Genomic DNA, 71,849 nt, shown 5'->3' with positions numbered 1-71,849 from the left:
TGGGTTTGGGTCTGCCTCCTAGTTTATAGGAAATACAGCAATACAGTGGGACAGAGAAACATGTTATATGGGATCATGAAGAAGAAATCAGCAAAATACAGAAGAAACTGGATGATATCCTGGATTTCTCAACATATAAATCACAAAGAAAAAAAGACATAAGGAAACTGTGATGGGTTGAATTGTGCCCCAACCTCCCAACCCGTATTTTGAAATCCTAACTCCCTTTATTTCAGAATGTGACCTGATTGGCAGATAGGGTCTTTATAGAGACAATCAAGTTAAGTCATTAGGATAGGGTCCTATTACAATATGACTAGTGTCCTTATAAAAGAGGGACATTTGGAGCCAGACATGTACAAAAGAGAATGCAATGGGAAGTTGAAGGTAGAGGTCAGAGAATAGGGGCAGGGATGCTTCTACAAGCCAAGGAATGGCAAAGATTGCCACAAATCACCAAAAGCTAGGAGAGAGGCATGGGATAGATACTCTCTTACAGTCCTCCCAAGCAGCCAGCTCCACCAGCAGACAGACACCTTTGTCTCAGACTTCCAGCCTCCAGGACTGTGAGACAATAAATTTCTGTCATTGAAGCCACTTACATCGTGGTGCCTTGTTATAGGACTAAAATAGAGACCTATTGGTTCAAAGAGATTCAAGACACATGTTAACAACAAGCACTGTGTGACTCTTGCTTGGATCCTGCTTCAAGCAAACCAACTGTGTAAAAGTATTCAGTTGGATATTTGATGGTGTTGAGATATTACAGGGTCTTTGGGGGTGTGGTAATGTTATTTTGGATGTGTTTTAAAAGAGTCCTCACGATTTAGAAATATCTATTGAGGGGCATCTGGGTGGCTTAATCGGTTGGGTGTCTGACTCTCGATTTCGGCTCAGGTCTTGATTTCGGGGTCATGGGTTCAGGCCCTGGTCTGGGCTTCAGCTGGGCATGGAGCCTACTTAAAAAAAAAAAAAGAAATATATATTGAAATACCTATAGATAAAATGGTAAGATGTCTGGGATTTGCATAAAAACAAGCCAGAATAGCCAGCTGATGATCAGTCTCAAAGTTGAGAGGAGGAGAGTGGGAGGGACAGACAGTGGTGTGTTATCAAACTGGCTGGGGAAGCAGGAAACCCTAATTCAAAGCATTTGCCAATGTCTGTGCTATTCCCACCATGACTGATTCCAAGCTATCAATGCTTTAATCGACAACTTGCAAAACTTCTGAATACTACTCAGGTCTTATGAGGTGGTCATAGGAACTGGCTCCAGCACACCACTGTATCACTGTATCACTGTTGTATTCTCTCTGGTTTGTGTGTGTGTGTGTGTGCGAAATTTTCCATAATTTTTTTTAAAGGACCACAACCTAACATTTCTACTCTCCATTTTATCCTGGAGTTTGGTGTTGGAAAAGAGGATCTGGCCTTGGAAGTCCCAACTGAGTCTCAGTTCTACAATTTACTAGCTATGTGACTTCACTTCTCTGGGACTGGCTCCTCAGGGAAAAAAATATTATAAGGACTACTTGAAGTAACAGAAATGGCTTTTAAAAATGTCCAGTATTGTTATCATGGCAATTCTTATTATTGTTTACCAGACCAAGACTAAACGAAAGAAAATGAGATGAAGACTTGACAGTAGATAGCTATCTTAGAACTTTCAGCAATCCATTGAAAATCATAAAAATATTACTGAGTCATTAGCAAGAACTTTCTAGAGGGATCTTCCAATCCTCTTCCTAAATCACTAATAAAGGCTTTGGCAGCATGGCAAGGACATTCAAGAGGCTGTGGGGGCATGTGACAGTGGCAACTGGGAGCTTTGAATAGGTGGAGTGTGAGAAACTAAAAGATGGATGGAAAACACTTGGATGGAAAAATACCATCCAGGACCCCAGAGTGGGGCAGGTGAAGAGGGCACTGTGGATGACTCCTTCCTATAACGCAACTGATCACACACATGCTCCAGGGCTCTTGGGTGAAATCAGGTTAGAATAAGTACCATGAGGAGTCACATCTTTGTGGAGGTCAAGTGGAAGGTAGAGGAGGGACAGGGAGTGGAAGGACATGTTGCATAGGTGCTGGTTGTTGGCATAAGAGAGTCCCTTATCCCTTCCCTCAGCTTGGAATCCTGTCTCCTTTCCTAGAGCACACCCATTCCCTGGCCCTTGAGATGGTTCTAACTAGTTCTCTCCACCAGCATGGGTCTGCAGAGGGGTAACTCAAAGTGAGGACAGTGGGTTGATACCCCTGGGAACAGTCTGGAATTGGCATTCCTCCTATCAGGTGCCCCAACCCTAAGAAATGATACCATAAGTAAAAAGATGGCTTCCAGACTCCCAAGCTGGAGTTGGATGGAGAACTTTCTAGGGTGAGAAATGACAAACCCCTGAAGGCTGGCTTCTCCCCTGACATCTGCCTTTGTTGCCCAGAGCAGGGCTGGACAGCAGAGCTGGAAGCTCTGTGTGGGGACCCATCGGCCACCACGATGCCAGCCACAGGGGGCACTGTTTGCTCTGTAACTCAAGCCCAAGGCGGGTGGATGGGAGTGAATTCATCAATCCTCAACTTTGGGTGGCACTGTAAACCCTCTCTTCACTTTAATAAGTGGCTCCTAAAGAAGGAAAAGCCTTCAGGACAAACAAAAACAAAACACTCACATTATAAAGGCACAGTGACAGGAGAGGGGAATGATGTTCTGGGGCCCAGACCCTGTTGCTATCCCTTCAGATCACGACTTTGTGTAAGGCTTTGTGTAGGACTTTGGAAGGATTTTGTATAAGGCTAGTTAAGGGCCACCCAGAGGTCGTGGATGCCTTAGCTGAGGTGCCGTTCATTCATTTGTTCGTTCATTCATTCAATAAAATGAAAACTTCATACACGCATCAGCTCGTATATACTGACAGGCACCGGGGATTTGGAGATGCAAAGAATATGACTCTAAGCTGAGAGGCAGCATAGCAAAGTGTCTAGACGCAGGCTACTGTGTGGCCTTGGACATGTCACTTGATGCCTTGGTGCATTGTTTTTTTTGTTCATGGATGAAATGAATAGTTTAATAAACTCTCTTCCTGGAGATGGGAGGAACACATGAATAAATACATGAAAAAATACTTAGTATCAGGCAACATCACTCAGTAAATGCTTATGCTATTATTATTATTATTATTATTATTATCACCTTAACAGCAATTCTTTCAGATTCCTGGGTATCAGGGTAAATTGAAAAAATGCTCCATCTATATAAGTGTGTTTTTTTTTTTTTCGAAAACCCATATATTGCTCATTGCAGAGCCTGGCATGTGGCCCCAGAGGTGACATCGGGACAGCCTCTGTTGTGCTAGGAGAGAACGAGGTTTCAACAGAAGGTTTTTTTTTTTTTAAGACTTTTGATTTATTTATTCATGAGAGACACACAGAAAGAGAGAGAGAGGAAGAGACAGAGGCAGAGGGAGAAGCAAGGCTCCTAGCGGGGAGGCCAATGCAGGACTTGATCCCAGGACCCCGGGATCAGGACCTGAGCCAAAGGCAGACCCTCAACTGCTGACCCACCCAGGTACCCTGAGAACCAGGTTTCAGATTGGGTATTTTCCATTCAAATGGCTCACTTTTCCAGCTAACGCCCAGAGCCAACACTCCTGCACATTACACTTGCAGGGACAAACAGAATGGCCATGGTGGGACAGTTGCTAGCCATGATGCTCAATCAATTTCGCAGACTCCGCATGTCCAGCACACCCCACCTTATCTCTGGCTCAGCCCAGAACACCTGTGTGTCCTCACTCGTCCAGCACCCATGCCCTTGTCCTAGTTTCCCGACAATGAGATGGAGAGACCCAGCCTGTCTTAACCTTCTGCTCAGGATACCCCTAATTTTCCGCACATCTGTGTCCCTAAAATCCCTAAAGCTCCTTCCTGTGAGGATTTCAGCTGAGAAGGGGAGCGATTGCACTCTGTAATTGTGCATCAGTCCAAGCTGTGTAACAGAGGTGTGTGCAGAGTTTGAACAAAGAGAATCTTGTGGACTGGGGGAGCAGAGGAAGGGTCTTTAAGCTAGGGGTCTTTGGATTTCACCAGATGCATGGGACAGGGGAAGTGTGAAGGGCTGGATCAGTCCAGAATTTTCCCAGAAGGGAAATTATAAATATTTCCCCTTTATCATATGTTCCCCTCTTTGTATTCCCCGATTTAATAGATTTTTATCTCTTTTAATCACCTCCTCTTCACTCCACTGGTGAGAGAGGGATTCCTATCCTAGGGTTACAGGGATGGAAGGATGTACAACCCCAGATAGTGGGTGGATGAGACCGATGGCAGTTTATTAATTACATACACTCACTGCTGGGGCGAGGACAGTGTACACCAGGCAGGGCTACATGGTGGTGGTTGCCTTGGGGGAAAGAATGAATAGCTAGGGGCTCTGGGGACAGGCTTTTTAGTAGCAAGAGGACAGAGTGCCGCCTGGTTGCCATGGGGGGATGTGACAGGCTTGTTGGAATAATTCTGCAAGCTGGCAGGGGACTGAGGACCACTGTTCAAAGAAATGCATTGTTTCCCTTGAAAAAGAGGGTTGTTGAGCTCAGAGAACTTATCCCCAGGAGCAGAGTGGGGAGGCAAGCTTACACTCCGAGCATTCAAGGTCCTCCCGGTTTTACCAGATGTCAAGGCAGCTCATAATTATCTTAGGCCTTACAGCTGTTAAAAGCAAGACAATAGACTCCAAATGGAATCACTTATGCTAAGCCCTCCATCATCAAACTGAGAGTTATAATTTTGGCTTTTCCAGAAATAGAATCTTAAACCAATCAATCAGGAATCACCTGATCAGCACAACTTAGGTCATCTGCCTGGTACACCCCTGACCTTAAAGGAAGGTAACCAACCCATTTTTTTTTTTTTTTGCCTTGTATAACTTCCTTCTACCTATGAATGTCTTTCATTTGTACAACTTATTGGAATTCCTTTCTTTTTTTTTTTAAAGATTTTATTTATTTATTCACGAGAGACACACACACACACAGAGGCAGAGACAGGCAGAGGCAGGCTCCATGCAAGGAGCCCAACATGGGACTCGATCCGGGTCTCCAGGATCACATCCTGGGTTGAAGGTGGCGCTAAACCGCTGAGCCACCCAGGCTGCCCTTGGAATTCCTTTCTATTTGCTAGATGGGGTGCTGCTCCTTTCGCAAATCGTTAAATAAAATCAATAAGATCTTTATGACTCACTCAGTTGAATTTTGTTTTTTAATGCAGCACATCACCAACCACACAGTTGCACAAACCAGATAGTGGGTCTCATACTTGACAACTTCTCTTTCTCCCATGTGGGATCAACCATTAAATCCTGTTATTTCTATCCTCCCATATGGAAGCCCCCTCTTCTCACTGTACCCATAGCCACGACAAGGGCTTTCAGGCACTTCATCTCTCACATGTCTTTCTTTCTTTCTTCTTTCTTTCTTCTTCTTTCTTTCTTTCTTTCTTTCTTTCTTTCTTCTTCTTTCTTTCTTTCTTCTTTCTTTCTTTCTTTCTTTCTTTCTTTCTTTCTTTCTTCTTTTCTTTCTTCTTTCACAGTAATCCATTACATTTCTCACATGCCTTTCTTTAGTCAATTTCATTTTGCATCTAGATCTCACATTCACTTGACAACTTCTCTTGTGTGTAGTGTAAGAAAGAAATCTAAGTTTGCTTTGGGTCTTCTGGCTCTAGCTGCTGGTCTCTATGAACTTCTTTCTTGTGGGGGCACCCAACCTGATGAGCACAGCTGTCCTGGCTTCCACTCCACTCACCATCTCACTGTGGCACCATCATGGAGGGCATACCTTGTGCAACCTGGCAGGCCCTGGTCTTATTTTTAATTCATCTCCCCTCTATAGCTTATTGAGAGCTTTGGAAGAAGGAAACATGATGAAATCATTGTCTAATTGCTTCAGGAAAATCCAAATCCCTTGTCTTTGGTTTGAAGCTCTTCATAAACTGGCCCCTTTCTTCCTGCCTTGGCTCCCATTCTTTTTCATCTTATGCATTTTACCTAAGTCAGCCACCATAAGCTACTTCCGGTTCCTAGATATGCACTTCCCACCTCTGGGTCTTTGCATGTACTGGCCCTTTTGCTGGGCTACTGTTGTTCTCTTAACACAAACTCATCTTTAGGTCTCCAGGGAGACCTCACTTCTTCCACCAGTGCTCTTGGCCCTGGCCAAGCTGGGTTTGGACATGTCCTATGTGCCCTTGGGTTAATCCAGCGGTAGCACTTCCCATGCCTTAGTATTTGCAGCTCTCTCCATTAGCCAGTCAGATCTTTGAGGACAGGGATTGCATCTTATCCCCAGCTTGGTCCCATCATCCAACACAATGCATGGTACCTGGGCAGCACTCAGTAAATCTCTCTGTTGACCAAATAAGGGGCATCAAATGTAGGAATAGCATTAGCCTCTCTCAGCAATTGCGGGTTTATCATGGACTTGATTTTGTGTTTCCTTAAAAAAAACTCTGTGAGGTGAAAACTATTTTCATCCTCATTTTATAGATGATGGTAAAACCGTAGGCCCAAGGTCTTTATTGACCACCAATAAAGAGGAGAGCCAGTTTTTAAATCCAGGACATCCTGATTTTGGACACTTGCACTTAACCACTATTCAATGTTGCCTCTATGCAAATGCACAGCTGAATTTAGAAAGGATGGGGAAATAGAGAGTGACGTGCCATTCAGTGTATTTCCTGCACAGTGTGTGCAGGAAGGGAGGGGGCTGGGCTGTGGAAAAGGCAACCAGAAGGGTGATTGGGCTGGCTGGAAATCAGAGATGTAAATGGGGAAACCAACAGGCTCTCACCTGTGTCCTTAGAAAGATGGGTGCAGAGAAGGGGGCACTTCAGAGCTACCTCTGGAGGAAGGGTAAGATGAAGCAATTACGGAGAGTCCCTCTTGAGGGGACCTGGTGTCAGAGGAGTCTGGAGCACAGATTCTGGAAGTTTCTAGAGGAGGCTTTGGGATTTATACCTTATTGAGCTTCAGGCTTTAATTGTGGAGTTTTGAAGCGCAGCCTGAGAAAAAAAGCTATTACTTGAAGCCCATGTTTTATGAAACACAGATGTAATATTGATGCTCAGAGCCACTTAAGGAGTAATTTTGTGCAGGTTTCCCAAGCGATTTATTGGACAGGTCTGGAGATTTGCAAAATGGATTTTATTCTATTCATATTTTGGTTCTTAATCCCCTTTTATGCCAAATACTTCACATTTCAATTTGGAATTTCAGAACCTATTTAAATAAATCACGAGAGCTTAATGGAAAATCAAAATCAAATTAGATAAATGGGTTAGCTGTTCAGCTGCTAGGTTTTACTTCAGCCATTACAGGGTTAGGAAAAACCACAGAGCAATTTATAACCAACCCGTCTGCTCAGGGAGAGACCTCTATATCACCATACCCTCCTGGGCATACTTAACCCATCTCAAATGACACATGGAGAAAACATCTGTTCTTTGACAAATACCTACACAAGAACAATTCAAATCACAAGCCCAAATCAATACCAAACGTACATCCTGCTGCATTTTAAATAGAAATAGGAGGTCTAGCAATGTAGAATTCATTGCAAGTCATTAAAGTTTATTTACCAAGCGTAAAGCTCGGAAGGGAGTTAAATTCCTTGAAATGGAGAGAATGGTCTATAATGCTGAGCAGTGAAGGAGGAGAGAGCCTGACAGGGGAGAAATGTGTTTTCCAGAACTTACCCTTCTCTTGGGGGTCCCTGAGGCTCTCACACATCTTCAGGACTCTTTATTTCCTCTCTCTCCCTGTACCCCCGCTTTACCAGTTACACTGTCATTCCACCCCACACTAGCACTGCTGGACAAAGTTCCTGAAAAGACAAGCTGCTCCCATTTTCTAAAGTTGTTTCCTCGCCTTTGTCTCTTCCTAACCATCCTTCTTGTCTTTGCTTCCATATGCTAAAGAGTGGTCTTAGTTGGTAGTTTTCTACAGTAACAAACGACTCCAGGTTCTCATGGCTTATGAAAATAAACATTAATTTCTCATCATGGGACTGTAGTTCAACAACTGAGGCTCAGTGTGTCTCACTTGCATTTGGCCAGACTCCACTGGACTGGACTAGGTTTGGTTCCAAGCCTCAGGTTTGGTTCCAAGCCTCAGGTCAGATTCAAGCCTGCTTTGTGTGTCATTCATTTGGAGCCCCAGGCTGGAGAAGTAATGGCTCCCTGGGGCATTCTTTTCTCAAGGAGGGTGGTAGGAATGCAAGAGAGGAAGGGCAAAGCCACAATGCCTGCTCAAGTCTCTTCTTTGTACTGGCCTGCTACCATGCGTATCAGATTCCGATGGTCAAAAAAAGTCATGTGGCCAAGCCCAAAGTCAAGAGAATGAGGATCTATATGTCATCCTGGGGTGTGGACAAGGAATATGAACTTTTCCTGAATTATGGGGAGCTTGGGAGGGTGTGGAGTGCAGGGATCTCTCCATCATGTTTTATAAAGAAAAACCAATATTTCTCCAGCTTTTATTATGCAGTGGAGGCTCTGCCTTCATTTTCAGTGCTCCTGGTTAGTGCCTTAACTTCTCTGGAGAAAGAAGGCAACCTAAAAATATAGCCAGTCAATAGCAATCATAGTAATACTTAGAATTTATCTCACAACCACCATGTGCGTGGGTACTTGATGCATATTCATACAGCAAACTTTGCAAACAAAGCAACTGTTTATGTCTGTACCTATTTTCTGTTTCAGCATTCAGTTTATTGTTCCCATTCCCAAGGATTGCAGAAACCCAATCTCAGTCACTTTGGGGGTGAAGCAGGTGGTGTGGGCATGGTGGGTTATCACCTACCAGAACAGGCACGTTCCTGAGCATCCTTATTCCCACCTGGCCTCCAGTGATGTGAGTGGCACTGCCACTTCACCAGTGTATTGAATGAGAACTTTTAGGTGTGGCTCCCCCTCAGCCCCACTCCTCTGCCTTTTTTGGGAACATGGAAAATCTCCCCTTTGTTCATTGAAATGCCACCTGCCAATTTCTGCTTTACTGCCTCTCCTCATGCTTGGGCTCAATGGACTTTGAGGTCTCATGGACCTTGAACATTTTACACATGTTCTTGGGTCTTTAAAACTAGTTGGGGTTTCCCTCAGTTATCTTCCCTCCCTGAGCTTGGCCTGAGATGGAGCAGGAGGTAGGGCTCTTTCTGGAAGATGGGGCAGGAGGTAGGGCTCTTTCTGGAAGATGGGGCAGGAGGTAGGGCTCTTTCTGGAAGCACACTCCAGCAACCAACTGTCTGGACTTCTATAAATTTTTCTCTTTTCCCAACTTACAGGCTTTTGTCTAGGTTTAGTTGGGCTGACTCAGCTTTAGGGAATCTTGCCAAATGTGTTGTTTAGGGCTTAATTTTATGCTGTGATTCCTTCACTTTTGTCACAGGTAGAAAATTGACTTTGGGGCAGATGATGTCAATTTCCAAAGTTGATTAAGTTGGGATCCAAAGGCTGCCATCCCTCCCCCAGTATAACCTGGTCCTACAGACAAGGACATTTTTTAAGTAAAAATAGGCAAAATGGGGATCTTTTGACATCTCAGCTCCAGTATGAAGATTGTAGTGACATGCATAGGACCCAATCAAACAGCATTTCTAACTCAGTATCATCTGTTGGGTGGTGTGAGTTGCCTCTGTTGTTGAGGCAAAGTTTCAAAGTTTCAAAATGGTACATTTTCTGCTCTTGTTTCTAAGTCTACAGAACCCAGTCCAGATAGAGAGAGTAAGAGACAAAGTTTCCCTCGCTCCTAGAACTCAAGCTGCAAGGGTCCAGGACAGTGGTTGGCCACACTACTCAATAACTGCTCAGGCATGAGGTTTGGAAAACAGGCTTTTGCCTGTGTGCTGAGAGAGCATTTGCTTACACATGGCATGATTCCTACCACTTTTGGAAAGGTCGTGGTGAATGTAAACAGTCATTTCATCTTCTCTGATCTCTGCTACAGGTGGTATTTTCTCCATCAGGAAAGATTTTATTCCATTGCTGAACACTAGAAAATACAGTTTTGTGACTTGTAATGAAAACTGTGTATACACACACACATAGATTATCTATCTACACAAATGATTGACTTGGCGAGACACCCCGTTCTCTTTATTCTCTGTTAAAACCACATAATATCCGTCTCTCTCATTCTTGCTTTCTCTTGGCTGTCATGCATGTGGTGATATACCCAAATATTATTCTTGCAAGATAATAACACCAAGGAAAGAGAGAAATTAGATGATCATTCTTGTAGTATAACTGTTCATCTTTTCTAGTCTCTGCCCATTTTGAGAGACGTTAGAAGTTAGGACACTTCTTGAAATATGACTGTCTGCCTGTTACTTAGTTTCTTTGAACCTCATAAAAGGGGAATAACAGGAACACTGACTGGAGATCAAAGAGGGGGGATCCAAGCTGCCTATATGGCGTATCCCATTTGTGTTAAAATCTATACATAAGCAACTTGCTGGAAGAAAATACGCAAATGTGTTGATGGTACTTATCTCTGGGTTGGGAGATTATGGGCACATTTGAATTTCTCATTTATATCACTCAGCTTAACCTCATCTCTTGTTCACTATACTTGCTTTGAAATGGCCTTTCCTGTCTCCAAAATCACATGCATTCTCAAAGGATGGAGATTGCTGCCTTTAACAATATATTTTGTAATTGAATTACAGTTGATATACATATTTTTTAAGTGTATAGTTAGCTCTGATGGAAATTACAAAAAAGATTTTCAGCACACATTTGAGCACTGGAAGTTCTTTGCAATAAGGTGACTGATTTGAAGGAACAGAGTTCATTTTGGTGTTTAATTTCTGGCATATCGTAAAATCAGTCATGGTGCTTTGCTAGTTACTCACAGATGGGAGGAAAAGCTAGCTTACCACCATTGTTCAATTTTTTTTGAAAACTCCAGATCAACATACTACCTGAATATAATAATTTGACCAGTCATCTGGAAAGTTCCCGTATATGAAAAGTAAATGTGTTTTAAAAAAAAAAAACCCAGTTCATTGAATGCTTTCATATAAAACAACTCTTTCAGCTTACATTAATAAAAAGAGGAACTAGATTGTATTTGAAACTAAATTGTTAAAAAAATACAATTCTGAAGAATTTTCTCTGCTCTCAAATATAGAATACGAAAATCAAGGATTATTGGCCTTCATACACAGAAGGTCATTTTTGTTAATAAAAGTTAAACATGCAGAGCTGTCTAATTGGGAGTGAATATTTGCTTTTCAGAAGGTTTTACTTCATAGGTATTTTAAGTAGGTGGATTCTGTAGCTCAAAGTCACAGGGCAAGGTCATGTGTATTGAATTCTGTAACAGAATGGAAAATGGTAATTCAGTCTGGCAAAGTCACATATTCGAAAAACAGTGACAAAATTGCAGACAGTACAGATCAGAACCCCTCACAGTCTAGGACCCAAGTGAAGAACACAGATATAGATCATCGTGTTTCTAGGCCCAGAACGGAAAGACTAACCGTCATACTGTAAGGTTTTGGAAATTTGTGATAGCACTGAGGCTGACTTGTTCATCATCTTGGATGAAAAAAAATATTAGTAGACCAAAGTTAAATAAGAACTTGTTAGAAAATCTTCTCTCCTTGGGAACTAAAAAACTGGTTGAAAGTGCTAGACAAGGCGGAGCATCTATTTCTGGCTCTTCAGGGAGAGGGGGCTGTGTCTCATCTCATAGAGGTGCATGGACACGATGATCCCTTCAAGTCTTTTTTCCAGTTCTGGGTTTCTGTGTTGTCATGCTGCTTCCTCTCCCAAAACCCCCCAGCAGGGGCCAAGTGTCAGAAGCCACAACTGACAAAACCCGTGACGGTCTTTGTTGAATTCTTCTTTTGGTTTCTCTGGCAGGAGTCCGAAGGAGGAGGAGTAAAAGGCTAGAGTTCTGCTTTGGGGCTGTGGTCTCAGGATGGTTGGTTCACTGATATCAAGATGCCACCCCTAGAAGCCTGGCCACCAACCCCTTGATGGCATCCTTGTGCTTAAGAATTTTATGTTGTGGGATCCCTGGGTGGTGCAGCGGTTTGGCGCCTGCCTTTGGCCCAGGGCGCGATCCTGGAGACCCGGGATCGAATCCCACGTTGGGCTCCTGGAGCATGGAGCCTGCTTCTCCCTCTGCCTGTGTCTCTGCCTCTCTCTGTCTCTCTCTCTCTGTGTGTGACTATCATAAATAAATAAATAATAAATAAAAAAAATAAAAAAATGAAAAAAGAATGTTATGTTGTGGGAAACCTGCCTGATTTGTGTGGACTGGACTTTATCAAAGGCCAGATTCCATTTCCAGAGTTTTCATACAGATAATAGGGCCCTCGAAAGTCATCCAGGTGGAACAAAAGTGTTATTGAACCTGACTTTGGAGGCACCTGGGTGGCTCGGTGGTTGAGCTCGGTGGTTGAGCATCCTTTGGCTTGGATTGTGATCCCGGGGTCCTGGGATCAAGTCCCGCATCTGGCTTCCCACGGGGAGGCTGCTTCTCCCTCTGTCTATGTCTCTGCCCCTCTTTCTGTGTCTCTCATAAATAAATAAATAAAATCTTAAAAAAAAAAGAACCTGACTTTGCCTCAGTATCCTCAAGGTGCAGTGGGGGTGATACCAGCTACCTCACAGGGCTATTGAGTTTGAACATGAAAACATATGTCCAGCATAGTGTCCAGCACCTAATAAGTATCTGTCACTGGTACCTTTTCTCCTTTTCTCTTCTTTCTTTTTTTTTAAAGACAACACCAAGAGAATCCCATGATTTGGAAACAATCAGGTAATTTTGTTTTTTAGAATTTTCATTTTTTTTTTTTTTTTTAGATTTTATTTATTTATTCATGATAGTCACAAAGAGAGAGAGAGGCAGAGACACAGGCAGAGGGAGAAGCAGGCTCCATGCAGGAAGCCCGACGTGGGATTCGATCCTGGGTCTCCAGGATCGTGCCCCGGGCCAAAGGCAGGCACCAAACCGCTGCGCCACCCAGGGATCCCTAGAATTTTCATTTTTAAAAAAAGATTTTATTTATTTATTCATGAGAGACAAAGAGAGAGAGAGAGAGAGAGAGAGGCAGAGACACAGGCAGAGAGAGAAGCAGGCTCCATGCAGAGAGCCTGATGTGGGACTCGATCTCGGGTCCCCAGGATCACGCCTTGGGCTGAAGGCGGCGCTAAACCGCTGAGCCACCGGGGCTGCCCTTTTTTTTTTTCTTTTTAAAATTCAGTTTGGCAGTATACAGACACTGCTAGACTTAGGCAACACTGCTAGCTGCAGGTTGAGGTCCTAGTAAAAAAAAATCCCTCGGATGTTCCCACGTAGGGAAGTCTGGTCAAAACAAAAAAATCCCTTATCAAGAACTGTTGTTAATCAATAGGCAACATGATCTGGCCTTGGACTCCACTGCAGAAGCATGGTGGGCAACTTGGGCAAGCCTCCCCTACCCTCATTGGTTTTCTGACCCCAGATATACACTTGACCTGATTGGCTTGTAACTTGTTCCAAAGTGAAGGTGACATCTTATTCATTGTTGTAGGCTCCATGGTGTTAAGTCTAATGGATTGTAAACTCCATGTACACGAAGTAAATGATTATACCTATGGTACAGGAGATATTCTATCTCATGAGACCATCCCGTTGGCTGTGTTTGAGAACCAGGACGTAGTGCTGAATGAGCTGTGTAATGAACCCTGGCTGCCTCACCAGCTAGGGGCCTCTGGCTGAAATTTCATCAAGCTTTGATAGACCTCTCATCAAATTTACTGAGAATTTTATTTCCTCTGTCAAAGCATAAAACTACATGTAGGGGAACTTCCTCATTAGTGTGTTGAGACTAAACACAGTCTCTTGTGGGTTCCACATGGGAACCCATCAGAATGTCACCCAGCCTTTGTAAGTTTCTGCCTGGTTTCCTGTCCCCCCCGCCAGCTGTGCTTGTTCTCACCACCAGGACACCAGGCCTGACGTGGACAGCCAGCAGCGTCACTAGTTCCCCTCCCAGGTACCTAGAGGCTGGATTTTTTTTCTTGCCTCTGAATTTGCTCTTCTCTGTCCTTGACCCTGTTCCTGCACAGACATACCAAGTTCACCTGTCCACCTGCTAATCACTTACTTTCCTTCTCTCAAAATCTCTAGATTTTGTATCTCAACCCACAGAACATGAACTTGAGTCCTAATTCTTCTTTCCTTTCTTTAACCCGTGAACTTTATGTACCAATTTTTATTTGTGGTGGTGGCTGGGAACTCAGACGCATCCCAGAAGGTCATGTCATGAGTGATGCTGGTGGGCAGTGTGGAAGTGGGAGTGGGAACGATGAAATCCTTTGATGGCTAATATTTTGCTTTCTCACTTTGGAGGACATACAGGTACAGAGCACTAGTTCTCTGCCATGAGACAAATAGTGGTGTGAGATTCTACGTGGCCACTGGAACCCACCCTCAGTTCAGATGCAGGTGGGTGATGGGGAACCGGCGGGCATAGGAGCCTCTCATGCTGGATGAAGTGTTCTTTACACACAGATCTGGCCGGTGTTCCCAGTCTTGATTGTTTGTATTCAAAAGGAGGCAAAAAATCTGGATTTGTATATGAAATCCCAGAATTTTTTCAACATTGGCTGGCTTATTAAAAACAAAGCAAAGCACAGCAAAACAAAACACCTGTATGTTGGCCAATTAAAACAACCAGTAAGCTGTGTTCTGGCCTGCTGGCTACTGGTCGAAGGACTCTAGCTTACAGACACCTTTTGTAAGCAGCAATTCTCTACTTGGGGCATTATTGTTATTGTCCATTTGTATTGCACGAGTGAATGGAAGAGCCAGGATATGAACCTACATCTTCCGGCCCCACATCCCTGGGTCTTGTTGCCATAGTAACTTACTGTCTTCTGAGTTGCAGAGGTTCACAACACACACCTGCTGTGCTTAAGTTGGGATAACAGAACCTTCATTTGATCCTTGCAGACACTGGGTCTCCTAGACCCTTGGGCTGGCCTGGGAAGTCCATGTTCTCCAGGGAAGCTCCTCCCAGCACAGCTGGAGCTGTGGTGGCCACGCACGATGGCCTCAGAGCATCTCCTGTCTCCACCCGAAGGAGATCTATGGTTTCTGATCAAACCCACTGCCTGTGAGCAGATGGGGGCAGGCTGACTGCATACTGAAGGTGGTCTGGGGCACATTCTTCCGGTGTGACTTTGGACCTCTCTCTTCGCCCTCTCGGGCCTCAGATTCCACATCCATAAAAGGAGAGGCTGGACTTAGAATATCAGTTGAGACAGAATGCGTGTGACAGAAAACCCGACTCCAGCAGGCAAAGGCAAACACTTGAAATGGTTGGTTCACAGAATCAAATAAAAATAGCAGGTGTTTGAACGATATTTCCAGAAATTGGGCTCTTATATCTCTTAGCTCTGCTCTCCTCCATTTGGCTTCATTTCAGGGTGGCAAGAGGGCTGCCAGTTGTGTCAGGTCTACAACCTCCTGGATTCAAATCCAGGGAACAAGAGGAAGGTGGCCTTTCTCTGAACAGCAGTAGTCGGAGGTTGGTGGCACATTGATGACTCCATCTGTGTCTGGTGCCCAATGTTGAGCCAGTCCCTGCAGTCAGAGAGGTGCAACATACAGAATTGTGTCATTGGCCACCCGACCTGAAACACCTGTGGGCCAAGCATGTGGGAGGAATGCTTCCCTAAGGAAAATCAGAGCATGGCCACCCAAAGAAGGGCAAAGGGGTACTGGGTGTGAAACTCCATCCATGACTTAACACAATTTTTAAATAACAGAACATTGAAATTCTACCCAAAGTCAGAACTATACAGAAAGGTACACTCAAGTAGCATCCCCCTGTGCCATAATGCTTTTACCCCTTTCTCCCACACTCCTTACAGGAAACCAACAACATTATTTTTTTATTTGTTCATCTTGTGCTTCTTTAGAGAAATATGTATGCAAATCTTATTTTCCTTTTTTTAAAATATTTTTTTATGTACTCATGACAGACATGGAGAGAGAGGCAGAGACATAGGCAGAGGGAGAAGCAGGGCTCCCCACAGGGAGCCTGATGTGGGACTCGATCCTGGAACTCCAGGATCACGCCCTGAGCATGGAGGTGGACGCCCAACCGCTGAGCCACCCGGGCATTCCTTGTATTTTCCTTCTTTCCTACACAGAAGATAGCAGACCACATACGCTCTTTTGCACTTGGCTCTTTGCTCAACAGTGTCTCCTGGAAATCACTGTATCAAATCATTTCAAAAAAGAGCCTTAGAACTCCTCCTTGTACTTTATTCATATCTCAACACCTCATTATGTATACATAACATATTTTTTTGCAACCAATCTCCTGTGCTTGGGCGTTTAGGTAGTTTCCAATATTTTGCAATTTTAAATAATGCTACAATGATTACCATCCAGATACCTAGAGTCCATTAACCTTGGGTATTTGTACTTTTTTATTTGGAGCAAATTCTTAGAAGTGGAATTTCTGGTTGGAAGGATAAATGCATCTTTTCCTTGGCTGAGCTCACCTCCACGGGGATGGCACCATATCCCAATCCCACCAGCAATGGTGGTTCTTTAGTCTCATCAGTAACAAAATAACAATTATTAACAATAACAGAGGGTACTGTTAAATTCTTGAAATTTTTTTGGTAATCTGATGGTAAAAAATGGTTTTTAACATAAACTTAATTTTCATTTTTTATTTGGAATAAAATTGATGCTATTTTTACATGTTTAGGGAGTAATTTTACACCTAATTGTTCATGTCTTTTGTCCCTTTTTCTACTGGATTTTGGATCTTTTGCCTCAATTTTTAGAAGTTTTTGAAATATTAGATATTGGTTCTTTGTGATCAATGTTGCAAATATTTTTCTGCCAGTTTTCATTTGCGTTTTGATTATTTTAAAACTTAAAAAAATTTCTTTTAACATTTTCTGTAGTCAAATTTACCAGTTTCTCATCTAGACTTTTAGTCATATTAAAAAACATTTGCCTGCTCAGATTACATAAAAGCTCATTCTTGTCCTCATGTGGTACCTGAACAATTTCATTTTTGCATCTAGATTTCCAATTCCTTTGGCAATTATCCTTGCAGATAGTACAAGAAAAGATCTAATTTTATTTATTTATTTATTTATTCATTTATTTATTTATTTATTTATTTATTTATTTAAATATTTTATATATTATTTATTTGAAGAGACAGAGAAGCACAAGAGGGAGAAGGAGAAGCAGACTTCCCATGGAGCACAGAGCTTGACATGGGGCTTGATCCCAAGACCCAGAGATCTTTACCTGATCCGAAATCAGATACTTAACCAACTAAGCCACCCAGGAACTCCTATATAGTTTTATTCTTTAATAAATAAAAAATGACTATCCTGTCAGCCTAATACCAGTTAGCCCCAGTGATTTTTGGAGTATTACTTTTATCGTAACTCAGATTTCTACAAGTATTTGAGCTGATTTCTTGACTTCCTATTTCATTCCACTCATTTGTCTTTTTTTTTTTTTTAAAGAATTATTTATTTATCTGAGAAAGAGAAAGAGAGAGTGCACTTGTGTGTGTGTGGTGGGGTGGGGCAGAGGGAGACAAGCACACTCCCTGCTGAGTGGGGAGCCAGATGCGGAGGCTCCATCTCAAGACCCAAGATCCTGACCTGAGCTGAAATCAAGAGTCGGATGCTTAACCAACTGAGCCACTCAGGTGCCCCTCATCTGTCTCTCTTTAGGTGTTGGTATTAGGCTATTGTGATGATAAAGGTTCCATGGTATGTACTAATATCTTATGACCACTCCTCTTTCATAGAAGATTTTTTTAAAGTGAAGAGTTCACAGAATATTTGCAGGCAGATGGCAATGACCATGTAGACAGATGAGTCAGGAGAAAGGGGGACAAATTCCAATGTCCTTGAATACGCACAAGTGAAGTCTGAAGGGAACCAGAGAATACTGATTCGGGAAGTTGGTAGCTTTGTTGGGAAGAAGAATTCTCTTTTGGTTTGGTTTGGTTTTCCAGTGAAATAAGGACCAAGGTCAACAGGCCAGGTGGGGAAAGGGATGAAGAAGAGAAGGAGTTATCTTGCAGAAGGAGGTTGCAGAGTGACCAGGGAATTACCCAGATGACACAGAGGACCCACCTTCATTGTGGTCATGAATACCAGCAGAGTTCATTAGCATGATTGTGTGTTTTTCTCTATCCTCATATAAATGGCTTGAGTTTGGGAGCTGAGTGGGTGAGGAGTTGAATTTAAACAAGGTTGGGATTTAGTCAAACACACATGACAAATGGAGAGATGGGTTAAGTAGTAGTGGGACCTGGATGCAAGTGAGCAAAATGATGGGCCAGGGATCCAAGCCCGGTAAGATGGAGATGAGGACAGTGGTGGGTAGTGGGTGGAATGGATGCAAGAAGATGGAAGTGGTTTAAGAAATGTTAAGGTCTTTGGAAGGGCAGGTAATGATCCTGGGTAATGGCCTACAGTATGGTCTTAGGAATGGGTAAGACATCACCAGAACATTAAAAGACCAGAAGGTCAGAACACAGGGTAGGTGGTCTTTGCTGTTGTGATAGTGACAGAGAGACAGTGAGTCAGATCCTGAAATCTTTGTAAGAGACATGGCTGGGACGCTGGAGATGACAGCAGCAAGAGGCGTGGCAGCTGGTGCTCCGTATATCATTCCTCATGGACTTGCAGGATTGCAGCAGAGGGAAGCTCTAGTCCCCATCTCCTCTAGAAAATCTCCTCATGATCCTCTTTAGTCTGCTCCCCTGGCAACATTCCAGGGTTGGATTTAGCTGTGAAGTCTGAGTCTAAGAGACTTGCCTGAGGGATTTGTCTTTAAGTTTGTAGAGGCTGCTGCTTCTTAAAACTCAGAGGCAACGAGGGAGTCTTGAGGGAGATGATGGAGAGCCATGTGGGACATTTTCTGAAGGCCTGGCATGTTTCTTCATAGGTCCTGGGGCTCCTCTGCAGTGTAGGCCAGGTGAACGGAGATGCTATCTGTTGTCATATAGGAACTCACTCTTAAACGCTCAGAGTCAAATGGGCAAAACCCTGTGGAAGCCAGGGGGAGTCCTGCCTACATGAGGAGGTACTGTACACCCTCAGGTCAGCCTACCCAAGCTCCAAAGCCAAAACCTTGGCTCTTTCTTCAAGAGTTCCTAAGTGCCCAAACTACCCTCTTGCTTCAAGCTTCCTTTCCCATTCAGACCTCCTGAGAATCCCCAAGTATCTGAAGTCCCAGCCCAACGAATGGACCTCGGACACCTTCAGAAAGACCATAGCTGTAATGAGCCCTGGCCGAAGCAGTGACCGCAGTATGGCTTCAGAGATGGAGCTGAGGCTCACTCTACTGAAGGCCTGTTAACAAGAAGGGCCCAGGTCTCCATGAGGAAAAAATAGATAATGTCCAAACAATGAACCTTTGAGAGAACTAGTATATCAATGGACTTATGATGGGGTCCCTGGGTGACAAATGGAACAAGTGAAATGTAAGGTCTGGGTCTGTGTTAGAAATTAAAGATTACGGTCTGTGACCAGTTATGATGTTAGAAATAAAACTCAAATCAATATTATTTCTAGTTATGTACAGTGGTTTGGCAGTTGGTGTGGAGGTAGGAGGAAAGTGCCCGCTAGACTTGGGGTCCCCTGACTCACGCTCACATGACCAGAGAGATAAGAATTCTGTCATGCTATGTCCCAGGAGATCCATGTGTGGAGGGGGAGGTCTTATCAGCTCTTACTCTCAGGCTGTGCTTTGTCAATGACATTAGATTCCAAGGTTGATGGATGGAGTCTGGATTGAGGTAGAGGAGTGGGAGGGGTGAGGGTGGTTCCTTTGCTCAGAGAAAAATGGTGCCTCAGGATTCCTAGCCCTGAATCCTCATATGAAAAAGATACCTCAGATCTTGTAGGAACACACACATACCCACTCCTACACAGATATATCCTCAAATCCACAAACTCAGAGCTGTGATTTTTTTCTCACTCAGACACAAGTAGCAGCTGCATACCTTCTATTTTCTCAGTATTCAGAGGTCCTGGGTAAGAGAGAAAAGCCTCATTATATAGAAAATGTGTTTTGAACGTTAAACACCAGTTTGTTAAAATATACAGATCAGCAGAGATGCCCTTTGAGGAATAAAGACTCCCCAAATCCTCCACCTTTTGTGGCTCTTTGAGGGTTAATTGCTTATATACAAAACCCAGCTCTGGGCTTGGGAACAGGCCTGGGGACCCTGGGGTAGGGAGCTCTTCTCAGCTGGGGCATTCTGGGTCCTGCCTGACTCTTGCCTCAGGGCTCAGAGTCCTCAGGATCAAAGGTCTAACCCTGTTCCCAGCCTGACTTTTCTGTCCCAAACCCTGGTCTTGGCTCCTGCCACACACTGTCTGTCACATACCCTGATGCCAGTCATCTACTTTCCTGACCTCTCTACCTATCACACACACACACACACACACACACACACACACACACACACACACACACTGTCTACATGTTTCAGAGCCCACTGAAATCTTGGCTTTTGCCCTCAAACATCTCACCACTCTTTTTCCTAATTGGCAGACCTCCTTTTACAGATATACTTTCTGGACTCACGACCCCACACAATCCTGTCTTTGGGATAGCGGCCAGTTGAGTGTCCTCTCATATTTTGATCTTTAGATAAAAATCTATTCAATTTGCTATGAGACATGAGAAAGCCTGTAACTTAGTGACCTCATAGTACTTTGCGCGCATGTTGGGCAACTATGTATGTGTTCTGGAGGAGCCCTCTTAACTTGTCTGCATTTTTATTATGTAAGTGACCACAGACAAATTCAAATTATGTCTTTGCTTTTGGCTTGATGCTCACTTGAGTTTCCTAGGGGGCAGTTATGAGTTAGTTCTGTGGGGCACTAAAGAAGCATGGCCATGGGGCTCCTTGCTGGCCAAGCAAAAGAGTGAGTGCAGATTCTGAAGTCCCAACAGGTTTAACCATGGAAGAGAGTATTTAAAATTTGCAAAGCTCAAGACATATGCTCACCCTATCTGACAGTGGTCTTTTGGGTCAGACCTAGCTGGGCATCAATCCCTCAGGCACAGAAGCAGACATTTTAATATCATCGTAAGGATTAAACATTGTAAGGATCAATGGGAATCATTGTAAGGATTGGTGTGTGTGTGTGTGTGTGTGTGTGTGTGTGTGTGTGTGTGGTGAGTACCACTCTGTAGAGGTCACTTCTTTTCTCTTCCTAGTCCTAGTGGAATGTGCTTTCTAGGGCACATTTGATATACATTTTTTTTAAATACATATTCTTGAAAGTAAAACCCTTGGGGCACCTCGGTGGCTCACCTGGTTAAGTGTCAGACTCTTGATTTCGGCTCAGGTCGTGATCTCAGGGTCCTGGGATTGAACCCCGAGTTGGGCTCCATGCTCAGGAGAAGTCTGCTTGGAATTCTCTTCCTCTGCCCCAACTTCCTCTCTCTCTTTTAGAATAAATAAACCTTTAAAAGGCAGTAAAGCCCTTAAGAAACCTTGGATGTCTTTGTGTGTGAACACCTTTGCCGCCCTTACAATCGGAGACTGACATATCAGCTCTTCCTCTGGCAGCTGCTCCCAGGTCTGTTCGGGTGGAGGAGACTTTTCCTGGCCTTCCACAGAACCATCATTTGTGCAGCATCCCCACGGCTACAAACAGCAAGGAAATGAGGAAAAGCAAGCAACATCTGGTGCTAAACAAATACCATCATCTTACAAATGAGTTGTCTGTGGGATAATGATTCTTGCATATGTAGAGCAGAGGGAAGTCAACACCAGGATCCGATACTAGAGAATAAACACCTGAAAGGCAGTCATAGGACCTGGCGATAGCTCTCCTGTGTCTACAGCTAAATTCCAGGAGAAAGCTAAATTTAGACAAAAGAACAGGTGCTAATGTTCATAGATTTCAGTCACACCACACAGAAAGCCCACCTCTTGCTCTGTTTTGAAGAGCAGAATTCTGCGGGCACAGAAGCATGAGACTGGGTCAGGTCAGTGTTGGCAGTGGTGCCTAGTGGAGGATGAGCTTGTGTGGGCCCCAGAAGCGTCTCCTCTCTTGCTCCCTTGTCCTGGCCGAGACCATTCCTGCTGTGCTGCTGCCACGGTAGTTGGGAACTACTGAGATGTTCTCCAGCATCATACAGAGTTATGTACGTAAATGACTAAGACAGATGCTTTATGCCTTGTCTGGATGGTTCTTCTGGATGCTGTACCCCCAAAGAAGAAAAATATTAATGAATCATTCAGTAACACTTAAAACTCCAATCAGGCTGTGATGGGAATGGCCCTGGGCCAGATGGTGATGGAGAACTTTGTCTTTGGCATCCACTTATTACGTCGTCCTCTCTCCTCTTAGTGTGATTTTTCCTCTCACCTGAAATTCCAAGCCATCAAGGATCCTCTCTGTAAGGTCCTGGACAAACCTGCTGCCACCAGGTGTTGCACGCCATGACTTAAAGGAGAGGTCGCATGGTGACAGCCATAGTGGGGTTAGGTTCATCTTGCATGGTGTTTGCACAAAAATCTATAGTTTGCAGCATTTAAGAGATTTCTTTTTTTTTAGAAAAAGAGATTTCATAAGTATCTAGATTCTCAACTTCTCTCTCTTTCTCTTTCATATATGCAAAAACACAAAAGAAAGATTTGGCAAGCCTGAGTGAATTTCACATTAGCAGCCATTGCTGGAGCCAAGTAGCGGCTGCTCCTTTTCCATGGGTTCCTGCTGTTCAGTCTACAATAGTCTCCACTATTCCCTATTGCCTCATTCTCACTTAGCTAAAATTTATAGTCAGGCAACTGGCTCTTTTTATTCACTCACGCTTTCCTTCCTGGTCCTGTAGGTGTTTGAAGTCTCTGCTTTGGATCTTCTGACCATTCCACCTCCTCACCTGTTTCCATACAAACCTCATCTACTTGTGCCTATTTCCACAAGCTACCCTATTTCAGTGACAACTGAAGAAGCTCTAATTGGATCAGCAAACTCATAGAACAATATTCATGGTCCTTAATGGTTTGATAACTTTATCAGTTAATGATGGCCACGATAATCTTGCTTAAAGACTAATCACAGAATCTTTGCAGGGATACAGCAGAAGGCATCAGTTTGTTCGAGTCTGCTCGGTGGATGACGGTCAGCTGTTCCAGGTTGGGTTTGGCTTGTTGGAGAAGGGAGAATGGCTCTGATCCACGTTTCTTACCTTCTTCCTGGGACTTGTGGGCTAGCCACGTTCTTTGTACAGTGATTGCAGAGGTACGAGAGAGAGTGAAATTGGCACACCTTGATTACTACCTCATTCTACCAGTCAGCAAGTCATAAGATGGAACCCAAGGTCAAGAGGTGGAGGAGCATTCCCACCCACAGTTCAAGGGTATGACAAAGTTACAAGGCATATGTACAGTGACAAGTTAACCTTACCCCAAAAGAAATCTGGCCTTTGCCGGCTATTGGGAGGTGATCTCTAGGCCCCTGGAATGCCCTGCTTGATGGGATTGTCTCTGTCAGCCTGGAGGCTTTGGCCACTGGACAGTTTAACAATGTGATCTATGGTGGAGGCTTGTGGTGGGGGTAGTATATCGATGCCAGCTCTGGAGGGACTGGGGACTAAAGGTGAGCCATACAGGTAGTATATGATAGAACCCAGTGAACCCTCTGGACCCTGAGGCTTGGGTGAGCTTCCCTGGACAGTAACATTTCCTGCATACTGTGGCACATCATGGCTGGGAGGGCTTGATGCTATCCATGGCTACGTAGGGAGAGGACACCTGGAAGCTCCATGTTGATGCCTCCCAGACTTTGCCCAGAACTTCTTCCTGAATTTAACCTGTGTCTTTTCCCTGGAATAAACCATAGTTGTGAGTGTAAAGGTTACCAGTGAGTTCCAAGAATTCTTCTAGTGAATTTTCAGAACTGAGGGTGGTTTGGGGAACTCCCCAGAAGTGGAGTCGGTGTCAGAGGTGAAGGCAGTCATCTTGCGTGAGCTGTTGCCTAACTTTGCAGTTGGCCTAAACTCACAGCACAGAAACAAAAAGGGATGAAAATCAAAGCAAATAATGCAAATTGCCACAATATCCCTCTCAAGTACATCTTTATCCATTTACTCATCCATTCAGCAAACATTTGTTGAGCACCTACTATATATGTCTAAAGCTATTCCAGGATCTGAGACTGAAAGAAATTAATAACACACACCCTTAAGTTCTAGTGGAGGAGACAAAATATAAAAGCTAACACGTCATCACATCAGATTGTCAGACATACTATGGAGAAAAATAAAGCAGGGTGGCAGAGGTCAGTTCTATTTATATAGGGTAGTTAAGACGGACTTTTAAAGGGGTGCCTGGGTGGCTCATTCATTTGAGTGTCTGACTCTTTGTTTTAGCTCAAGTCATGATCTCAGGGTCCTGAGATCGAGCCCCATATCAGGGTCTGTGCTCAGCAGGGAGTCTGCTTGTTCCTCTCCATCTGCTTCTCCCCTCATTCTCTATCGCTTACTCTATCTCTCTCTCTCTCTCATGAAAAAAATGAAATCTTAAAAAAAAAAAAAGGATTCTTAAAGTCATGGAAGGCATAGGACCTAGGAGCATGTGAACAGGACACTCCAGCAAAGATGTTCCTGTAACACAAGGAATTCATCTTGTGATGAGGAAGCTTTTCCTCATGTGTCCTTGGAGGATTGTGTTGTGCCTAAAGGCTTTCCTCCCAAGGGTCTCAAGTCAAGCCTGAGGCCAATTTCTCTGTGTTTTGTTTTTGTGCAACTTGCTAATAGTGGTGTGATTTCTTCTGTATGGTCAACATGGGGATCATTTCACCTGCCTCTTTTCTCCCTTACAGTGGATGAGCAATTGTCTCTAGATGCTTTGAGTTTCCCAGAGGGCGAGAAAAAAGAAGAAAGTAAGAAAAGCACAAGGATACAAGTTATTTCTGTTTATTTTGTTCATTAAGTGAACAAATGAGCACATAGCTGGAAAGTACAGGGTGACTAAGAAGTAGCCCAAAGGGAAAAACCTAATGGGGGAATTTTATTAAAAGACGTAATTTACATATCCACACTTTGGGCTTCCCTCTCAGCCTCTCTGTGGTTCTCAAAATCCCGGGGAGGGGGTGGTGCAGGTGCCATGCTAGAAGAAACACGAGCTGTGAAGGGTGTGCACCAAAGGTCTTCTCGGCTGGAGGGAAGAACCCTGGGAGTGAGAACCAGGACCTTGTGGCCAGCTTATAAGAGCCCTCCACATAGGACTATTTTGGGGGCTGTGATTCGAAAGGTGCTTCCCACAAACTTTGACTCTTGACAAGGCTCAACAGTTGTTAGCTGCTGTGGTAAAACTGTTGCTGTGATAGAATTGTTGGTAGTTCGAGTGTATGCTTTTCTCTCAAAAACCCTTTTCTGGAGAGGAGGTTCAGAAGGTACCCTTGGGGCAAAGGGGAACCCTGTCTTCCCCTTTTGTGGGACTTCCTCATCTACTCTGTCTGTCAACCCAAGGGGGAAAGACTGGAGACAGTTGGGTGCACAGGGTATTAACCCTGCATTTTGCCCCCCATCAACCCACAGCAGTCACTAGACAAGCTATTCCCAGTTGACCTCAAGCATTTTTTGCAAATTTGTGATGGGCTCAGCATGTGAGAGGTGCCTGAAGGGTAGACCACAAATGGGCTCACAGGCCCCTCCTGTAGGACTTTTCCTTAAAGGGCATGCTTGCCTCTCAGTTCCTTTTTCTCCTCATCCAAACTGTGCCTTCCCTGAATGTTCTCCTCACTGGTTCCTTGCCTCCTTGTAGAGCTGCCCTCCCACCCTGTATGCCACCCCCCTCGCTCCCAGCCTCAGCCTTTCAGAGACAAGTGGTGTAGAATGGAGAGACAAAGCAAGGTCCACTTGAAGAAGTTGTGTCCTCCTTTGCAAACCTCTTGAGAACACTCTTTCATATGCACAACATCCATGCTGCCTGGTAAATGCTTAACAGTGAGCTACGATTTCCTCCTGTCTGTGCCCAAACACCGCCTCCTCCCCCTCCACTCCGGCTGTCCCAAACCTGGAAGGGGTAGATGAGAAGAACGCATGGAACTTTCTAGAACTTTCTCCTCCCAGTCTCCATTCTCTGACCAGGTTCTCAAATGTCTGGGTTCCAAATGTTATGACATACTTTTATACTGGCATGCTCTCTGAGAGAAATAAAACAGAGCCGCAGTCCTGACCTAAGTAGTAAGGAGAAAGGAGGCTTTGCGGGTTAGCAGAAAGGGCAAAGAACATCAGTTGTCTTCTATCTTGCCCACAGTTAATGAATGCCTGCCCAAGGCAGTGAGGATGTGTAACCACGATGTTTTCTAATGATTTAGGGTTTTTCTCTTTTTAAAGTAACAGAACAGAAAGATGTGAGGGTGACAGCTAGTGGTTTCAGGAAGACAATAAGCACTTTGTATTCACTTTCTTTTCTCTCTCCAGTCAAAGTGGAGATCAACCCGTTTGTAAACTTCTCTCACTTGTTCAAAGAAGACCCCGAGCTGGTGCTTGGACCTGTGGCTTTCCCACATCCACTACCACTTCAGACACACGCTGTGGGGCACTCTAGTTTTTCAGTGAAATGTGGCCTGTAGTTAACCTGAGAATGTTTCATAGGGAATGGCCTTGTCAGAAATTCGTTCATGCCTCAGTATGAGGGACTATTTAGAAGATGAGGAAGAGTAAGTGTTTTCACACTTATATACTTGGGTACTCCAGGGGGTTAGGAGGGCGTTGCTGTGAAGTCACATTTTTAGGCTATTAAATAATAGATTGGGTACTTCTATTTTCAGCAATATGGTTCTTGGTGTAATTAAAAAAAAAAACTCTTTTGCAAATTTCTAGAACTAAGGGATAAAGTCTCACTGCTGTCTAGATTACCTGTGACAGGGTAAAGGCAATCTGGAGGGCAGAATGACAAAAGCTTATGAATCTGCATGAGCTGCCCTGGGGGCAGAGCTGGGGGGTGGTGAGAGGTAGGGAGGTGCAGGTGAACAAGAGCAGTAGTCCAAGTTTGGGATCTGGCTGTCGAATCAAGGAGCTTAGGTTTTAACGACCAGCAGACACACAAGAAGCACTTGGACCCCAGGGGAGTAGAAAGGTAAAACCGAGACCCCTCAATCTCCCCCAGGGAGAAGAATGAATTGAAAGCAGCTGCCCATTCCTACCCAAAATGAAAAGGAAGCTTGTAGTTTTTTAAAACCAAAGCCTCCCCTTAAAATAAATAATCATAGAGATGCCCTCACATGAATGTGATATGTACATTTATATTACTAGAGTGGTCTAGCACACAGCCCACCAAGAAATTAATATAAAATGCTGTCACAGGCTGGTAACGTCCTTAGGGCATCTGGTTAAGACAAACATAATAGCTCCCTGGGAGTCTACACCCTCCACTCAGACCATTCAGGATTCTTCTATGTGAAGTCCCAGCTAGAGATTAATTTACAACTAAAAATTGGGGCTCCTGGGTGGCTCAGTCGGTTAGGGTCTGCCTTCCGCTCAGATCATGATCTCAGGGTCTTCGGATGGAGCCCCACATCGCACTCCCTGCTCATTGGGGAGTCTGCTCCTCCGTCTCCCTGTCCCCCTTGTCATGCTCTCTCTCTCTCAAATAAATAAAATCTTAAAAAAAATTTACGACTAAAAAATGCAAAACATATGAAAAAAACAATCCATAAAAAAAGTTAGCAACCTCAAACAAAAATCAATATTAAAGAATTTCAGATAATACAATTGTCCAGCTAGATTATAAAATACACATGTCTAAAATTTTGAAAGTCATGAAAAAAGTAGCAAAGAACACCATAAAAGAGTAAGACACCATCAAAGAATATCAGACCTTGAGTTAATTAAGAAATCAACTCTAACTTCAGAAATTAAAAAAAATTTAGAATTTAATATGTTAAACTGAAGATTACATATCACTGAATAAATAACTAGTGTATGGGAAGATGGATTGGAGGAATGTTCAGAGGTCTACATAGAGGGGTGACAGGTGGAGGAGGGGCTCAGTGACATGGGATGTGTAGTGGGAGAGTTCAACACACATCTATCAGGCGTTCCAGAAGGGAACAGCAGAGCAAAAGGAGATCAGGCAATATTCCAAGAGAAAAAATGAGATTTTTCTCGAACTAATGAAAGCTGCATACCTTAACAGGTTAAATAATACCACATTCTCTACCAGATACAACAATGCCAAATAGAAAGGGAAGATTTTGGAAGCGTTTTTATAGAGAAAAGACCCATTGCCTACAAAGGAATGACTGTCGGATTGTCTAGAACTTTGCAACACCAACAACAGAAGCCAGAGGACGATGGGATAACATATTCAAAGCCCTAAGAGAAAATAACAACCTACTTACATTCCAACTAAATCATTGTTTAAGAATGTGGACAAAAGAAATATTTTCAGACAAATGAAAATGAAGAGTGTTTGCCACTAACAGGTTTTTGCTATAAGAATTACTCAAGAATATATTTCAGAAGAAAACGACCGTAAAAAGCAGCAGTGAGACTGATGATATTAGATAGATTTGAACAGATATTTAATATATAAAAAAGACTAATGGGACTAGAGAAACAGGTTGGAAAGAAGGTAGTGGTCATACCAGTATGATGTAAAATGGGCAGGGAATGGGTAGAGGTCAGGCATTTAGACATTTTGGGGAGATGTGTGGCAATATTGGTTAACTTTAGACTTCATTAAATCAACTATACTTATTAAAATTAGATAAAGATAATCATGTCAGATGAGAAATTGTATGAATAACATTTTTGTTTTTATTTTTATTTTTTATTTTTAAAGATTTTATCTATTTATTTATGAAAGACACAGAGAGAGGCAGACACATAGGCAGAGGGAGAAGCAGGTTCCCCATGGGGCGCCCAATGTGGGACTCGATCCCAGGACCCGGGATCACGACCTGAGCCGAAAGCAGACACTCAAACACTGAGCCACCCAGGTGCCCCTTGTTTTGTTTTTTTAAAGATTTCATTTATTTATTTGAGAGAAACCAAGAGTGAGAGAGATCACAGAGGGAGAGGGAAAAGGAAAAGCCCACTCACTGCTGAGCAGAGAGCTCATTGCAGGGCTTGATCTCAGGACCCTGACATTATAACCTGAGCTGAAGGCAGATGCTTAACCGACTGAGCCACCCAGGCACCCCAAGAACTTTCAAACCAGTAGAGAGAACATCACTGAATACAAAAAATTTGGTCAATGTTTAATAGATGCAAGAAAGAAAAAAAAAGAATCAGATGGAAAGCAGGTTAAGTATAAAACATGAAATAAGATGACTGAACTAAATTCAATATAGCAGAATTCAGATAAAAGTAAAATTAAACTCTGAATTAGAAAGACAGATTGTTAGCTGTATTGGATTAGAAAAATCTAACTATATGCTTTAAAAAAGATATTAGGGGCACCTGGGTGGCTCAGTTGGCTCAAGTCGTGATCTCAGGGTCCTGGGAGACCCAACCCATGTTGGATTCTCTGCTCTGCGGGGAGTCTGCTTCTTTCTGCCTCTGTCTTTCTCTCTCGTTCTCTCATGCATAAATAAATAAAATCTTTTAAGAAATAAAAAAGACATTTAGAATTTAAAGGCAAAGAAATAGTGAATTTGAAAGTAAAAAAAAATAAAAGTATAAAAAAATTACTGGCAAGGTATTAGCCCAAAGAAAGTGGTGTGGTTGTAATGAGTGGACAAAATTCTTTGAAGCAAAAAAGGAATATTAAGGAGACAAAGGTCACAAAATAAAGATAAAAAGGAACAATTCACTGGGAAGAAATAATTATAACTTGCTATCACCTAAAACATAGCATCAAGTTATATGAAGCAAAAAAAAATTGATAAGAATTAAAAAATAAATGACTTGATAGTCACAAGGAGGACTTCAACTCATCTCTTTCAGTGACTGATAGTTTAAGATGATGAAAAGTTAGGATGAATGTAGACTCGTCACACAGGAACAAGCTTGATTGGAGAGACCCATGTGGGGGCATCTGGGGGGCTCAGTTGGTTAAGCATGGGATTCTCGATCTCAGCTCAGGTTTCAGTCTCAGGGTGGTGAGTTCAAGCCCTGCACTGGGCTTCACTAGCATGGAGTCTACTAGAGAGAGAGAGAGAGAGAGAGAGAGAGAGACCCATTTAGAGAATGCACATTCTTTCCAAGAACAAATGACACATTTACCAAAAATCCACATAATAGGCCAAAATAATTTCTTGAGAACCTGCAAAAAATCATACAGACCACATTCTTGGATATTTGCAACTGCTAAACATCAGTAGCAACAATTAAAACAAACCTACATATTTGAGATTTTTCGAGAAAAAATCCTCCAAATAATTCATGACTATAAAAGTGTCTTAATGGAGAGTCTGAGAACAGATTGCTAACATTAATCAGAAAGTTCAACAAGATTGTTGACTATATAAAATTGAGTTTTTATTCACTTGTATTGAGCAACTAGAAAAATTTAGTTTAGTTTAGAAATTTTTATGTCCAAATAGCCACCAAAAATATAAAGCTACTGTGGCTGGGAGCCTGGGTGGCTCAGTTGGTTAAGTATCTGCCTTTGGCTCAGGTCTTGATCCCAGGATCCTGCGATGGAGCCCCATGTAGGGTTCTCTGCTCAGTGGGGACCCTGCTTCTTCCTCTCCCTCTGCCACTCTCCCTGATTGTGCTCTTTTTATCTCTGTCAAATAATTAAAAAAAAAATCTTAAAAGAAAGGTACCTAGGAATAAATCTACCAAAAATGCAGATGTTAATGTATGAAATTGTAAAAATTCTTGAAGACCTAAACAAATGGAATAAGCAATATTGATAGACTTATAGAATCACTTTTTAAAGATGTTAATTTTCAGGGCCCCTGGGTGGCCTAGAGGTTGAGTGGTTGCCTTTGGCTCAGGTCATGATCTGTGGTCCTGGGATCGAGTCCCACATCAGGCTCCCCACAGGGAGCCTGCTTCTCCCTCTCCCTATGTCTCTGCCTTTCTCTGTGTCTCTCTTGAATAAATAAATAAAATCTTTAAGAAACAAATAAAGATTTTCTGCAATATATAATTTGAATGTGTTCCTTTTAAAATTCAAAAGAGATTTTTTTGAGATTCAGAAGTTTATTTTAATACGTATAAGGTAAAGCAAGAAGAATTCCAGGACAATTACTGAGGAGAAGATCACACATGAGGGCTCCCTCATCTCCCTCATAGCAAGACTTAACTATGGTTTAACTAAATAATAAGAAAGTGATAGTTCAGGGAGAGATGGACTATAAACACAAATAAGGAAATTTGTATATAACAGAGATGGTATTTCAAATCAATGGTGGAAAATAAAGATTTTTCATAAGCAGCACTGAAACAACTGGTTATCCATATGGGAAAAATAAGTTAAATCTCTACATCAAATCATAGTTAAGTGGATTAAAGACCTGCTCACAAAAAACCATGACTTAAAAAGTTTTGAAAGAAAATGAAGGAGGACGTTTTTATGTTCCCAGGGTAGGAAAAGATTTCTTAAACACAGCACCAGAAGCATAAAGCATAAATGAAAAAACCGAGACATTTGACTACATTAAATTATTTTTAAAAAACCCTTTTGTACATGAAGGCATCATAAAGTAAAAAACACAAACTTTTGACTTGGAAAAGTTCTTTGGAATGCACATAACCAAGAAAGGATTTGGCCCAGAATTTACAAACAGCTCCAATGGAAAAGGCCAAAGGATACGACTGGCAATCCTCAAAAGAGGACACCCAAAAGTTTCAAACTGTAAGAAGAGATGTTCCTCCCTCCTGTAATCAATGTCATGCAGATTAAACAAAAAAGATCTGATATTTCAGACTCATTAGATTGGTGAAAATGGAAAAAAAAAAAATCTGATGATGCCAAGTCGCTCTGAAGAGAGACTCTGAAGAGAGTGTATTTTGGAGGAAAAGATGTCAACGTCTGATAACGTGGTGGGATTGCTGGGCCAGGGGATTTGACTTTCTCCAGCTTCAGGCAACATTGTCTATCACAGTGAAAAATTGGAAAAAAAGCTTAAATGCTCGGGTATGGGGTCTAGCAAGGGACAGATGTTTTACTATGAATATATTGCATAGAGATGTGTTTGATTCCTTTATTTTCTGTACTTGCAGGCCTAAAAGTTTCCTAATTAAAGAATTAGCTTGACGAAGGTTATGGGGAAAGCATTGACACAGTCAGTTGCTATAACCACTTCCAAGGGCAAAGGTGAAGGTTTGATGACAATTTATGCCAGAAAGAATGTGGGGAAAAAGGCACTCTCATACACTGCAGGTTGAGAATGCAGATTGAGAATACCTCAGTAGAGGTAATTTTGGCAATATTTAACAAAATTGTAAATTCCTTTTGGCTTAGCACAATTTCCTCCAGGCATTTATTCAAAGAAAATAATACTAGAGCAAAGGTTTATCTCCATGGAAGTTCATCACAGCAATCACAGCATCTTTTGTAGTGTTACTAACAAAGAAGCAACCTACCACCACCAAGGAGAGCCCACTAACTATAACCTTAGACTAATCGTGTCTGGCACGATCTAATTGGTTCTAATCTACACAGAACTGTATGATGGAATATTCTTGAGCCCCCAACATGACACTGTTGCAACTTTTTAATGATATGGAAACTCTTGCAAAATATTCAGCTAAAAGAGAGTAGGTTACAAAATCGTATGCAGAATGTCCCATTAAAAATACCTATGAAAAATTAGGAGGATCCCTGGGTGACTCAGAGGTTTAGCGCCTGCTTGGGCCCAGGGTGTGATACTGGAGTCCTGGGATCGAGTCCCACATTGGGCTCCCTGCACGGAGCCTGCTTCTCCCTCTGCCTGTGTCTCTGCCCCTCTCTCTCTCTCTCTAGCCCTATGTCTCTCATGAATAAATAAAATCTTAAAAGAAAAAGAAAAATTAGAGAGGATGACCAACCAGGAGAGACTGACTCTGGGAAACAGCCAAAAGGTTGCAGAAGGGGAGGTGGGTGGGGGGATAGGGTAACTGGGTGATGGGCCTAAAATAAAGGAAGGCACATGATGAGATGAGCCCTGGGTGCTACACTCTATGTTTGGCCAATTGAGGTCAAATAACATAAAAAAAAAAAAAAAAGAAATAAAAATAGCTATGTGTGCACCGAAGCTAAGACACCGAAGTGCTAACAGAATTTACTTCTGGATGAATAGAAGGTGATTTCTATTTTCTTCTGTTGTTTTATTTTGGTCTTTCCCCCCAAACTGTGTGTGTGTGTGTGTGTGTGTGTGTGTGTGTGTGTGTGTGTTTTAACAGGAGAGGTTCTCCTTTGGCTGAAACCGTTTGGACGGGCGGACCTGATGACCCAGGCCAGGAGGCAGGGGGCCAGGGGCTCGACCTCCGCGGGGAGCCTAAGGAGTCTCGGGTTACAGCAGCATCTGGGGAAGAGCGGCCCCGGGTTCACCTCGGCGTCACCACCCTCGCCTTCTGCGGGGGGCGACCCGGGCAGCAGCGCCACCTCTCCGGGTCTCGCCGGGCCTGCGTGGGGAGACGGGACCGCCCCGGGCCGGCCCCGCCCGCGCTCGCCCGGAGCCTCGGCCGGAGCCGTCACGCGCGCCCCCGCCGCGGTCAGAGCCCTGGCGGCCCGCGTTACGCGCGGGTGGCGATCCCCGCAGCCACGCGGACTCCGGGCCGCGGGGGCGTGGCCGGGGCGTGGCGGGGGCGTGGCCTGAGGCGTCCCGCGGGGCGGGAGCGGGGGCCGGGGGCGTGGCCGGGGCGTGGCCGGGGGCGCCCGGCGGGGGCGGGCGCGGGGGAGGGCGCCGGGGGGAGGGCGCCGGGGGGAGGGCGCCGGGGGGAGGGCGGGCCGCCCGGAGCGGGGGATTCCCCGGGGCTGGCGCCGGGGGAAGTCCCTGCGCGCGGGTACAAGAGAGCGGCGCGGCGGAGCGCTCCCCAGGCCGGCAGTCCCCAGCCATGTCGCGCGGCCTCCGGCTCCTGCTCCTGAGCTGCGGTAGGACCCCAGACGCCTGTGGGCCCCCCCACCCCGGGAACCCCGGGCCCCCCCGTCCCCTCTCGCTGGCTCACGCCGCTCTCTCTGTCCCCCGTGCAGCCTGCAGCCTGGCGCCCGCGGCGCGGGAGGTGAAGGTGGCTTGTTCCGAGGCGGTGGACTTGCCGTGCGCCGTCCGCAGGGAGCCCCGGGGCCCCTACAACGTGTCCTGGGCCAAGGTAAGCGCGGCGCTGCCCCGAGCCCACCCCCGTGGGCTGCGACCCTGTGAACCCCGCCGGCCTCCGAGCCCCGGGTCTTCCCGCACCGCCCCCCCTCCCCAAACCTCCTGCATCTGCTCAGAGGTTGCTCCCCGGGGACCTAATCCTCGTCCTGCCCCCGGAGGTGGCGGGGGAGGAACGGTCCCGAAGCCGATGGGAAGGCGGAGACTCTCTTATTTGGATGAATCCCGGAGGCCACCTGTGGTTGTGGCCCGCGGGCGGCCAGGAGGCGGCCAGGAGGCGGCCCGGGCGGACCAGGGCCGACCAGGGTATCGGGCAGGAGGCGTGTCCCCAGATTTCTGATTTCTGGTGTTTGGGGACTGTGATGCCCGGAGTTCGGGGGCAGGGAGGCAAGGGCGAGGCGCTTGGAGAGGGAGGCCTGAGACGCAGGCTGCCGTGGTCGAGGCTTGCTGCCCGGGGAGTAGTTGTGTGTCGGCCACCCCCACCCCCTTGTGGGCTACCCTGGCCCCTCGCTGGTCGCTGCCGCTGGGCGCTCCCGCAGCCGCCCCCCCCCCCCCCCGAGGCCCCGCCAGGGGGGCGCCTGGGACCGCGCGCGAGCAGAGCAGCGCTCACTGCAGCAGCAGCCAGCGTCGCTGTAAAGAGAAGGGAGTTGCTCTGGGGCGTTTTTTTTAAGGATTCTGCTCAACTGGAACATTTTCAGATGCTGAGACTGCGGTTCTGGCGCCTTTGCAAAGCCAAGCAGCCCCTGCTCTGTCGCTCACCTCCATGCTTGAGGTTAGGGCCCCCAGGGCACCTCTAGCTTCAGCCAAGTGCATGTGACAGCCTAGCCTTCCTCCACAGCTCTGATCGAAACTCCTGGCCTTAGAGGACATCTCTGCGTTTGCTGCTTTCCACAGAGTGCAGGGCTCTTCCTCTACCCTCCAAAAAAAAAAAAGGTGCTATCAAAACCTGCATCTGGCCAGTTAGCCAGGCAGCATAGGACAGTTATCACTTGGGTATGTGTGTGCATGCATGCGCGTGCAGGCATGTGTGTGACTCCTCTCCTGGCCAGATTTCAGTTTCCCGGATGGTGCTGCACACTGCTTTTGTGTATTCTGCACAACACCAGCCTTTGCCCTGCTAATCGGGAAGGTGCTCAGTGAATTCAGGCTGGCACTCGGTGGGTTACGTACACTGGCCATGTTGCTGCTGCCTTGGAGCTCGGTACTGTGTATGAAAGTAGGTTTGTGATCATTTCCACTTTATTTAGTATGGGATCAGAGAAGGGAACAATTCAGAAATCGTTCGTGTAGTAAAAACAACGGCGCGTAAAAAAAAAGTATTATAAAAATATGATTTGAAAAAAAAAACATGATTTGAGTGCTCTCTCTGTGCCGACCTCTGAGATGAATATTTTTTCTAATTAATTTTTTTATAAATTTTTATTTATTTATGATAGTCACAGGGAGAGAGAGAGAGAGAGAGAGAGAGGCAGAGACACAGGCAGAGGGAGAAGCAGGCTCCATGCACCGGGAGCCCGATGTGGGATTCGATCCCGGGTCTCCAGGATCGCGCCCTGGGCCAAAGGCAGGCGCCAAACCGCTGCGCCACCCAGGGATCCCTCTAATTAATTTTTTTTTAAAGATTTTATTTGTTTGAGAGACAGAGATAACGACCCAGGTAGCACAAATGGGGAGAAGAGGGAGAAGCAGGCTCCTGGCTGAGCAGCGAGCCTGATGTGGGGCTAGATCCCAGGACTCTTGGATCATGACCCAAGCTGAAGGCAGACGCTTAGCCGACTGAGCCACCTAGGCACCCCCGAGGTAAGTATTTACTGTACTATTCCAATGGACTTAAGAAAGAAGTCCTGCTACTACTGTTCCCATTTTACACATGAGGACACTGAACCTCAGGGAATGAAACAATCCCACTCACTGTTCCGTAGCTGGCTCAATGATGGAGATGGGATTTGAATCAAGTAGCCTGAGTTTTTAGAGGCCTGTCTTGATGTCTCTGTTTTCTACCTCAGTTACTTAAAGAAAACAAAAGTGTCCTTGATCTAGCCGGGCAGGGACTTAGTTATCTTAAAGAAGAGGGGGTGGGGAAACATGAAACCACAATCTCTTCCTGAGAGGAATTTAAAAAAGAAAAATAATATTAATATCCCCAGGGGAGTAATTAAAAAGTACTCATGAAACAAGTAGATGGAATTTCAGACTGTAAAGTTCAGACAGTTGTCAAGGTAAATCTTCTTGCACAAGGTCATTTGGAATGATGCAGTAAACCATAGCAATTAACCTTTGGCTTCTCCTTGGATGTCAGCTGATGATGTAACTCTATAACGTATGGGCTTGGTTATTGAACACAGTTCTTCCATGATTTACCCTGAAGGTCTCTCAAAACTCTGTTTAAAAAAAAAAAAAAAGATTAGCAGTCTCTTGGCATTTTCTTTTTTTCTGTTGGATCATGGAATAGGATCATTGCAAAATCATACCATAGTCATTTTTTTTAAAAAGAGGTAAACAGTGATCGAGTCGTGGTGGACAGGGAAGCTGTGCTATGCCAATAAACTATTCAGATACCTTGAAAGCAAAATGCATTGCCTTCAAGTACTTTTTAACAGGTCTCAGCATGTTCTGTAGATGTGGTTCTTTTCCAGCCCAGTAATTATACCTTTGTGTTGATTTTGTTTGTACAACAAAAGTGGACAGAGTATTCTGGGAATAAGGTCAGTGGTGAAATACTGAAATACTGAAATACTTTGTTTTACAGAAGATTAAGCATCTTGTCTTTTTTCCCCATATACCTTTCTTGTAAAATGTTTTAGTGAACTGGAGAGGTGGCTCTAAAAGGAGGACTTTAAGCCTGATGAGCACAGCTAGCCTCGCTCATGTCACCTCCCTTGTCATCACTAGTGTGGTTTGTCAGGCCTCTTTGCACAACTGTGGGCTGTGAGCAGAAGCAGAGCAGAGAGTCCCTTGGAATGGGGTTTTTGGTTGTTGTTTTGTTTTGAACCATCCACCAGATTGATTCACATTCTCACAGGGCTTCTACATATCACAATTATGGTTATAATGACTCACAATTTAAAATTCCATGTACCACTCAGTTCTCCCGCACCATAGGGCATCCTGCCACTGTCCAATTGGCAGTGATTACTTGTGATTACCAAAGGACCCATGTAAACCATGTGTTTCTTATCATGTCCCTTTTACAGAAAGACCCAAAGCAGAGGGCATCCAATTAGTGTTTGTAACATTAGGGTGAGTGGGGGAAGAAACAGTGTCCATTTTTATCCTCTGTTTCAAAGGTACAGTGAGAGGGGGTTGGGGGAGGCTTAATACAGACATACACAAGGGGACATGGGGGAGCCAAGAGTGGGCAGAGATAGCCCAATGCCTCTTAACCTGACTTACTTCCCATGGACCAATGTCCTTCTAACTGAGATCCATCATTGGGTCCTCCTCTTATCCTCTCCTTATGTACCTGTTAAGGCAGAGTGGATGATTGAGAAGAAATAGAAATGTGCATACACATATCCATCTGGATTGTAGCTAAATTTAGCCTTTGAAGTTGTGAGTTGACTGTGGTTGTTTAGGGAGGTATTTTGAGAAAATATGCATGCCGACTTTGGTCCAGCACTCTCTCTCATTGGCTGCGAGCGATGCAGGGAGTCTTTTTATGTCTGCCGGGAGTAAGAATATCCATGGAAGGGCTACTCCTGTCTTCCATGCTGAGCCTAAGCGGAGGCATGCTCTCTTTAATGAGGCTGCGCCAGGTTTGGAGGGAGAGGATGATACTGGATGGAGGGTTTGAGCATGCTGATGTTGGCTATTAATAATAACAAGTGGTTATTTATCAGGGAGACGTAGTACCATCTTGTATCACATGAGGAGCCTGGATAACCTATGTTGATGCATAACGAAAGAGGATATTTAGTGTCAACCTAGGATGACATTGCGGGGGTGAGGACAGAGATGCGTCACAAGACAAATGCCCTTTTCAGATTATTTCCAACGGAAGGAAGAAAGAGGAAGTCACACTGGTTTCAGAGGTCAGTCTTGATTTTGTAATAGTGAGAAGAGCCCCAGCTGCGGCAGATCATGGACCGTCCCCCTGGCCCTTGATGCTGGCCAAGAGCAGGTTCATGGTTTGCATGAAGCTGCTTCAAAAGTTCCAGGATAGTCAACCATGCAGAGCTTGCTTGTCCTGGATTTGTTGTGAAACCGTCTTCCATGTATGTTGCCAATCTCCTCTTCTGTGTAGTTGTATTTCCTGTCTCCATCATCTTGTGTGATAAAGCACCGCAAAGCAAGGAAGCATTGAGAGAAGCAGATCCCGTCATAGGGCCTGAGGGTGATGAATGCTCTGGGTAGATGTAATCTGTACCAACATAAATGCTGATGGACTCACGAAGGAGCCAGTGTGTGCCACTCACTAGACCTCCTTGATTCTAGAGTTTTATCTGTTATAAGATAGAATTTAAGAGCACGTTTTTAGGAGAAAAAGGAAACAAACATACTAAACATAGAAGCACTGAAACATTGAAGCATGAAAACGATGTATGTAGTTAGCATTAAAGAAAAGTCATCCTGTGTACATTGGCACCTATATTACGTGTCCTGGTTGAATCACTTTTATGGGCTTTACCTTAGGTCAAACCACGAAAGACATAAAGTTGGTTTTCAGAGGTCTCTTATATTTACACTTCATTAGTCAATATTTCTAAGTCCCAAGTGTGTTCCAAGCCCTGGGCCTTGTGCTGGCCATCTTAAAATCAACAGGGAACTTTTGCCAGAGAACCATCTAGAGCAAAGGCAAGGAAAAGGAATCCACATCAAGCATTTTGGGGAACCAGTGGGGGGACTGGTGATCTGGAAGGGAGAATTACACAGGAGAGGGCTGGGGGATGTTACAAAGAAGGCTGGGATAGATGGTGAGGACCCTTGAATGCCCAACTATGATGGCTTGAACTCCTTTTGGTAGCAGGGAGTCATTGAAAATTTTTAAGCAAAAAAGATGATGTAATGACACAAATCTATAAAGAAAAGCGTGTTTCTTGTGGTGAAAGACACACTCTGATTCATCCTGGAAGATGAGTCCCAGAGGGAGGCCTTGTTCCCTCACTACAGCAAAATCCAATCAGGTCAACCCAGCCAAGACTTCAGCGCATTGCTGAAATTTACCTTCCTTTCTCTCCTGGCCACCCATTGTGTCCTCATGGTTCTACAGAGGAGTGGGCAACACAGCATGTGGCTGCCTTGGAGGGCTTCTAGAAGTCTCAGTCAGCTGTGAATGAGCCATCACTGAGATTTTGGGACAGTGACAAATCAGAGCAAAGTTACTACAGTCTTTCAGTGTGCAAGAGAGTGAGGAAGAAGAAGGCAGCTGGGGGTTAAACAGAAATCGAACACTTATTTTCCATGAATAAAAGGGGGAACCTAGGTCATGTGAGAAACAGCATTATCTTAGTTCTATATTTGGTTATGTCACTACACAGAGAAGAGGAAGTTAGGAGAAGGTCTCAGTGATGTAAGGGAAGGTCTAGTGTAAAGCAGGGTTAAAAAGAGATTCATTACCTAAAAAAGGGTTTCTTCATCTGAAATCATTTGCATAAGCTTTTCCTGGCCACTCCAGTGATAACCCCAAATTTTCTACCAAAAGCTGTAATCAAACCAGAGGTAGACCCAAGTACTTCCCCAAGATTTAAAGAACAGTCATAGACCTACTTGGATTTTTGTTTTTGTACTGGGGTCTATTTGGTTAAAATTCCCGTGTGGGTCATGTAATATTGGTACAGTCTTGGGAGCCCAAGACTTATTTATATCACCTGGTGTTTTTGTCGAGACCAACTAGTCTACTGCATATTCTTGTCCCAAATCTCTAAGAGATGACAGATCCCAGAAGAGTGAGTAGTTGTTTAAGATTATAAATCCAGGTGGGGAAAACCTACAGGAGAAAGGATGCCAGTTGCCATAAACAATTCATAATCACCTTGAACCAGACACTCTGGTTTCTCAATCAGATTAGGCCTGTATGTCTCACTTCCCTGAGGAGAGGGGAACATGTGAGCCCAAGGGACAAGAAGGACTGGTCTACATGTGGAGATAGCTCCCTCTGTAACACATTTATTTATGGGGCAGTTCAAAGTGTCCCTGTGAGCAGCACCCTTTCAGTTGCGAAGCATTGTAATCCGGGCAAAACTCACTTAAAGTAAAGGGCATATATTAGTTCATATAGTCGAAATGGAAAAAACTTCAAAATTGTAATTCACACTTCAGTTATCTCTGGTGTTGTGGGTAAAATTGTTTCCCACAGAAAGATTATCCCTGGTATCTGCAAATGTGACCTTCTATGGAAACAGGGTCTTTGCAGATGTCATCAATTTAAAGTGAGCTCATACTTGATTAGGGTGGGCCCTAATCCAGTGACTGGTGTCCTTATAAGAAGAGAAAACAGAGATACAGACATGGCAACAGGGAGAACACCCTAAGGTGGAGGTAGTGACTGGATTGATGTGTCTCCAAGCCAAGGAATGCCAAGGATGGCTGGCAATGCCAGAAGCTTTAGGAATGAGGCGCGAAACAGATTTTTCCCTAGAGCCTTCAGCGAGACCATGGCTCTGTCAGCACCTCGCTTGTGGACTTTTGGCCTCCAGAACTATGAGAAAATACTTTTCTTTATTTTTTACACTTTATTAAAAAAATTTTAATTCCAGTATAGTTATCCCATAGTGTTATATTAGTTTCTGGTGTGCCATATAACAATTCAACAATTCTATACATTACTCAGTCCTCATCATGGTGAGTTATCCTTCATCCCCATCACCTATTTCCCCAATCCCCCCCACGCACCTTTCCTCCGGTGACCTTCAGTTTCTTCTCTATAGTTAAGAGTCTGCTTTTTGTTTGTCTCTCTCTTTTTTTTTTTTTGTTTCTTTTTTCTTTGTTCATTCATTTAGTTTCTTAAATTCATATGTGGATATGAGTGAAATCATATGGTGTTTGTCTTTTTCTGATTGACTTATTTCACTTTATATTATGCCCTTTAGAATATGTGTTGTTGCAAATGGCAAGATTTCATTCTTTTTTATGGCTGTATGTATGTATACACACACACACACACCCCACATCTACTTTATTCATTCATCTATCAATGGACACTTGGGGGGCTTCCATATTTTGGCTATTGTAAATAATCCTGTGGTAAGTATAGTGATGCATACATCTTTTCAAATTAGCCTTTTCATCTTCTTTGGGTAAATACCTAGTAGTGGAAGTAGGGTAGTTCTTTTTTTTTTTTTTTTTGGAAGTAGGGTAGTTCTATTTTTAATTTTTTGTGGCACCTCCATACTGTTTTCCACAGTGGCTGCACCAGTTTGGATTCCCACCAACAGTCCACGAGGGTTCTGAGAACATACATTTCTGTTAATTTAAGTCGCTCAGTTCGTGGTGCTTTGTTATGGCAACATAGAAAACAAAAACAGCTGGATATCCCTAGGACGTGGTGTCTTTCTGTCCCTCAAGTCTTCTTTTTTCATATTAGTTTTATCATCAGCCTCCATCCACATGGCAGTGAGGTAATAGCTGATAGCTGCAGTCTTGTGTACCCTCTCGGGATCATGTGCAAAGGAAAAGATAGTGTCTCTCTTCTAATATCTCAACAAATGTCTGATTACATTTAAGTGGCTTTGATTGGGTCATGTGGCTATCAGAGCCAATCTCTCTGGTCACAGATGTCAGGCTTGAGCTACATGTGCCTCTCTAGAACCAGGTGTAGTGCCCTCTGAAGGACGTGACTCAGAGTCATAGGAGTGCCCCTTCCAGGTCCAGCTGGACTTACAAGATGGCAAATGGAAGAAGGATGGTTTGCATGAACAATGAATGGGCAAATCCCAGTTCCAAAGAGTTTTGCCACATTTATTATCATGATGCTTTAGAAAATCCAGAATGTTGTGGATATTTTGGACACATTGTGGGTAGAAAAATAATTTTTCTTTAGAGCAGAGGTTGGAACTTCTAGAACAACGTTGCCAAGGAGGAGACGGGAAGTATCAGCAGGAAAGAATGACCAAGAACATGGATAGAATGGAAAGCTATGAGACATAAGAACAAATTCTATGACCAGCCTTACCAATTGTAAAGCACTTTCATGTATTTTCCCTTTTGATACTTAAAATAGCTTCATGTGGCAAGTAAGAGAGTCACAGTTGGGGAAATGAGACTCTGAGATGAGGTACTTTACTGAAGAAGACTCAGCTAACTGACCACGAATCTGGACTTTGGACCTTTGATTCCAAAGCCAGTGCCCTTGTAACTCCCTTGTTTTCTCTAAAATTTACTCATTCACTCAGCAAATGCTCTTTGAATAATTCCAATGTGCTGGGAACTATTTAGAATGTGGGCTGGGAAAATGAGAGAGAAGAGTAACATGTTTAGGGCTCCATGTGTGATGAACAGACACTATACCATACCATCCGCGCCCATCATCATGGATGTCTTCACACCACCCTGATGAGATACAATTACCCCTGTGTCCACTGAGCAGATGGGAGCCCAAGAGCTGTTTGGTCAGTTGGCCAAGAGCAGAACTAGCCATGGCAGGACTGGAGTTTGCTTCCAGGTCTGTTTGACTCCAAAACCTGTGCTCTTAATTACGTTGCCTCTGCCATACTCATAACTCTCTTAGCAGCCATAAATTCAGCTCTGTCTATTAGACCCAGTAAATTTCAAAGTGGAAAATCATTTTTCCAATAAAACTACACTTAGAAAAAAACGATGTTAATGCGCATACATTCTACCCTCATTATGACATCAACCTCCGAGCCAAACTATTTTGCACGTTATAAAGAGCTGTTTTTATGATGAATGGGGATTATATTGGCACTTTAATTGAGTTAGAAACCAAGGTACATGAAAGTTAGTGCATGAGAAATGCAATAAAGAAAAAGCTGTTCAGTGTGATTGGAATATAGCAGATTACTCTCATACCATGTTTAAATACATAACGTCCATACCTTTAAATACATTTAATCAAATTGTTGAGTTAAATATTTATATGTATATATAAGCACACACATTTTGCCCATCAGAAAAAAATCTCTTCCTTTTCTTCTAGTTTTCTATCACATTCTTAACAGATCTCATGTCTGGTAAATTTGAATTCCAGGTTTGTGATCTAAATCCTTTCTTTGCTGTAGGTATGGAACAATTACTCTCTTCTATTTAAACATGGTAATCTAGACGGTGAGCATGTATTTGGATAAAATTATTTAAACTTAAAAAAATAACTTTCCACCATAATAGGGTTTTTGACTGAAATATCAGTTCAATTTCAAACATATTAATTCTATATTTGATTTCTTTTATTCGAGTTCAAATTTGTCCATCATTTAAAAAACTCCACTTAATTCACATGCCCTTAAAATTAATTCTTGTATTTGCTTGCTTTAGCGTTGAGCAAATTAAAGAGTTTATTTAATTTGGGGCTTGTCGTTTCCTTAAGGTCAAATCTCCATTTTAGAAAGAGAATATGCTGCTTAAATTATTTAGTCTTATAGAGGGCCTTGAGACAAATCAAATATCCTTCGGCTTTCTGAAAATGAGATGTCCTGTATTTTACCCTTCTCTAATCCAATCAAAAATATAGAATTGTCAGCGTAAGAGTTAATGCATGGAGAGTGGATTTTTAAAACATAATTGGGATGAGTGTTTTGAGGAATTAATTTGCTCAAATCGTGTTGTGGTTTAGCACACTACAATATTAGCTTTGTAAAGTACGCATTAAGTAGTCCCCATCAATTATGCTTGGCTGTGAATGAATCTGAGGGTTCCTTTTGTTATAAATTACTATTTCCTAAAATGCTTTTGCAGAGAGGCAATGAAACACTTTCAGATTTGGAATGTTTAAGAGCTGTTCTTTGCCAGTGGTTGATTTTGAGCCAGCTCAAATGTTTATAAGAACTCATAAAACAAAGCAAAGTTGAGGATGGCCCATGTGCTGGTTGCTTCATTGGCCTCTTTCTGAAAGTCTCCTCCGGTTCTTGAATGGTGCAGCTCTTGCCACAGCAGACTCACCTGGTAGCTGCTTGGCCACAGAACTGAAGTTAATGATCTGAACTTTTGCATAAAAAGTCTATCAGTACTGGTGGTACCTGCTTGCATTTTGAGCGTGCAACATGAACATAAAATCTACGACTATTTTTTGCAGCTGTAGGCAAGTCCCAGAATCCCCAGATGGAGTCACATGAGAAGGTTTATCTCGAAATGGCATAAAGAAGGGATGGAATAGGCATTGTGTGTACCTACAGCTTGAAGCTAGAGGGAGCATTCTGAAATATTTCCAGGTGCATTGTGTGAATTCACAGAAGCTTCCTCCTGCTGTAGTTAGTCATCAGGCAAAGACCGCTGCTCATGACTATAGCAAGAGTTCCCAAGTTCAACCAGTAAGTTTTCTGGGTCTTTCAGGAAAAGCCAGGAAGAGGTTGCAAGATGGCCTCAATGAGAGTTGAGATATTTTGCGATGACCCCATGGATGGGTGTGATGGATCAATCAAAATTCTGTAGGTTGCTTTGGCACTCCTTGTTCTGCCTTTCTGCCTGCCCTCTGTCTTTCTTGTGATCTCACTCTGCTTTTGTTTTTCTGGTTGAAAATAACTAGAGGCCACTGGAGGTTTAGCCACAGGCCCATGGAAATCTGACCATCAAATAAGCGACTGTTCAATGTTGTTACTGCTGATTTTTAAAGGGAATTCTTTTCTGCAAATAGGTGGAAGGCCACCGCCAGCCCGCATTGATCATCTGCACACACTCGCTTCAGCTGGCATGATAATAGGGCCACTTTTTGTAAATAAACGTAATAGTTTATGTTTCCGCCCCCTCCAGAGGGGTCTGCAGTGTTGATCTTGACTTTCAGATGGATCTTTCTGAGTTGAGAGAAGGATCACTGGATGGGACCAGGGGGCCCCAAGGAGAAACCCGGAGATCAATAATCTCAAAATGTTTGCTGCAACCAAGTTTCCGTCCTTCCAGATGCAAGGTTTTTAGCAAAGCAGAGTCTGCTGAAATCTATTAGAAATAAACCTGAGTTGATGTATTTGGAGGTAAATTCAGAAAAGAAAAGCAGGATGAGACATCAGTGGAGACTGCAGAGACTGGGCTGAGTTCGTTCTAACTGGTCTCGTGGAGGTGTGAGGGCAGATCTCGGGACACATGGGCCCTGGAGGGTCCTGGGCACCTGCCCCTCAGTAGCGCTGGTAGGAGGGAGCCCCTCTGCCACATGTGGAGGAGGGGACAGGCATGAGCACACGATGAGGCTACAGTTTTTGGTTCAGTTAGGCTTGAAAAGGGAAAACCTGGGTTAAATTGGATGTTTAACCACACACATGCACTACACATGCCACACACACCAGATTCAGTTGGATGGCTTTAGTCCCTCCTAAGTTTCCTTGGGCACTCCTTATTTTTTGCTTTATTTTTGAACATCTAAAGGCTCCAGTCTGTAGATCCTTGATTATTTAGGAAGGGACCTTTCAATACAAGAAGAACCGTCAAGAAATGGAATTTACTTTCATAGACTCTGCCCGAGAGAAGCCATTAGTCTCAGCCCCGTGTGCTGGCAGTGAGTGGAGCAGGCTTCCTTGCGGGAGCGGTAAATCTGCCACCAGATGTCTCTGTAGCCCGCTCCGCAGAATGCTAACAAGCATAACAAGCACCGAAGGCGAAGGCGGTGGAAGCTGGAGCTCTGGCTTTCTCTTGACCTGGAGGTGTATTCCCTCACTTAGTAAATTAAGCAGAAGCCACTAAGTGTGTGTAGTACATGGTGTGTGTTGTGTGTGGAGTATGCATGTGTGGGTTGCATATGTGCAGTGTGTGGAGTGTGTGTATAGTGTGTGTGTAGTGCATGTGTGCTGTGTGCAGCATGTGTGTAGTATGTTTGTAGTGTGTGCTGTGTGTAATGTATAGTGTGTATAATGTGTGTGCAGTATGTGCGTAGTGTATGCTGTGTGTGTAGGGTGTATGTAGTGTGTGTGTGGTGCGTGTAGAGTGCATGTGTGTTGTGTGTGTTGTGTGTGTATGTGCACAACATGCGTGTAGTATTTTTGTGGTATCTGGCGTGTGTAATATATAGTGTGTGTAATGTGTGTGCAGCAAGTGTGTAGTGTATGCCGTGTGTGTAGTGTGTGTGGTGTGTGTAGTGCATGTAGTGTGTGGGGTGTGTGTATAGTGTGTGCATGTATATACATATGTGTGTGGTATGTGTGTAGTATGTGCAGTTTGTGTAGTGCATGTATGATGTGTTTGTGGTGTGTGTGTGTGTGTAGTGCATGTGTGCTGTGTGTGTAGTATGTATACTTGCAGCATGTGTGTAGTATGTTTTTAGTGTGTGTTGTGTGTAATGTATAGTGTGTGTAATGTGTGTGCAGCATGTGTGTAGTGTATTCTGTGTGTGTAGTGCATGTGTAGTGTGTGTAGTGTGTGTATAGTGCATGTGTAGTGTGTGTGTGTTGTGTGTGCTGTGTATGTGTATAGCATGTGTGTAGTATTTTTGGCATGTGTAATGTATAGTGTGTGTAATGTGTGTGCAGCACGTGTGTAGTGTGTGCTGTGTGTGTACCGAGTGTGTGCGTGTTCTTCCCTGAGCTGCCCCTGCCTCACTGGTTACTGCTTCTCCGCACCGATGGCCCTTGGAGAGCGGGAGAGGAGTTGCCGCCTCCCAGCCCAGAGTAACCGCGGGGAAAGGCAGGTGAAGGCAGGGCAGAGAGACCTGCTAGTCGCTGTGTCTTTCCCTGGGGTGGCTCCTTGGTGCTGTCCCTGTGGTAGGGACAGGTAAGGAATGCCACTGAGTCTCATGCTCCCTGCTGGTCCCTGGCCATCCAGCCAAGGGCAAGGGCTGCCCCTGAGCTCTGAGAACAACGACTTGCCTTCCCCATTTGTGTAAATCAGTTTTAGAAGCTTGAAAACATTTCAGTGGAGGACCAGCGGGCAAGCTACTTAGGCAAACTGAAAGTCTATCTGGGGGAATGTGGTGGTAGCCTAATCTCTGAAGTACTAGATGATGAAAAGACCCTGCTGATTTGACCAAAAAGATAGTTCAGGGAGAGAGACCCAGCCAGGTTAGGTTGGCTGAATTTGGCATCTCCCACAGTCAGGCTGGTCTGTCCTGGCTACGAAAATTTAAGCGGTCAGTGTCCTTCCATGTACATCTTGGTATGACCGGCACATGATCTGACATGTAAAGTGTCCACATGGCACCGCTGCCAGCTGCCTTCCCGCCCTGGCAGAGAGGCAGGGTGGTACGACCTGTGACATCATGCGCGACCCCACAGATAACCCAGGTTTGGAAGAACAAGATGTCCACTTAGAGGGGGTGTTTCTGATGCATCTCTGTGCTTTTCACTGGGGTTGTCGGGCAGTGGTTTTTAGTTTAGGAGCATTTCCAGACAAAGAGCTGAGGTACAAAACTAGGAATCAATCAGTGGGTGAGTTGATATCTGAAGAACACAAGAGAACATTTAATACAGAACAATCAGCAACAAAATGGGACTCAAAGTGATTCACGTACTTCATCTCATAACCCTTGTCAGCACGTTGTTATTGTCAGCAGCACAGTCTGCTTTGTCGGGGCTGGAAGCTGGGGTACACAGGATCATGAAATTCGAGCCTGATCTGATTCCAGAAAACAGAGCCTTAAAGAATTTTCATAGATTTTTCTCCTCCTCCCCTGAAGGTCATATGTACATAATATTTTGTTTAAAAAAAAAAAAACTAGCTGAGGATGGATGTTCTGAAACCCAGAGGTGGAACCCTGGTGGTGGTGGCGGGGTCGGGGAGCAGTGTTTGCAGGCTCCGTCACAGCCTGATGCAGTGGGATTCTCCTTCAACAGCTCACAGAGGGCGGCGAGGAGAAGATTGAGGAGCTCCGGGACGGTCTGCACTCTCAGAAGGAAGGCTCCTTAGCGGCCCCCGAGGAAAGGCTGCACTTGAAGATCCGAAACACTACCACCTCTGACTCAGGGACATACAGGTGCACCGTGGAGGAGCTGGACGGGCAGAGAAACCAAAGCGGCACTGTGACCTTGAAGGTGACAGGTGAGGTGACCTCTGTACCTGGTCCCTCCTGGCAGCAGGGGTGTGCACTTGCAGTCGGGTCCTCCAACTCATCCTCTCGACTGGAGTCTGACCCAGATCTTCAGATCCTGTCTGTGGCTGAAAGCTGAATTCTCCTACAAGAGTGTCAGAACTTTTTCCCTCCCTCCCTCCCTCCCCCCCTTCTTTCCTTCCTTCCTTCCTTCCTTCCTTCCTTCCTTCCTTCCTTCCTTCCTAATAAGGACAGATCTACCCTAGTCGGACAGATGCCAAATGCAGCCAAACCACTAATCCGGGTGTTGTTTATTCATACAAGAAGCCCTTTGAAGCAAATAGGAAGTATCTCAGACTAATTTTTGGAGGACAGAGAAACTGTGTAGTCCAGAACACATCAGGTTACTGTATGATATTCCGCTCGCTTGCGCCTTCTCACCTGGCCTAAGGGGGCTGTATCATGTGGCCACCTTTCTACCATGAGAATAGCATTTCCTCCCATTTACGGTAATTACATTGCCCAATACCTCAACTCAAGAAATAGCGAGAAAATAATGTTCCAGTGATAGAATACACGTTTTTGCTCTATGCAGTAATACCAAGAAGTGAGCTCCAGGACGAGGATTATCTCTTTGGATTTTTTTCCCCCATTATGTTTCTTTATGGAGCTTAAAATAGGCCTTGCCTTTGACTTTTGCCCAGTGCTTTTTCGTGGCTGAGGCTTGAAATGACAAACACGTTGTTGTCACAAGAGTGCCTGATTTTTGTACCATAATGACTTTCTCCTTTTAGCGGGAATCTGACTTAAGAATATTAGTTTTTTCACAAGAACACGGTCTCTGTGTAGGGCTCACCAGACACACACACACATACACACACGCACGCACGCACCCTGCCCTTCTCAGTCTGGGGCCCCTTCTGCTGCTTTTGTTTGTCTTCACGCCCTAGCTCCACTGGACACCACACGCTGGCTGCTGTTCTTCGCCGCGCCAGCCCCACAGGAGGCTGCCCGTGAATACTCGCACTTGCGAGAGTGATGGAGGAGAGCCACCTTGCAGGGGACAGCAGAGAGAGAAAGGCATGTGGTGCAGGGAGTGGAGCTGAGAGAAACGGAGAACAGCTGCCTTCCTCTCCTTTGTTTTCCCGAGGCCAACATTGCCTGCGAGTTCGCTGGTCAGACTCCGGAGTCACTTGGATCTGGTTCAGTTAGGAGCGATGGCACTTGAGTGTGTGACCTTGGGCCACTCTCAGTTCTCTCATCTCTCAGATGGGGGCGAACACGTCTCCCACAAGCGCTGATGGTGAAGGTTGAATGGGATGTCACACAAAAGTGCCTTGTCCCATGCCTGGGGTACATGGAGTGTTGCATAAATGTCAGGAGCCATTAGGACAGTCGCTCTCCACCTTTCTTTTCTTGAGTCACGGACCGTGGCATGAACCCATCCCACCCCTGCTATTGAAGTTTTGAATCCAGCCTCATGGGTTGCCAGCTATATCAAGGCCCATTCAGGGCCCCAGGGAAGATTCCCTTGCCCACTCCCCCACCCCCACCCCCCAGTTGTCTGCATCCACCTGCTCCTGCCTGGGCCTTCCAGCAGATCCAGCACACATTGCATGTCACATCTGAGTGAGGGCTGGCTGTCCCTTCCACGTCTCCTCCTGGGCTGAAGGCCTGGCTTCTCCTTCCTTTGCGTCCCCAAGTGCTGCAGCCACAGGGGAGCCCCTAGCCCACCTTTGCTGCCGGCCTTGGCAGAGGAGCTTTCATGGTTCTATAAAAATGTGCCGACTTCTTCCTTCAGTACTAGCTGGGCAGCTTGCCTGCCTTGTTCCTTCAGCCCCTAGTCCTCCTGAGGTGAGAACACCTAGCGTTCTGCACAGCACCACCGAAGCTAGGTAACTCAGATTAACAAATGGTGCGTCATCTGCTGTGAGGACATCAGAGAAGCCAGGAAAGGCCCAGCACCTGAAGTGGAGGCAGATGGGCAGCAGGGTCAGTCTGGCCCGGACTCGCGGCTCTACCACCTGCCCTACCCCCGCAGCCTCTCTGCACCCTCTGGGCACCCCGACCCCTTCATCTGTAGGATGGGGATCCTCAGGCCTGCCTCCTGTGATTGAGATGTTGTAGGCCCAGCCCACTGCACACAGCCAGGCACAGGTGCAGGTGCACGAGTAAGCGCCAGCCGCTCCCGTCACTACTGTCACGGCTGTTGCTCGTGCTCTTCTTTCCCAGTGGCACAGACGTGAGCTTAGGAGTGGAAGACAAGCAGAACTGAAAAAACGCTGGCGCAAAGCATTCTCAGCTTTTTATCATGGTAGGAAAGTCCTGTTAAATGGCTTCACATTTTACTCTTTTTTTTTTTTTTCTCTTTTTTTAAGGATGCCCTAAGGAACGCAAAGAGACTTTTCAGAAATACAGAGCCGAGATTGTACTGCTGCTGGCTCTGGTCGTCTTCTACTTAACACTCATTATTTTCACTTGTGTAAGTATCTTTTTAAAAACACCTATTATTATGAAAAGAACACCCAGGGTGCCAATCTGAATATATTTGGTAGATAGTGTGAATCATTTAATGGTGGCGAGAGATGTTCTTCTCTGAACCCTGCACTTGTTGAGCACACTCCCCCCACCTGCACTGTGAAGATCATTGCGGGAAGGGCCCCACTTGTTTTCAATCTGCTTGCTCTGCACACAGCACTGCAAGGAGAAAACAAAATAAAGTGTGTGAGGAAGGTTTGAGAAAGGCCTGGTGGGTACAATGGTAGAAAGCACAGCACCGACTTCCCACTGTCCTGGGGCAGAGGCACCCCTCTTCCCAGAGGCTGGTTACCCTGCACAGCCGCGGCCGTAGATCAGTCTCTATCTCCTGTTCTTGAACTATTTCCTCCTGGTGGGTTCTCCTCTTATATTTTTGGAACTTCCACCCACTGCTTAAGAATTAACCCTGAGAAGCCAGGGTAGTGGGGTATATACAGGGAGTGTCCTGGGATGGAGGTTGACTGGCCAGGACTTAAATGTCCTTGGCATGCCCTTGAGCTATTGGTAGCAGACCCTCCAGCTCAAAGACCCTGAACCTCTTTCTGCATGGTTGCACATCTTGGTTTCCCAAAGTTGTAGGGGACCAAGGCCAGCTCTGGTCCTGACCCACTAGGAGGTGATCTGTTCTATATGTCTCAATGCCATCAGGATGGACTGGCTACTTAGGGACCAGGACAGAGCTCATTCAAGAGCTATCTCTGGGCCAGTGCTTGCCACTCATTGGCCCCCTCCATTCACTTCCTTGTCTCTCTGGCCATGTACTTATCTCTTGGGTGCTATTTTGAACATCTGTCCATCAAAAGACCCCAGGGAGCACCTACTGTGTAGAGACACTAAGCTAGGCACTGGTAGGGGACATAAAAAGATTATAAGACATAGTTCCTGCCCTCCAGGAGCTTTCAATTTGGTCATTAGAGTCATTTGCACACAAGATAATTGGAATTACTGGAGAGTAAATTTTAAAAATGAGTGACTTTGGTTTCTTGTTGGCAAATGCCTGTTTCTATGGGCACTGATTTTCTATGCAGATAACAAACAGTAGGGACTTGAAATGGCCTCGGTCTGTAGTCAGAGCATCTTCTGGTCAGTCTGGAGCTGCCAGTGAAATAGTACGAACCCACTTGTAGAGTGAGTGAGGCTGCCAGAACAAGCTGGCCAGCCAGCATTAAGTGAATGATGCATTTTCTCAGTTACTCATTTCTCAACTTAACTCTTATTTTTCAGAAGTTTGCACAACAACAGAGTATTTTTCCAGATTTTTCTAAGCCTCGCATGGAACGAGCTTTTCTCCCGGTCACCTCCCCACATAAGCATTTGGAGTCAGTGACTTTTCACAAGACAGAAGTGGTATGAGCAGGATTTCTGCAGGTTGTTTTTCCTAAAGGCGAAGAAGGCTCAGTGGTGTGCCTGTATGTCCCACAGGACAAGAGAAGAATGAGCCCCCACACGGAAGAAGGCATTCCTTCCTGTGAAGTCCTTCTGAAATCCCTGACAGCAGGTCCCGGCCCACTTTTTGTGAGCAGGACTTTGGAAGCCATTACATGACCATGTAGCATGGGGCCACCTGCAGGGAGTCCCTCGTGCTGCTGCTTCACAGCTACCTTTTAGCATTTTTCTCAGCTATCTGGTCAACCTCTTGGAAATCTTTTCAGTCATATACAAGCTATGGTGAGACACAGTTGGAAAAGGGTCTTGGGAAATTCTGATGCCTGGAGCTGGCCCTGTGATAGACTCTCGAGGACTGCCGTCCTCTGCACATCTGGGAAACATCTTTTTGAATTTGCTGTGTTTTCTTGTACTAACCCAGATGGTTTATGTCTAGGAGAAATCGACAGGCCAAACTGTAAGACAGTGGGGAATATTTAGCAAATAATTTCCTGGTGTGAAGGCTCTGCTAGTACTAAGGAGTATTTCTGTACATAGAAATAACAAGTTGATGAAGTGTTCCCCAATGGGGCTTTTTCATCTGGGAAAGACACCCATAAGGAAGCAATAAAGAAGAGTGCCACATTTATTTTAAATCCATAGATACCTGTCAAAGAAGGATTTGTCTTGTTTTCTCCTTTAGAAATCTACATCTGTAGTTGTCAGGGCTGACAGACAAGTCACCTCAGTATGGAGAGTAAGTACAATGTCAGAGAAGCCACAGAACATGACCACAGGATAGTGAGCTAGGTGATGACCTGACGGAAATGTTGGGCCGATTGTGTAATCTGGGTTCTAGCCCGTTGTCCCACTACCTGACTGTATGATCTCAATCATGGTCTTCATGATTTCTACTTTTTCAATGGTAAACCGAAAGGTTGTTGTCTGAGTAGATTGCAATAACATGTGTGGAAATGCTTTGGAAAAGCATAAAGCACTATAAAAATTTGAAGCTCTATTGGGTGATTATCCTTATTATTACAGTGGTGTTCTGAGCCTGAGAGAATGCCTTTCATTTTTCATGTTTTCCGTCATTCCAAACAAAGCCACAAATAAGACCTTCCCATAGTCTTCTAGGAGTTCTTCTGGGGAATTAAGGAGGCCAGGTGAGTGACACAGCAGCTAAAAGTACTCCAAGATATGTACACACAGGAACCACTGGTCCATGGGGACAAGGGAGTCCATAAAATGCTACGTCGACATTTTGATAGTTGTTGGGTTTCTTTTATAAAACTTGGCCCTTTCCCAACTTGCTTTCCAAAGAGATTTGATCCCATGAGTAGTGTGTGGATGGCCCACACTGATATTAGGGAGTCAAAGGGAAGCCAAGATAATTCCATGTTCTTTCTTCTTTGTCACACCCTTCATGTCATGAGATGACTGCATGTGAATAGAGAGTGTTCTTTTTTTATATTTAAAACTACTCATAAAATGTTGGAATAAGTGCTAAGATATCTGTAAACTAGTTTGAGAACCAGAACCCAAGATGAAGTTCTAGAGATGTCACATTGGCTGAGCCCTTCCTCAGGGAGAGCGTTTATGGCAGGTGGACCTCTATGCAACAGCACCCCCTTGTGCCCGAGGATGCCCTGAATCCATCCTCCAGTTGCCTTGCCACTACGTAGCCCATGATCATCTTGACTACCTGCATGACCACTGGCCTGGGGATTGAAAAAAATGGGGGTTTTTGACTTCAGAAGGATGTGTACAATCAGAGTCTCTGTACCTGGGATTTCTCAGGTTTCACTCAAGATTCTCAGATAGGTCCATTACCCTCAAAATGATAGGAGCAGCCTAGTACAGGTGGTTATAATAGTTGTAAAAGTATAGGTGAATCCTCTTTGGGACATGACTCTTTATAAAGATGAAGGTTCATAAAATGTAAAAGCTGTAGATTCCCTTCCCAAATGCTTTACCAAAAGTGCTGGCGAGACCATTGGCATGGTAATTAAGAGCTCCTTACCCAGGTTTGAAGCAAAACTGACAAATTTGCCCCTTTGGCAGCCTAAGCTGGCAGATCTTTAGACTAAGAATAAGAACAGTGTCTGCCTAATAAGTGCGTTGTGAAGATTAAATGAGGTAAGGGGTCTAAGAGCTGAGCCCAGCATCTGGCAAATAGTAAGCCTTAGAGTAATATTAGAACAAGAAAGAACAAAAATGGCAGCAGAGAAGGTGGCAGTGACCATGAATCTTTGACAAAGTGCTTCTGTTAAAAGGAAGGAATTGACTTGGTGTGGGAGGCATGTTGCTTTCAGAGGATAAATACAGAATGAAACCAAATGCTTCGTGGCCATTAGGGTTATAGTTCAGGAAAGAGGAGGATGGGGGGCACCCTTCATTAGCTTGCGTTGACTCAGGCTAAAAACATGATGGAGATATCAGACTCCACAGTTTGCACCTACTGTTTGGTATGAGAAAAGATTATGTGTGTGTGTGTGTGTGTGTGTGTGTATGTGTGTGCAAGAGAGAGCAGAGTAAGTTGGGTAGGGCAGGATTTATCAAGGACAGTGAACTGCCTTGATTGAAGAAGGTAGATGATCATATTTGTTCTTTGTCTCCACTGCCAGGGAAAGCTTGATTCTCCAGGCCCTCCTTTGTCTATGGAGTTAGATCTATGGTTCAAATAATTTCACCTTGGGATGTCCCAAGACACAAATACAGACATGAGTATCAGCTCCACATCTTTCCAAAAGACAGCCTGTGGTTTTTGTTTTCATAAAAATTCTTAGGAGGTTTCATCATAGAAAACACTGAGCTGCACTCACAGAACCCAACAGAGCCCGATTATTTGCTGGGGTTGCAGGAGAAGGGATCTAGCCACAGCCTGTGGACATAGAGTATGTGAGGCTCATGTGTTCAACCCCCATAGCTCAGGGACAGTAGGAGTCTCAGAATAATGCTGTCTGGTTCTCCCGCCCTTCCTTCATTGGCAACTTTATTTGGCTGGATTCACTGGATAGTTGTTTGATACTCCATCTTTCCTACATAAAAACATCCAAAGGCATAAAAATCCTAGTCTAGGAGCTGCTTGCTTAATTCAGCAGCAATTAATCCCTCATAGTTTTACAACTGATTGTTTGCAGAGCCAGATTTGATCGAATTGGTTGGTAAAATACAATCAATCAGCTCTTTGGTCAGAGTCTATTATTACTATTTATTCACTTAAGACTGTGTTTGTTTTCTAACTTTCATTTTTAAATTACATAAGAAGTTAAAATTCTACCAACTGTAGAATTCTAACGCCTGGAGTGTCTTGTGTGGATGTGTGTGTTGAATGGGTAAAGTTAAGTGTAAGTGCGTTTGCTGAGGGCTTACTCGGGACAAAGTACTACTGTGGGCATTCTGTGCTCTACTCAGAAAAAGCAAGACCCACCCTTCCATTCAAGAGCTTTAAGCACAGCTACCCATTAACATTAGGCGACTATGCAAAGAAGAATGGGAACACAAAGGACTGTGGGAGGGTCCAACTTAATGTAGGAACTCCTTAGAAGGCTTTAAAGAACTGATTCCATTTGAACTTGGACTTGAAAGACAAGCAAGATTTGGGGTGGTAGTGATGGGTACGGAAGGGCGGTGGAAATGGGAAAGACACAATCTCTAAGGCAAAAGGTAAAGCACACACTTGAATAGAGAATTGTATGAGGGTTTTGTAGGCAGAGGGGACCCAGAGTCCAGGCCACATAGGGAGGAAGCAATAAAGGATGGTAGACAAGATTTTGTAGAGAATTTGTATGGCGGGGCGGTAAGGAAGGATTCTGAATTGGGCAGCTGTAAGGTTAGACCCATTTCCAAGAAAATAACCAAAGAAGCCCAAAGTGAAGGATGAAACAAAGGAGCTGGAGAAGATGGGAAGCAGGAGGACCATCTGGGAGGCTGATGGAAGCCCGAAGAAACACAGCATGAGTAGGAGAGAAAGGGAGGAATGAAAAAGAGCTAATTCTTATGCTTTGTCATTTCTTTATTTTTTATTTTTATTATTATTATTATTTTTTGCTTTGTCATTTCTATCTTCAGTCCTGGGTTTGCTTACGATCCTAGCTGCTGTAAACTTAGGTCTGCTTTCTTTTTTTAAAAATAACAGAATGGGAAGAAAGAAGCCATCCCTTCTGTCCTGATCTCTCCATCACAGGTTGAATTTGAATCATCTTAGACCACAGAAAAGGCCCTTGTGTGTCACAGCCATTGTGGTAGCTCATAGGACCCTGGTGCTGTTGTAGTGACCGGATGTGGCATGGGTAAAACCGGTTTATCCATCTTTGCGCCCACTCCTGCCTCAGTTTCCTTGTCTTAGCGGAATCGTCTGGGGTCTATTGACCAAACGATACTACATTTGGTCCACGGTTGGTTGATTCAGGGAACACGGAGTGCATCATCTGAGCTCTGCAGGTGTATGTTTTCCTGTGCTTACCACCACATAGTGAACGTTGTTTGCTTCTTTTGTTGGTTCGGAGCCCCTAGGCCTTTGTCCAGCTGATGACGTGTTGCATAATTGCTCCTTAGCAAATTTGACATATAAAACTGGGCAGTTGGCTGACCAACAGACCCCGTCCACAAAGCGTGATGATAAACCCAAAAGAGATACCTTCCTGGGAGCCTACTAGGTGGTGTGTGGCTAGCATGGGATGGGTATGAATATGTCTACATGGAAAGTGATGCCACGTAACATGGTTTGTCGCCCCAGGACTTGACAAATGCCACACGAGCCCCATTCTGTCTTTGAGGCAAGGCATTTCACTTGCAGACATAGTCTTTCTTTTCCACTTCTTTATTTCATTCTCCCCGTGGGATCCCAGGCAGGCACACAGTTAGGTAACAAAGGACTATCAGGAAAACATCATCTAGGCAGGGTGTGTTTGTTTCCATGGTTCCTGAGAAGTTAGGGTGAAGGGAGGAGGGCAGAACTTGGCTCCTACAAGCAAATCTCTTCTTTTCTCCTTTCAATGCACGAACACGTACAGAATCCCTCTGGGCAAGGGAGACAGACCTCACTTAGTGGTTCATTTAGATTCTGCATGAGAAGAAGATATTGTTTTATTCTTCATGGTGAGAGGGGCTATTTCTTCAAATTGACCGTTTCCCCTCCTCACTCTTTGCCGAAGCAGCCTGTTTACAATCTACTCTTCTAGATTATGGTACTTAGTAGAGACAAGTAGAGAGAAATTCAGACACTGAAAAGCTTCGAGACATCCCGCAGAGTTGGAATGCTTTTTACAAAGGGGGAAAAAAAAATCTGCAAATGTGTATGTACTTGCCTCTGCACCCGCAAGAGCCAGCTGGACAGCCCATAAACGGTTCCTATTCAGGAATAACAAAAGCCCATGTCAGAAGTCAAGGGACAGGAGGCTGAGAACTAATAATAATTTTGCACTTACACAGCAGTTTTCATCCGAAGACCTCAGAGTGCTTTATAAACATTAATTAAATTGCCCTGCAGCCCCGTGAGATGGCTGTGTATCACTATTTCCAATTTGCAGGGGGTGGAGGGAGGAGAGATGTATGCATGGAGTGAAGTTGGAACCGGGCCATGCTACAATGCACGTGGATTGTGGACTCAGAAAAAGCAGCGGGACCTTGTCCCGGATGAAGCCAAGGCTAGGGTCATGTGCCATGGTACCTGCTGGGCCGGGGAGGAGACAGTCTGGCAGCAGAGCAGCTTAGGACCACTCCCCAGCGGGAGCCTCCTTATGCACAAAGTTAACAGGCGGCCACCTGCCCTGGGCTTGAAGGGAGCCGGCACGTGTTCATCACCGCATGCCGGACTGCTGTTACTATAGACTCATTCCTTTAGTGGCATTTGGGATGGCAGGTCGGGGTCACTAGAGGTGCTGACTATGCCTACCTTGCAGTATAGCCGGGACGGTGGTATGAAGGATTATGATGCCCTGCAGAAAAATACTACGGTCAATTACCAATATTTGCCCTGCACATGGGAAAAAGTAGTAGTGGGTTGGATTGTGTCCCCCCACCCCACAAAGATACATTGAAGTCTGAACCCCCAGCACATGTGCACAGGACCTTATTTGGAAATAGGGTCTTTGTAGATGTAATCAAGTTAGAATGAAGTCATATTAGATCAGAGTGGGCCCTAAATCCAATGATGAGAAAAAGGACATTTGGACACAGACACAGAGGAGAAGGCTATGTGAAGGTGGAGGCAGAGACTGGGGGCATGAGTCTAGGAGCCAAGGAAGGCCTAGGATTGCTGGCAACCACCAAAGCTAGAAAAGGCGAGGAAGGATTCTCCTCTAGAGTCTTCAGAGGGAGTGTGGCACTGCCAACATCTTGATTTCAGACTTTGAGCCTCCAGAACCATCAGAGAATTTCTATTATTTTAAGCCACCCAGTTTGCGGTACTTGGTTATAGCAGCTCTAAGAAATTAACCTGATAGTCTAAACATTGGAAATTCCAAATGTAGCATCATAAAATGGTCATTTACTTAAAAACTCATTCCACCATTGTAATAAGTGAAGGAAGGTTTCTAGGAGAGATTGGGATACGACAGGGGGAGGTGAGGACGGGGTGGGGAGGCGGACCTTGAAATGCCAGTGACAGTGTCAGCACCGTGTCCTCTGACATGGCACACACTGATCGTTCTCAGCCACTTAGATGTTTTGGCAGGTCAGTCCTATTATAATGTGTTGAATTGCAATTGTGCAAATGTGCTTAATGCATCCCATTTCCTAATCCGTATAAGGAAATGTGAGGAAAATCAAGCAGTGCATCCAGAAGCCAGAACAAGTGTAGCAAGAAGGAAAAATAATCTACAGGAATTCAGATCCAAAGTCTGGGAAAATTAGTCTGGCATGGCTGAGGTTGCTGACATTTAGGGCAAGAGACTATCTATTGCATTTGAGTTCAGTATTGCCCTATTGGGGTTTATTTTTAAAAAAATGCAGAGTCATAAGAGAGGCAACACATAAAGCAATCCAATCATGCCAGGCTCCATACTGGCAAGAAAGAAATGGTCTTTGGAGTCAGACAGATGTGAGTTGGAATCCAGGCTCTGTCCCTTACTAGCTCTGTGGTATCAGGCAAGTCGGTTGACTTCTCTGTGTCTCGATTTACTCATCTGCTGAGTGGGTATAATGATACTCTCATAGGCTTGTTGTAAGAATTCAGTGAGTTGATATTTTTTTTCAAAACCTGCCATCTAAGGGCCCCTGGGTGGCTCAATTGGTTAAGCATCTGCCCTTAGCTCGGGCCATGATTCCAGGGTCCTGAGATCAAGCCCAGCATCGGGCTCCCTGCTCAGTGAGGATTCTGCTTCTCCCTCTCCCTCCACCCCTTCCCCCTGCTCATGCTCCTCTTCTCTCTCTCAAATAAAATCTTAAAAATAAAACACTTGGCTTGTAGTATGTGTAGTATATCAGGAGTGCTTGTGCATGTTCAGTAAGTGGCTCTCCTTCCTATGGAGAGTGGATGAAGAGGGGGAGGCAGGTTGGGGAGGGCAGAGAGGGAGGTCGAGGGAGATCCCCTGGTCAACTGATCCCGCATAGCTGAGTCGGCCAGGGACTGTGGTTTGAGAAGTGGCTCCGTTCTCTGCTTGGCCTCAGGTTGACCCTGCTCCCTAGGATTCTTCTTTCTTCCTTCCCTAGCACCCCACCCCCCAAACCCTGCCCCAAAGAGCTTCTGGGAGTGAGAGCAGTAGCAGCCTGCCTGTAGTAGCCAGCCATGGCCAATTAGGCTGCTTCCCTGTCTGCCTTTGCCATCAGAGGCAGGGCCCACATCCAGGGGCCTGGAGATGGGGAGCCACTGGAGGCAGCTCCAGCTGTCAATGGAGCCATTTTCACAGGCTGGGAGCTATGCAGTGCAAAGAAAAAAAAAATGGAAGGTGCTCCTATCAGATTGGGCCAAGGGAGAAATCAGCAACCTTACCTCCTTGGATAGTGATCTCTGACACCCAGTTAAATGCATCAGCTCTAACTGACCCAAACTGAAACAATTTTTGCCAAGTGGCTGCTTATCTTTTTTTTTTTTTTTTTTTTTTTTTTTTACAATGCTAACAAGTTTTGAGTATAACTTCTTATTTTCCTTCAGGCTCTATACAACCAAAGGAAATAGTATCAGCCTTGATAATGATAAAAAAAAGTATTTTTTAAAAAAGGTTTGTTTGTTTGTTTATGAAAGAGAGATGAGCAACTGAGGAAGAGGGGAAGCAGGGGAGAGAGAGAGAGAGAGAGAGAGAGAGAGAGAGAATCTCAAGCACATGGAGCCTGACAACGCGGGGCTTGATCCCACAACCCTGAGATCATGACCTGAGCCGAAATCTAGAGTAGGATGCTCAGCTGACTGAGCCACCCAGGTGCCCCAATGATAAAAATATCTTTAATGTTGAGTTTCCCCCACCAAATATGGCTGGTATCCCAGACACAGAACCAACTCCTTGTGGGTCCTGAGTGGTTCACCACTGCTCTTGGCCACCACCATGTTTTCTTCTTGGATGGCCATGTTACTCTCGCTCTGCCACTGCTGGACTCATTCAGCAACTGCATCCCCTATACCTGCTGCTTACCTGTCGGAGGCCGACCAGTGCCATATATGGCTGTTCCTCCTACAGCTGCTGAGGCCAGGAAACTTGGAAAGGCTTCTCTTACCAATAAAAGCTCCCTTAATAAGTTAACTTCTTGAAATGTCTTTCCTCTCTTCCTAGAACTGGGGCATTTTCCACCACCCTGGTGCTGTGTTCAGAAACACATTGTCCCTCTGCAATTATCCAAAGCCTGCGGTAGGGCCCAGACACTTGACAAAGACTCTCTCCTTTGACCAAACCTTAGCCAAGCTCCTCAGAGCCTTCTGCTGGACTAGACCCAGCCTTGGCTTCCCGTTCTATTCTTGTAGAATCCAGTTCGAGTAAAGGGATCAAAATCCTATGAAGTCAGCTTAGTAAAGATTCCCCATCCTTGTTGTCTGACTCCTCTTGGTACCACACTGATATCAGGGTGGTCTGTCTTCAGCAGAGATTCTGTGGAATTGGTCTAGCAAAAATCCCCCCTATTGCTGAGGTCTCCTCTTAAAATTTTCCAACCACTGACCCCCACTCTGCTCCTTTGCTGCAAATCCTCACTAGTGCTTGTTAGAGGTAGGGTTGATCCAATCTCTCTCCTCTACCGCAAGGTCCACTGTACTAGCCCAGGTTGAATAAGGCCTGCCTTATCATCTTCAGCAGGTATCATACATAATTTTTTCTTGAACACACCAGAGTTGTTACTGCAGGAGGCCTGCCCTGCCCACATGGGGCATCAAATGCTGGGGCAGACTTTATCTCCCATCTTTAAGACTCTTAATCCCAGGGGTGCCTGGGTGGCTCAGTGGTTGAGCATCTGCCTTCAGCTCAGGGTGTGATCCCGAGATACTAGGATCGGGTCCCACATTGGGCTCCCTGCATGGAGTCTACTTCTCCCTCTGCTTCTGTCTCTGCCTCTTTCTGTGTCTCTCATGAATAAATAAATAAAATCCTTAAAAAAAAAAAAAGACTCTTAATCCCAGGAAGAGTCTGACCCATCAGACTTAAGGTCTCTTAATAATCTCCCCCAGGAGGCTTACTGAATTTGGCTGCCACATATCCTAGATTTGGATGGGTATTTGTAATTCCAAATCATCTTTCTCACTGCTCTCAAGTGAGTCTGAGTTTTTTGTTTAAGAAAAGGTCTTCTTACCACCTCACACCAGTCAGAATGGCTAAAATTAACAAGTCAGGAAACAAATGTATGTTGGTGAGAATGTGGAGTAATGTTGCACTGAATGCAAGCTGGTGCTGCCACTCTGGAAAACAGTATGGAGGTTCCTCAAAAAGTTAAAAATAGAGCTACCCTGTGACCCAGCAATTGTGATACTATGTATTTATCTCAAAGATATAAATGTAGTGATCTGAAGGGGCACCTGCACCCCAGTGTTTATAGCAGCAATGTCCACAATAGCCAAACTATGGAAAGGGCCAAGATGTCCATTGACAGATGAATGGATAAAGAAAATGTGGTATATATACATACAATGGAATATTACTCAGCCATCAGAAAGGATGAAATCTTACCATTTACATAATTGTGGATGGAACTGGAAGATATGTTTAGCAAAATAAGTCAATCAGAGAAAGACAATTACCATATGTTTTTACTCATATGAGGAATATAAGAAACAGCACAGAGGATTATAGAGGAAGGGAGGGAAAATGGAATGGGAAGAAATCATAGAGGGAGATAAACCATGAGCGACAACTACAGGAAACAAACTGAGGGTTGCTGAAGGGGGTCGGGTGGGGGGAAGGGGTAACCGGGTGACAGGCACTAAGGAGGGCGCGTGATGTAATGAGCACTGGGTGATATAAGCAACTGATGAATTACTGATCTCTACATCTAAAACTAATGACGTTCTTTATGTTGACTAATTGAATTTAAGTTAAAAAAAGAGAGGAGGTCCTCATATTTTAAGCTTAGGTATACTAGGGCCCTTGATTGTGCTAGGGGTGCTGTTAACATTCCCTAGGGTTCCTACACCATCCCTTCTGCAGGAGGAGGTAAGACTAGGTGTCCATGGGCAGCCCGGGTGGCTCAGCGGTTTAGTGGTTTAGCGCCTGCCTTCAGCCCGGGCGGGATCGAGTCCCACGTCAGGCTCCCTGCATGGAGTCTGCTTCTCCCTCTACCCCCACCCCCATGAATAAATAAATAAAATCTTAAAAAAAAAAAAAAGAGACCAGGTGTCCAGCCATCTCCTTGAGCCTCAGACCTGCATGCCCTTCATGACCTTCCTGATGACTCAGCTTAGAACTGTAGCTGACTGGCTGGGATGGGACTGCTTTCTTAGTTTCCCAGGTTCTGGGGACAAGATAGGGGCACAAAAGGACAAGGGAGAGGAAGAGATGTGCCTTTGCCCTAGTTCCTCCTCCCTGCCTCCCTGTCTAACCTCATGCTGGCTGGGAATGTGATTTGAGAATCTGGGTATTTTTTGCTCATGAAAATCCAATCCCATGGTCCCCAATTCCCAAATGCTTGGTAAGGAGAGGGCCTTGAATGTGATGACAGGGAGCAAGAGTAACCCTGAGATTCTGGGCATTAAAAGGAGGAAGAGACGACAGAGGTTCTGTGGCAAGTCTTTGTGAGAACAGGGGCTGGAGTACACACGTGAGGAGCACGGGCTTTGCGCCAGGCACTTCACATCCATTAGCTTTCCCTCACTTTATAGATTAGGTAACTGAACCTCAGAGAGGTTAAATCATGTCCCTGGGTCCCATAGCTCATGAGTGGAGCCAGGATTCAGACTTGGGTCTGCAGATCTATTTGACTTCCACACTCCGGCTCTTTCCATGAAACCCTACTCCTCCCACGGGGGGAAAATGTGTGTGCTCCTGGGAACAGGTACACAGCTCTGACACATCAACAAGCAAAGCCTGGCTGTCTCCCTCTGCCGCCCCTCCAAGCCACAGATCTGGTTACTGTTCATGAGCTTTCCAATAAAATATTTGTAATAATCTCTTAGGTGACAGAAGTGGCACCAGTCCACAGACATCTGGAAGGGCTCAGGACTGCCGTGACCACTGGTACAGGCTCCGAGCTCTGCCTATAGACTGCAGATGGTCTGAATCTGACACCTGAGCAGGGAAGGGCATGCACAAAATGGCAGCCAGGCCTGGGAAGTTTTCCTGAGATATGGCCATGAGTTATGTCCCTTTGGTAAGGCTGATCTGTGCAGCAAGCCCTTGGGGAGTAGATAACCCAGCCTGACAAGTGACCTTGACAGAATTACAGCAGTAATATTTTCAGTTGGTTGAGCCAGTCTTGGCCAATTTCTCTAGAGCGTTAGGTGCAAACATAAGTCTGCGACTCCACATTGCACGTGCATGTGTCTGCCTCTTCCCCTTCGCTGTTTAAAGTATTTATCCTGTGGCTTGTACAAGCGACATCTTTCTCTTCCCTGGTGAGAATGAGAGTCTCCAGTCTTCCCTCCTCCCTCCACTGGGTGTGCAGCGAAGCAGTGAGGACAAGGATCTTGTTCCAGGCCCATTGAGCAGTGCTAGCATTTACTGACCTTCTGCACCAGTAATTCTGTCCTTCGGGGATTGAAATTGATTTTCCTCCTTTCTGTGTGTGAGCACAACCCGAGGGTACAGCTCTGTTACAAACGCTGATCTCAGGTGTGTATTTAAAGGTGAACAGCAACACTCTTGAAACAATAAATGAGAAGAGTTGTTTCAAGAATGCCCTCTATAACCTCTACAAATGAACAGGATGTGTGCTTACATTTCCAAAGAGTAGCTTTTAATTTCTCCATGCCATTTTGTTTGTGTGTGTGTGTGTGTGTGTGTGTGTGCGTGTGTGTAGGGATGGGTGGGGGTGGATGATGCTGGGAGAGAAGATATATTCCTGCCCACATGGCCAGGCTGAGAGCAAGCAAGGTGCTTGTCTCTTTATAAGATTTAAGGAGGCCTTCCAAAAAGTCAATACTCAAGCTACAATATTTTAATGTAATATATTTTTAAGAATAAAAATTAATGCAAAATATACACAATAAGTAACACATCAAAACTTTATTTATTTATTTATTTATTTATTTATTTATTTATTTATTTAAACATTTATTTGTTTATTCATGAGAGACACAGAGAGAGGCAGAGACATAGGCAGAGAGAGAAGTAGGCTCCCTGCGGGAAGCCTGATATGGGACTAGATCCCAGGACTCCAGGATCACGACCTGAGCCAAAAGCAGACGTTCAACCACTGAGCCACTCAGGTGTCCAACATATCAAAATTTTAAATATATAAACAATTGACGTTACTGATCTTCCTTTTTTTGCCTCAGTCTCCAATGTGACTCAGCACAGCACTTTTTCACAAACTTTTGGTCTGTCATTCATCATTTTTTTCCACATTAATTTTGATTTTTAAAATACCACATGAAGGCATTATTTATCTTGATTACTGAGTTTTCTAGCATCACTTTAAATTTTGCATGCCAGATGAATGACCTCTTCCTGGTTCCAGCTCCCTTCAGGCATGGCTCGAATCAGAGGCAGGGCTGTTTTTGAGATCAGCTGAAGATACTAGCTGGCATCGATTTTCAGCCTCCAAACTGAAAAAGAGTGATTGCACTATTCCTCTAGGTGATAATTGTCTAAGGCCAGAATGGCATTCGGTTTTTGTCATTTGCTTGGTCATAGCTAAAGTCCTCTCCAATGCCAAGCAGGAGTTCATTGGAATTGGTTCTCTTGGGAGTAATGTCAATTCTGTATGTGGCATGGAAAGTCCAGGAACTCTCCAGGCCATGGGAGGATATAGTGAGGGTCTTGGTAGGTGCTCAGCTTTAATTTCGATGTCCAGGCCTTGCTGCTGAAGTTTGTAGAAGAGCCTCAAGCTCTTCTCCCAAGCTATGTAGCTCATGGCGTTGCTCAGCTGTGCACCCGGAACTCTTTGCCCACACATGCCATTGTCACTGGTGTGCTCACTGGTGAGAGGCTGTATGGGTATCACTTTGATAGATAGCTGCCCTTGAAGGACATGGCCTGAGGACTTCTGGTGCTTCTGGAAAATCTAGCTATTTCATGACTGTAAAGCTGACCTCCATTCCTCAGCTCTACTCTATTAGGGCATATTTCCTGGCAAACCCATCTACCCCCATATTAAGTGACATTTCCTGGCAAGGGATGGGCAAGCAGTTGAAAATACGACAGGTACTATTGCACTCAATCCCTTTTACTCCTCTACAATCAATGGCTTGGGCTGTTCTTGGATCTATTAACTGGTAAGTTTCAGGGGCGACATCGTGAGTTTGGAGTCCTGCCATTTGGAATAAGAGGTCAGTGAGAGGCTATCTGACTCTGGTTTTCTGTTTTAACTTTCCCACTGTATTCTTTCCTGTATCAAACCTGCTCTTTCCCCTCTTGTAGACGTGCCTTCTTTGAGGTGTTGATATCATCATGTGTACCCAACCAAACATTCCCAACTTTAACTCTTTCACCATCTAGATCCTACTCGACTGCCAGAATGAACTCATTAAAATGGTGATGTGATCGTGTTGCTTTGCTTCTTAGAGCCCTCTGCAATTCCTTCTAGGCTAGAAGATGAGGTTCAAGTTCCCTATTTTGGCTCTGCCCACATCACTGTTCTCGTGGCTCACTGTTCTCCCCATTTGTCCAGTTGTAGCTCCTTCTGAACCCCTGGGTCTTAGCACACATCCTTCCCTCCTGTCACACTCCAGTTTCTTAGGGTAACTGCACGGCTGCCAACCTTCTCAGATTTGAGCAGCTGATGAGGTTGCAGTAGGGTCTCAGGGTTCAGCATGTGGGCTTTTACCCAATGCCTTGATGTCAGTAGGGTGCATTCCTTTGTCCCCCAACATACCCAGTGGTTTGGGTTTTGGAGCCTCTCAAATAAGACCCATGCACCACTTGGTGGGTGGGGATGGAGACCAATTTCCTGGCTGGACAAGCCAGTGGAACTGTCTGGGAGATCTTGCCTGTCATGACTTCCAGTCAATCCTTCGGTTTCCAGTCTCCTGCCTCCCTCCTGCCTTTAATGACACTCTAACTTCTGAATCTTTCTAGAATTCTAGAGAGTAGATCATTGTTCATCCTTGACATCCCTTTTTGGAGACACTGAAGATAGGGTTTTCCTGGGCTTGCTAACACCTTTGGTTGGACTTCGTTTTATTTATCTGTAAAATGATAAAAATTATACATCATGTTCAATTCCATTGAAGGAGTTGGATGAACTAAACCCTCAGGTGACTTCTCAGCCAGGATCATCTTCCGATTATTCAGGGAACTAATTGTGGGAATGTTGTGACATTTCTCTTTCTTTCCTAGTTGACTGTGGTCAGAGGGAAATCAGGCATTGTTGGCTCAAGGAAAGACTGGCCAATTAATGTACATTTGGTTTTAGATGAAAGCAAAAGGTTTATTGATTGTACATATCAATCTTTCTTTTCTTTTTATAGTTCCTCATTTTACTAGACTTTTTGATTGATTGCCTGGCAGTGATAGTGTGGATAGCATTTCTTTCTTTCTTTCTTTCTTTCTTTTTTTTTTTTGATAGCATGTTTTTTTAAGAGACTGTGTGAAAGGAAAGGGGCTCATGCTGGGGAAAAGCTTGAAAGGCCTCTTTACAGGGGCATGAGTGAAGTCATCCTCTGGCTGGAGGAGTAACATAACACATAACCTGTGTCCCCTCTGTGACTTGGTGGGTAGTGGGGTGAGGTTCAGGGAGAGATGTTATTGGACCAATTTAATAGTTCATAGCCCTTCAAAAAAGACCAACTTTTCATTATGCTCTCCAAGAGTGGCTGTAACTTTTACTTAAGTGCACATCAGCCATAGGAGTCTGAAGTGCATTACAACTCAGTGTATGTACTGTTCGGTGTATGGGACATCACCCTGAATTGCTACGTGGGGAGCGATGTGTGGTCACTGCTGGCCACAGCCAGTTACTGGGCAGTGCTTTCCTGGCAAGCATGGATAGGATCTTAGTGCTGCAATTATTTTGGAAGGGAAAATGAGCAGATGTGCCCCTCGCCTGACTCCCTGGCTGCCTTGGGACTCATTTGTACCTTCTATGGGGCTCTGATACCCTAAGGCACATAGTTGCTTTTGGTTAATTGTTATTACTGTGTGTAAGAAGAACTCTGGATGAAACTGCCAAGGCTTCTGCTAGAGCCAGAAATGGAAAAATCTTTCAAACAGAAAATGAAGTTTAGTTTGGCATCCTAATAGATCATTAGCCAGAAAATGTATACTTGGCCTTGCCAGTAGGTTTGAGGAAAGGAATAGTGACTATGCAGAGTTTATAGGCTCTGCCATTTGAGGCTGGCCTCCTGTCCCATGGGACCCGTACAACCCTGGATCTGGCTAAAGCTTTGCTTCAGATCGGCACTCCTGCCCTGTTTCTTTGCTGTCAGGAGAAGGGTTGGTCTACCCCAGAGTCTCATTTACCCAGCATGAGCATTTGGCTCTGTTGGATATTACACTTGGTCTTTTCAAATCTTACTGCTTCCGTGGCTATGCCAGCTCCATCTGACTGGCCCTTACTCTCCTGCATGACTTGGCCTCACTTCTGCCTCCAGCTCCCCCTATACAGTTTGGGAAATTCAAACGATACTCCTATGATTTCTTCTCCTTTTCCTTCTCTTCCTCCTCCTCCTTTTTTTTTTTTAGACTTATTTATTTATTTTAGAGAATAAGAAAGAGACAGAGAGAGCATGAGATGGGGGAAAGGTAGAGGGAGAGGGAGAGAGAGAATCCTCAAGCAGACTCCACGCGGAGTATGGAGCTCAATGTCTCCATGTATGTATCCAGTATGTATCCAGTATGGGCTGGATCCCAGGATCCAGAGATCATGACCTGAGTGAAATCAAGAGTTGGACACTTAACAGAATGAGCCACCCAGGTCCCCAAGCTGTGATTTCTTCTAAAGTTGGAGTTTCTTCTTGATGAGCCTGTGCCTATAGAGGATTTTGTCTGTTTTTGTTTGGTCTGTTGCATGGTTCCCACATAGGCAGTTTACCCAGTTTCTGATGTGGATCAATTTTATCCCATGTGCAAAGAAATGTATCAGTCTTTGGACATTCGCAGCTGGGTTTGGAAGTGAGTTGATCTCACTGATGATGTATGGGTTACGCAGATTTACGTGATGAGCTCATCCAAGGACAGCCTCAAACCCCCGTCCTTTCCAAGCTGTAACTGAAGGTTATCATGTCTTGCAGTATTCTTCAACTTCAAGATTCACAGACCCAAATGAGGTGCCAAAATAAAAATAAAAGGTTCTGTTGAGTTGACTCTGTATGTGAGGGAGGGTGAGCAGAAGCAGGGAAGGGCAGGGAGAGAGACACCGAGGTATGGTGGATGGAGGAAACAGGGGCTGACAACTTGCGTGGGGGAAAAACAAGAATTCCAAGTAGACAGAACAGGCTGTTTCAAAATGGTTTCTGGGATCTTGCACTGGCATAGCTCACAGAGGAACCAAAAAAAGGTGGACTGGGGCTTGACACACCTTTAGGGTCAAATATGTGGAGTCTGAACCCTGACCGTGCCAATCACTTACTTCAAGACTTGATTCCTTGCCTCAGTTTCTTATGTGTGGGTACCATAAAGACTAAACAATCAGCCTTCATGATTGCTCCCTGGAACTTCTAGGAGTCTGTTTCCAAGTGAAGAGTGAGGTGTGTGATAGCAAAGACCAAGGCTGTGTCCAGGACATAGTGATCTCTCCAACATAATTGGAGGGCAAGTGCTAGAAGTGGCCCAGATGCTGGAGGAAAGGTATCATTTGCTCAGGATCCAGAAGGGATAGAGCATGGGTGAGCATTAGGAGGAAAGAAATCCTTATCAGAGCTGGGCAGGCCAGTCTTAGGAGCACAGTCTGTGGTGCTCACTATATCTCTTAAAATGTGGCCCCAGAAACCCCTAGATTGTGCAACACCACAAATGAACTGTAACGTAAACTCTGGGTCTTGGGTGGTACTAATATGTCAGTGTAGGTTCATTGATGTTAGTCATCTTATCACTCTGGGGGCTGTTGGGAAGGGAGGAGGCAATGCGTGGGCAGGGGGGAGACCAGGGGGTATATGGGAAATCTCTGTACCATCCCCCAAATTTGCTGCAAACTTAAAACCGCTCTAAGAAAGAAAAATCTTACTACATTAAACAAAATTATGACCCCAGGAACCAAGATCTACATGTAGATGGATATTAGCTAGTCAATGATGAACAGGCCATTATACTTGGATCTAGGCATTTAGACATTTATTAATACAACACATTTTCTTTTCTTTTTTGCAATCATTTTATGCTAGTGGCTCAAATTAGTTAGAGATTATTTGAATCTTTAGGTGAACATATAGTTAGGCCTCTTCTTTCTGATGTTGCAATTGTGTGTTTGATTTCAGCAATTCTAAATATGGTATTTTATATTCTGTTCCACCAAATCTAATCATCTTTGATTTAGATTGTTACTCCAATTTGCCAAGCTTTTTTTTGAGGTCTGTATTCAAATATGCTATATGTTGTTCCAAGCTTTCTGATAAATGCAGATTTGATACTCATGTTTGATATGCTCTTACTGGCAGAAAGTGTTGAAAAGATATGGCGAGGGACAATTTCTGTAGAATTCCATCAGTGATTTCTTTCCAGCTTAATATCAGCTCATTTCAATCAGCCAGAGGTTGATCATTCTAGCCAATGTGCCTGATACAGAAGCTATTTCTTCTTAGTGGCTTCTTAGTGGCTGTCATCCTGGCTCTACTGTCTTTTTTTAAAGGCTAACTCCCTTACCTAACCTACTTATGGAGTCTGGCTTTACATCTGTCACTGCTCCCCCTTGCTGGCTCATCCTGACTCAGGAACAGCCTTCCTCTCATCTTTGGCCTGATGCAAAAAAGCTAGACCAATCTGAAATGACAAAAGTGAAAAGAATTATAAAATTTGTAATAGGTCTGGAAAGTGAAAGGATATCATCACGTTGAATTGGGGCTGAGGTAGGCCAAAGCTTGCCTCTGCCTAGGGAGAGAGACAGATGAGGAAGAGGTCTGAAGGCTTCTTGTGTGTCTGGGATCACTCTGAGAAGGTCATAAAGGTGTGGACTCTTTCCTCCCAGAGAAATGTACAAATGAATACATATATGACATTTGGCTTATGGTTTCAAGACATTTATACACCTTCTAAATCTTGGGGTAGTTAGTCTTATAGAAGAACTCATAAATTTGGTTGGTACTGAGACAATGAAGAAGATGCACAGAGAGAAATGAGGTTGGAGAGAGACAGAGACCCCTGGACCTGCCTCATCTTCTAAGGTTCTGGTCACCTGACTTTTCCAATAAACCCCACTTTTCTTGAGATATATTGAGGGAGTCTCTTCTTGCAACTGAAGGTGCCTGACTTAAATAATGGGGTCATCAGGCAATCAGTCATGCAAGCCATACACCCTAGAGTCACATCTGCATCTCCAAACATCACTTTCCAAGGGCATCATGCCTGAGTCTCCAACCTTCTTACTGAGCTGATATTCCAGGGGCAAACCCATCTCTTCTCTAGCACTTATTCGCCTATATCCTAATGATTTCTATGCTTCTTTTCCAAACTGTAGGCCAGGTACCCAACCACTTTTTTTTTTTTTTTTTTTTTTTTTTTGCAGTTTTATACCTTTATTTGACAATCAGCGATTAGTTCTCATCCACCTTAACAGTCTGTAGATTTTTGAAAGTGGTGACCGGTACGTAGGTAACCAGCATGTAGAGCTTATTTGGTGAATCTTCATCCTCCTTACGTTTTCTGGACAACTGCACGTGGATATGCTTTGGAACATTCCTTATTCCTTTGGCCCAGACAGCTTTGTTGAGCCTGGTGTCAATGCGCACATCTGAAGTTCCCATCTCCTACATGGCAAATTTCCGGATCTCTTTGAGTGCCTGAGGGGCACGCTTCTTGAAACCCACTCCATGGATACGTTTGTGAATGTTAATGGTGTATTCTCTGGTCACTACCTCGTTGATGGCCTTTCTTCTTCTCACCACCCTTCTTTGTGGGAGCCATTCTGCCAGGCCCTAGTTGGAAAGGAAGACCCAACCACTTCTTAAACATTTCTA

General features: G+C 44.6%; 1 protein-coding gene across 2 annotated transcripts; it reads left to right on the top strand.

Annotated features, from left to right (window-relative positions):
* The first annotated feature begins 33,945 nt into the window (after positions 1-33,945).
* CD83 (CD83 molecule) lies at positions 33,946-53,350 on the top strand. Of its 2 annotated transcripts, none has more exons than XM_055321852.1 (5): positions 33,946-34,049; positions 34,149-34,264; positions 48,129-48,333; positions 50,701-50,804; positions 52,088-53,350. In XM_055321852.1, exons 1-5 carry the CDS (start codon positions 34,013-34,015, stop codon positions 52,211-52,213), a joined length of 588 nt encoding a protein of 195 aa, XP_055177827.1. In that variant the 5' UTR covers positions 33,946-34,012; the 3' UTR covers positions 52,214-53,350. The 2 variants fall into 2 exon arrangements, with proteins under 2 accessions (XP_055177827.1, XP_055177826.1); XM_055321851.1 differs by having other exon boundaries at positions 52,085-53,349.
* The last annotated feature ends 18,499 nt before the right edge of the window (positions 53,351-71,849 follow it).

Source organism: Nyctereutes procyonoides, unplaced genomic scaffold, assembly GCF_905146905.1.
Source record: "Nyctereutes procyonoides isolate TBG_1078 unplaced genomic scaffold, NYPRO_anot_genome, whole genome shotgun sequence".
NCBI lineage: Eukaryota > Metazoa > Chordata > Mammalia > Carnivora > Canidae > Nyctereutes > Nyctereutes procyonoides.
Note: the sequence above shows the minus strand (reverse complement) of the source record. Positions and strands in the feature narration are given on the sequence as shown.

Bases quoted from the DNA above. Each gene is read 5' to 3' on its own strand.
- CD83 (XM_055321851.1), top strand. From the start codon at position 34,013: ATGTCGCGCGGCCTCCGGCTCCTGCTCCTGAGCTGCG. The intron at 34,050-34,148 runs GTAGGACCCCAG...TCCCCCGTGCAG, and splicing joins GCTCCTGCTCCTGAGCTGCG to CCTGCAGCCTGGCGCCCGCG. The intron at 50,805-52,084 runs GTAAGTATCTTT...CTTATTTTTCAG, and splicing joins CACTCATTATTTTCACTTGT to AAGTTTGCACAACAACAGAG.